At 43.4% G+C, this 71629-nt stretch overlaps 2 protein-coding genes across 3 annotated transcripts in view; both read left to right on the forward strand.

Moving 5' to 3' along the window:
* The window catches only part of ARGLU1 (arginine and glutamate rich 1), a 26955-nt gene extending 16984 nt beyond the window's left edge, over positions 1-9971 (forward strand). The window contains exon 4 of the mRNA XM_032402643.1: positions 7761-9971. Within this exon, the coding sequence (XP_032258534.1) occupies positions 7761-7925 (165 nt within the window). The 3' untranslated portion in view covers positions 7926-9971. The remainder of the gene's footprint in view (positions 1-7760) is intronic.
* A 5880-nt stretch (positions 9972-15851) lies between these two features.
* EFNB2 (ephrin B2) lies at positions 15852-59828 on the forward strand. Of its 2 annotated transcripts, XM_032402645.1 has the most exons (5): positions 15852-16345; positions 38120-38403; positions 53865-53957; positions 54694-54807; positions 56136-59828. In XM_032402645.1, the coding sequence occupies exons 1-5, from the start codon at positions 16224-16226 to the stop codon at positions 56522-56524; spliced, it is 1002 nt and encodes a 333-aa protein (XP_032258536.1). In that variant the 5' UTR covers positions 15852-16223; the 3' UTR covers positions 56525-59828. The 2 variants fall into 2 exon arrangements, with proteins under 2 accessions (XP_032258536.1, XP_032258535.1); XM_032402644.1 differs by lacking the exon at positions 53865-53957 and having other exon boundaries at positions 16136-16345.
* Positions 59829-71629: the final 11801 nt, after the last annotated feature.

Genomic DNA, 71629 nt, shown 5'->3' on the forward strand with positions numbered 1-71629 from the left:
TGTATTTCTGCTCTTTAATACTGAAAACAGTTTTCTCTTTACCTACTTGCCAAAAAGGGAGATTTACCTGTTCATCACTCCTTTGAGAAATGAAAAAAACAGTATCACGTTTAGAAGTTGATTATATGTGAAATGTGTTCCACATACTTAAGCTAGATCTCACTTTGCAATTTCCAGATATTTCTGGAAAATCCACCCCCCCCCCCAAATCTATGTATTCTATGTCCTGATCCCTGGAACCTGTGAATGTTACCTAATGTGGCCCCAAAAGAGGGTCTTTGCAGATACGATTAAGTTAAAGAGCTTGGGAGTTTATCCCGCATTAACCACTATGCCCTAAATGCCGTTGCATGTATCATTATAAGAAGGAGGCAGAGGGAGATTTTTTTTTACCACACAGTGCATACACAGGAGAAGGCTGAATACAGAGCAGAGAGAGATTTGAAGATTCTGACCTTGAAGATTAGAGTGATGGAGTCAGAAGACAAGGAATCCTGACAGCCACCAGGAGCTGGAAGAAGCAAGCAATAGAGTTTACCCTCGAGCCTCCTGAGGGAGCATGGCTCTGTTGACACTTTATTTTGGACCAGTGATACGGATTTTGAATTTCTGGCCTCCAGAATAATTTTATATTGTTTCGAACTACATAGTTTGTGGAAATTTGTTGCCTAAAAATGTGGAAGTGGTTTTGAAGTTGGAGGTTTAGAGGTTGGAAGAATTCTGAGGCATATGATAGAAAATGCCTAGACTGCTTTAACAAAGACTGTTGGTAGAAATATGGACTTTAAAGGTGCTTCTGGTTAGGGCTTAGACACAGATGAAGATGTTACTGGAAGCTAGAGGGAAGGAGGTCCTCGTTGTCTAGTGGTAGAAAACCCGGTGAATTGTGCCCTACAGTTGTGTGGAAGGGGGAGCTTGTAAGGGTTGAACTTTCATATTTAACTGAAGGTGTTTCTAGATAAAGTGTTGAGTACAGTCTGCTTTCCTCTGGCTGTTTATAGTTAAATTCAAGGAGATAAATAGAGGAAATAACTGATAAGTAAAAAGGAATGAGCACTTGATGTTTTGGAGAAAATTTTAGCCTGTCTGGATTACAAAAGATGCTGAAGTTGGTAATTACTGTTAGAAAAAAACTCTGGAAAGAAGGCCAAGGGTATGGCTGGACAACCATTTGCTAGGGCTGAAGAGATTATGCATGTGACTCATAGGTTCCCTCAGCCACTTTAGCAAATGCCAGGAGTAAATGAGATTATCCAGGAAAGATCTGTTGAGGAGCCTCTTGTCTAATGGCCTGCCAGATGTGGGAGACCCACAGTGTTTTCAAGGATGCTATATCTGCAGAAACACTGCCAACTTGGACTGAAAAGGACAGAGGGAGGACACAATGATGAAAAGACTCTTCAGACTCCCAACAGACTCCACTCATATAGGAAAAGTGATACAAGGACGGAACAGAGAGAGATTTGAAGATGCTGGTCTTGAAGATTGGAGCAATACACATGCAAGCCAGGAAATCCTGGCAGCCAACAGAAGCTTGAAGAGGCAAGAAGCAGATTCCCTCCGAGAACCTACAGAAGGAAGGTGGCCCAGTCAACACCTGTTCCAGTGATAATGATTTGGGACTTCTCTGCCTCTGGAATAAATTTCTGTTCTCTTAAGGTATCCAGTTTGTGCTACTTTGTTAGAGTGGCTACAGGAAAGTAATGGAAAAAAAAATTGGAAAAAAAATGGGCCGTTTATACTAGAGTGAGGGTATATAAGTTGAAAGAGCACAGTACCTAGGATAGTTAATATTGATATATTTATACATTGTAAGAAACAGGCAAATACGGAGTGGTGCCAAATGTAAATGTCAATTAAATATTTTAATTTGAGGGGCACCTGGGTGGCTCTGTTGGTTAAGCTTCTGGCTTTGGCTTAGGTCATGATCCCAGGTTTCTGGGATCGAGCCCTGTGTCAGGCTCCCTGCTCAGCGGGGAGTCTGCTTTTCCCTCTCCTCCTGCTGCTCCCCCTGCTTGTGTGCGCTCATGCACGTGCACGTCATCTTTCTCTCTCAAATAAATAAAATCTTTTAAAAAGTATTTTAATTTGAAATGAAATGGTGGGGAAGTTATGGAAGGATGTTTAATCAGTGAGAGGCTTGTTTCCAGTTGATAAGATAAAAAGCTCATTTAAGGTTATGTTGATGTATTTTGGGCAACAATTATTTTAAAACTTCCTGGGCATTAGTGTATTGGCACCGTATAGGGTGGCTTGAAGGACAGAATGTCAACCATAAACCACTGAAAGCCCGTCAGAAGATGGGGCTTGAATTGATAAGGTGGCTGTAGAAACTAAAGAGAGAATGAACTTGGTGGGTGATAAGGGAGAGGGAAGGAGAGTACTGAAGGAGGAAGTGGAGGAAAAAGGAAGGGGAGAAAATCTGGTGTAGGAACCAGAGAAGATGTCATCAGGCTGACAACCAAGTGTCAGCAGGCACTTAAGAAAACTTCCACAAAAGGGAATGAGTGACCAAGACAAACAACTGACTTGAAAGAAAAGAGAATTTAGGGTATAGAAGAATAAAAGAACCATATCTGGATGAGATCATTTTTTGTGAAATTTTAGGACATAAATGATAAAATCCTGAAGGTATGAGATTGCTCTTTCGGCAGTTTTCCAGAGCATCTCTCCAGAGCTCTGGAGGACAGGGATTCTTATGCCGAGTATCCCATACCACTCTCAATTGTCAGTTCCTTCTTGAAGCCGTGGTCTCCATGTCAGGTCAATGTGGGCTCTCAGGAGATATTACGTAGTGTTGAAGTTCCAAAAATATATTTAAGATTATAAATATATTTAACAACTGGGTAATTAAATTGAGAAGGAAAGGGGCTAGGAAGAGTGGCTGGTGGTAGGAATTCTCTTTAGATGGTAGCTAATAATACCCTGTAATGGTAGTATATACTGTAAGGAGAGTAACTATCAGAATAACCAAATTGCCATTGGTAGGGATTGCTTTTTTTAATCCTGTGTGTTATTTTTTTAACTTTGTACATTAATAACTTTAGAAAATTTTACTGATCCATAGTTTGCTAAGGGTCAGAATTTACATCAAATTTCTTTTTAATGTTTTTTCATTGCTTACCTAAAGTGGGCTACACGTGTTATAGAGGGGAAGATGAATCAAAGAATTAAAATTTATAAATGGCACAGTGGAACAGGATGTGTGTGTGGGAAAGTTAAAATGCAGAAATCCACATTTCTGAGTAGTGGCATGACTTCCTAATTGTAATACTTCTCATTCTTACCGTTTCTGTAATCACTTCTGATAACACATATTTCTCTTTGTATTTTTAAAATTTTGTAAAATTTCATATATATTTTTTAAGTAGAGAGTAGTAGATTTCAGCATCCTTATTTACTGAAAGAAACTGCTGCTAAGGATCACCTTGATGTACAGTATTATAGACAGTGTAAGAAGGAGAATGCTTAGAAAAGAGTAATTTTTTTTTTAATGATTTTTTTTTTGAGAGAGAGATGGTGAGAGAGAGAGAGCACAAAGGGGGAGGAGAGGGAGAAGCAGGCTCCCCACTGGGCAGGGAGCCCAGTGTGGGGCTTGATCCCAGTACCCTGAGATCATGACCTGAGCTGAAGGCAGATGCTTAACCAACTGAGCCACCCAGGTGCCCCAGAAAATGAGTAATTCTAATAAAGGCACTGGGCCCTCTGGATAAAGGGAGAGTGGGACAAAAGGTACTGGGAGAGTAAATAGGTCCTTCTCCTAGAATGGTGTATTTTGCTTTCATGTATTTCATCTCACCAATCCCTCGAGTGAGGTGTAAGGTTGAAAGCCACCTTTGGGAGGGTTCTGGACTTAATGGCCTAGGAAGGCCGACCCTAATTTCATGGCTCTAGGATTGTGGATGTTAGCTTTCTCTTGGGCCTCCATGATGTCCATCATGTAATCCTTGTAGGAGAGCTTAGTATTGTTTATCTGTATGAATACCATATACATACCCCCTCCCCATTATTCGGAATAGTTCTTTAGCATACATTTGAAACAACAGAAGGGTAGAGGGGGAGTAGTGGATATTTTGACAAGTGGAGTCATCAGGAAGGAAATGGCATGTCAGACAGATTGCAGAGGGAGGCTAGGGTTTAGAAGAACACCTAGCAGATAAGGTATAGGGTCAAACCTCACAGATTGATTTTCATCATTTGAGAAGCACTATATTAAAATAGTAGATGGCTTTGGGTTTTGCTCAGCTAGTCTGTTTGTTTTAGCACTGGTGTAATTGAATAGCATTTATGCTTCATTTAAAGCTATAATGGAACAAATTACAAATATTTATACATAAAGACAGGATATTCACCTGCCCACTTTATTTTTAAAAATCATTTCATTATCAGGTACTTCCAATAGGCACTATATGCTTAACACTAAGGGAAAACCAGAGAAATTACAGCAACCCTTCCACACACACGCACTTTTATCTCCTCTATTTGTAGACCTAAATGAAATTGAAACTTGCTTTTTCTTTACCCAATCTAAAGTTAATTTCAGTGCAGAATTAGTATTTCCTATCTATGAAGGAAATGACTGCTTTAAAAATCTTGATTTTAATTTAGGTAATGTGATCACATCATTCAAATTTATTTTTTAGAAAAATAACTGGTTATATCTCTTTTTCCCCCATCCACCCACTTTTCATTGCCATGTCCAAAAGGTATATTCGATTATGTTTTTTGTCTTTTTTAGTGTTTAAAATGCGTATTTTGGCAGATACAAATACATGTATTTTTATTCTCCCCTTTTTGCAGAGAAATGGTATACTATATATACACTATTTGGGACTTAGTTTTTCTTAACAGTGTAACTTAGGGATTTTTCCATTTTAGTATGTAGGGATTCCTATTGTTTTTTTTTGTTTTTTTTTTAACTACACAGTATTCTATTATATATATTTAATAGTCTCATCTTGGGGAATATTTAGGTTTTTCCAGTCTTTTGCAAGCTACGTTGCTTTAAAAAACCTTGTTCAATTTTGCCTGTATGCAAGTGTTATTTATAGGATCTATCCCAGGAAATTTACTTGCTGGGTAAAAGCATTATGAAGATAGAGCTTTTGGTAAGTAGTGCCAGAGTACTCTTCACGAGATAGTATTGTGTATCTTTGGAATTTGTCAGTATGGTAGGGTGAAAAATACTGTGTAATTTTAATTAGATTTTTCTTAAGGGTTAGGTTGTGATGTTCAAACCCTTCCCTCTTCAGGGTTCCAGTCTGCTTTTCTCAGGGCTGAGTTAGAACAGTAGGGAACAGTGAATCTCGGTGTTTATATTCCTAAGGGTTTCCCAGGCACATGGGCACATCAGGAGTCTTTACCTTGATTTAATTGCACTTGCCAAACTCTTATCCAAATGTCTGATAATTTGTTAAAACTGGATAAAGTAATTGGCATATGAATTCACTAAAGATGATCAAAGGCAGTTAATTCTTTTCTTTAGTAATTATCAGTGGAAGTCTAAGCACGAAAGTGGTGGTTTGAAATGGATGTACAGGTAAGGTTTCAGTAGGTGGAAAGAATGGCATGAGCAGAGGGGGAGGCAGGATAGATAAACCAAGCATAATTTGAGAAAGAATAGTATATACACGGTGGGAACTAGATTATAGAAAGTCTTAAATAGTATGCTCATTTGGGAAGTTAGGCCATATTCTGCGCATGGTAGAAGTCACCTTGAGGGCATGCGAGAACAGAATGATGTTCCAGAATGGTGAGACTGGTAGCATTCTGTAGGGTGGATGAGGATACTGGGAACAGGGAGGTCCTGTGAGGTCTCTAAGGGAGGTGGGGCCCTGCGCTGGTGTGGCTGTGCATGTGGAGCTCCAGATGAGACGTCTTAGTGGAAAAGAGAGCATGAAGGAAGTAATAACCAACTGGTTGGCTATTTGCTTGTGTCAGGGAGAAGGGAAGAGACAGAAGAAAGCTACAGAACATGGGTGGTGGTAGAGAAGGTCCTAGAAAGGGCTGATTTATTCTCTGGTTAGGTTTGAGGAATTTGAATCTTGGCATGTTGAATTTTGAAGGTACCCGGAGGTCTCCCTGGTATGTGTCCTACTAGCCAGCTGTAGCTTAGGAAATGTAGCTTAGGAAAAAGGTCTGAGAGATGGGAGATCTATTTTACCTCTCTGTTGGGTTTTCCATCTTGCCTGCCGACCACATTCCCACTTCTTTAAAATACTGATCTTCCTCATCTTTGACCTTTACTTGATTACTGTGGATGTCTCCTACCTTTTTGTCTACACCCCCCACCATCTTAAAGTAAAACAAACCTCTTTGTGTTACTTTGGTATTTAAAAGTCAGGGTTTTTTTGTTTTGTTTTGTTTCTAAACGTTTTATGTTGCATACCGGAGCCCATCACCTTTCCCATACTCTGGCATAAAGCCTGTGATGCAGTCACATTGAATGTTACTGTTTCTGAGCAAAAAGCCTATCAGTGGAGACAAACCGGAGTGAACAGGTGGAGAGCCTTAATGTTTTTGAATCACCAGTGTTTCGTATTAAAGAACATGTGGGAGGGGAGAAAATTTTTAAAAGAGCTAAGTTCAAGTGAACAGAAGAATGAATAAAGAGGTCGTTAAGCATTGTAGTTCTGACCATCTAGAAAATAAATTTAGTAGAATAATGGAGATGGAAGCAATGACTTTAAAATCTGACTTTGGGAATAGGAAAGCATTCAGTGGATGCAGTGAATGTTTTAAATTGAGGGTCAGATAGTGATTTTCCTGAGATTTAAAAATTCAAGGTTTGAGCAGGTTTTCTTCAACCTTGGCCCTATTAACATTTGGGGTTGGATAATTCCTTGTTGTGGGGGGCTGACCTGTGCATTGTAGGATGTTCAATAGCATGCCTGTGCTCTGCCCACTAGATGCCAGGGACCACCTCCTGTGTGTGACAGCCAGAATCACCAGCACACACGGCCTAATGTGTCTTGGGAGGGGAGAAGAGGGGTAAAACTGCACGTGGGTGAGAAATAAGGACGTGGGCATGGGGCTGGGGGGAGGCAGAAGGAGAGACCTGATGAGGAGGGAGAAGGAGAATGGCCTGAATATTTTTGGGTGAAGACAGGAAATGTGTAGACAGCACAGGAAGGGAGTTGGTTGCATAAGACTGAGGGAGTTAAAGGCCCTGCAGAAGTTAATTACGCCAGTGTCCACTTGAAAGTGAAAAGCATTTCATAGTCAGCTAGCTGGAAAGGATCTTTAATATTTTCCTCTTCAGAGAAAAGGGTCTTTAGTATTTCTTGGTTGTATATTGACAGTGTAATGTAGCCCCAGTAGGGATTTTTTCTTACAACTTCGTCTTTCTAATGATAAATCTGTGGTAATTGGTAGATAACCTGCTCTTTGGATAAATCGATTCCTTGTTTCATAATTGAAAATCTCTTCATCTGATACACTGAAGGTGTAGATAAAAATAGGTAATAGGACAAAATCTATACTGATCTTAAAACATGATTTTAGAAATTTCCATTTTCAAAATGTGTTAAGTGCTTTTTTGCAGTTTTTTAAAACATTTTTCATAAGAAAATCAGAAAATTAGGCAGAATTAATAAGGAGTTCTAATTCCTCAGTGTTTTTTCCTTGATCACTTTTTGTGTGACCTTACGCAGGTTTTATTCAACATACTGTTGTTTGTAAGCTGTCACCTGATCTCCCAATATTACTAATAGAAGACATGAAATTCATAGAAAGTTTTAATGTTTACTTTTCACTTTCAGGCTGAAGAGCAGTTGAGAATTGTTGAAGAACAAAGAAAGATTCATGAGGAAAGGATGAAACTAGAACAAGAGCGGCAACGTCAACAAAAAGAAGAACAAAAAATTATCCTGGGCAAGGGGAAGTCCAGGCCCAAACTGTCCTTCTCACTAAAAACCCAGGATTAAATTGCAAACTCTGAACTTTTTACAAAGAAAAATGGAAAAACTTTGTATGGTAGCTTCATGTTGAAGTGGTTTTTTGTTTTGTTTTTGTTTTTTTTTTTTTTGTTTTTTTTTTTTTTTAATTTGGAAAATCTGGAAAAGTTAGCTTGTTCTAATAGGGGCTATGCTCTGCATTCCTTTTTTCCCCCCCTTAACTTCCATTAAGTCAGATCCTTATCAGATCATTGTTGTCTTCTAGAAAGTGATCTATTTTTCACCTGTTTGAATTCTGTGTTAGTGGTCTGAAGAAGAGCAGATCACTTTGTAAACTGTGGATGGTCTGATAAGGTTTTTACTGACCCATTGACTTCAGAGTTATACTCTGTCTATTACATCATAATGCTGGTTTTGCTGACTTTTTGTTTTTTTATATATTTATAAAAAAAGAAAAAGTTGGAAATTGCATTGGAAGCTCCCAGGGTGTTACTGGACCTGTGTGGTGTATTGTTAAACCAGTGTCCTTGTGATACTGTTGCTCTTGATGTTCCTGATACAGGTAAGGAAACCGTTGGTCAGCTCTGGTACAAAATATATACAGTTCAGTATTGTCTCTGTTCAGTCTGTTTTTATTTCATTGACAAAATCAAACCAGCATTCCCCATTGTGTAAATAAATGATTTTGCTGAATAAAGTAAAGTCTTAAATTCATATGTTGAAGCAATTTTTTTTAAAGTTCTGTTAAGTCTTAAAGAGGGTGGTTTACTTTTTGATGGTCAACAGTTTAGAAATCCTAGAACTATGCTATATTTCCTCATTTATACTTTTCATGTAGGATTTATATGTACATTAAATATACTCATGAACTAGTATTTAATGGCTATTTTTACAAATACCTAATTTATGCTGCTATGGCAATTAAGACATCAGTATTACCTGTAAGAAAGACTAAGCACCCAGAAGATGATTTAAATTCTCAATCCTGTGCCTCTGTTTTAGGATAGAAGTATTACTACCACAAATTATACTTAATAAAAGACTAGAAAAATGCTTCTAAAAATTTATAGAATCTTAGATTATTTTCAAAGTGGGCCATCAGAAAGAACTTAGCTTTGTACTTTCACAAAAGGCTAAGGTAGTCAAATCCTCTTCAATGTAGGGTACCTGCACGTTTATTTTCAGGACAAACACATTTAAACTTCTTAACGAGTTTTTGTTTTGTTTCTGCATGTGAAACCTTATGGATGACTTTTATACACTAGACTCTGCCTCATTTATCTTTACATATGTTTGTTTTAAGTCTACTGGTATTAAAACATTTATCGAAGAAAGCGATATACCTGAGATGCATAAACATGTCATCAAAGTAGAATGTTCTCCAGTATTTTTAAGACCATTTGATCACTCTTTCCAAGTGAAACATAAGTTAATGAGATGACTAAATGGTAGATTATTTTGTGTGTGCATGCTAAGAAAATGCTATTGCTTTAGTTTGAGCTCTTCAGTGAGTCTAATTGTGGTAAGGAACAATACTATCAGTTTAAATATCCTTAAAGGTAGAATTTTAAGTAGGCATGAACTGTAGTGAGAACTGACTTATAAACATGATACCTATTACTCTAAAACAATCACTTTATTTACCTAAAGAATATAGGTTGCTTATGAATCTTTTTTTTAACCTTTAAATATAGGTTAGCTCTAATTATTTCATGATTCTTACTTTTTTTTTTTTAATGTAACTTTTTTTTGGTGCAGATCCATTGTTCTTAGGCTGTGTATTCAAGTTTTGGGAAATGTTTACTTAAAATTGTTTTGCTCTTCAAGTGTTATAAACATTGTATCTAAGAGAGTAGCCTGGACTTAATATTTGAAATTAGCTTATGCGTGCCTTTTAATTTTTAAAGAATCTCTTACTGCCACATATGGTGTGAAATCACAGTAAGTTGCTTAGTGACATCGCAGTATCTGCTTGCTGTTGGAGACTCGCATCAGATATTGAAATTGTTCCTCTGCCAGGCTACAGGAAAGAGGATGTAATTGTTAATAAAATACACCCATCTTTCTGTGCTGCAACAATGTGTAGTAATTTGTTTTCTTCATTTGTTTCCACTGCCTTTGTATACGTATTATAAAAGTTCAAATTCTCTCCCAATTTATTAGCAGTTCAGATGTTCCCTAATTTATTAAATATGCCTTTATTCACAATTTGTTTTTTAGGTTATTCTTAATGCATTATAGAATAACTAATGACTCTTGTTTATTTTTATTCCAGTATTTAAAATATGTAGTTATTGGATTTTTATTGTGGAGTTTGCAGAATTATCAATTGTATAAACAAAACCTTTAAATTAGCTTGGTGTGAGGACTCTTTAATGCTTGCAAAGAGGGGAAGGGGTTTGTAGTTAAAGATTTACTGCTCCAGTTTCCCTTATGAAGATGTAGCAAAGTAGGCCCTGTCTTCAGTTAACTACCCAGTCATGTAGTTATGCCTAGTATAGGTCTACAGCTATTTTGTATGGCCACCAGTATTTTAAAAATTTTCAGTGATGTTGCACCTCTTTTTAATTTTCCAGATTAAAATAAGCATAGAATCCTGGCTTGTTGAAGCCCATGTATCATTTCTGATACCTCATTTTATATTAAGCATCCTCCACTTGTCACTTAACTAAAATTTCTCCAAAGCTGTTACTATTAACTAGAGCTTCTGATTTCAGTTATCTTAATTTTCTGCTCTTTTACACCCAGAACCATCCGTTTTGGATTACTAGCCATGAGAATTTCTGAAGACAGGATTTCTTCATGTTTGAGACTTGCCATTCTCTCCAGGAGTCTCAGGAACACTCAAATGCCAGAATGTTATTAATTTGTGAAAGGACCACTAAAGGGAGAAGAGCCTCAATCTAGGAGTCTTGAATGGGTGTTGAAGCCCAAGCAGTAGGTCCTACTTTCTCATTGGTTGAATTGGCCACTTAGCCTAGATGCCTTTATCACCTTTGTTATTCCTGTTTTTTGTTCACTCCTCTGGTTTTGTTTTTCTGAACATTCAGTTGTCCGGAATTAGAGTTGCTACTGGTTCAGTAATCTAGAAGATTTGCACTTGCTAATGCACTGCACAGTACATTTTGAAGCCGATTTGTCATTGGTTTTCAGATGATGAGATCATATTGATCTGATATATTGTATATCTGTAGTTACTAGAGTAACTGATATGCAGAAGATTGTTCTTTTCCAAAGCATCCAGTGGTTGGATCAGAAGATGTTGGAACAGTTGTATTTTATATATGTATTTCTTTAGACATATTACTGTGAAGCCAGTAAGTTAAAAGAGTAAAATTTTCAATGGTCTGGCAGTTTCGCTCTCACTCAGGAATTCCTAATTGGGGGTGGGGGGGTGGGTGCTGTGTGTTTAGGAGTGTTACTACAACTGGTGATTACTAAACCTGGCTTACGAGCATTAGAATAAAACAGGTTTATTCTTTTGTATATGTTTGAATAATGATTTTCTTCCTCATTTTCCAGGCTTACGGAAATGCAGTATGGGTTGAAAAAAACAAGTAGCAAGGAATTTTAACAAAGGAATACATAATTGCAGCCTCTTCTAAGTGCTGTTGAATATCTTACTGTAAAGTGGGATAGAGGGCACAAAAATGGTTTTATGGACCGGTAACCTATTAATCTCCTTACGATTTCCATTAGTGATATCCTTTATATGTTTAAAGCAGAATTTAACTTGTTATTATAATGGTGTGTCTATATCGTCAGTCCACAAAGTGGGAATCCTGTGTAGAGAGGTTAGAGTTAGTATTAATGAGAGGTAAAACCAAAACTGCACAGCTTTTAACCTGTTTATCTCCAAACTACCTAAACCAATTTGGAAGGGTGACGGGAGTTTGGCCCGTTCTCTAAAACCTGTTGGTTTGCAACTCAGGAAGTGAGATTTCATGCCAAGTGCTCAAGTTAGTTGGAGCCATAACTGTACTCTTTCCACATACGCTCATTTTGCATTAATAATATAAAAGCAATGATCGATTATAAATGAGATTTAAATGAAGCAATGATCGATTATAAACTAGAGATTTAAATGACTACTGTAGTGGAAAATGATGGTATTTTAGTTCCATAAGGGATATTGTTAACAGTTGAGAAGGTCAGTTGTCACCAAACTTCCCAAAGGGAAAAATGATGTTATTTTGACCGAGAGCGCAATGTAGTAACTATCCCTACCAAACTCCTAAATATAGGTAGATGCTAATTTAAGGTGTTTCAATGTGTAAGCTGAACTTCAGAAGCACATGATGCAGGAGTGTACGGCAAAGTTTACTGAGAAAAGACTTTACTTTTGTTTTGAAAGGTCTTCCCTTTGAGGAATTTGAGCAGTATCATTTGCAGAAGAGTCCTAAAAATTACGGTGACTTTTATGAAATAAACTGCATGCAATGGCAGGAAATATTAGTAGAGTCTTACAGCTACATAGAAAGTCTATGGCTTGGACAACATTTACTCAACATGTATATCAAATTTCAGTAATTTTTCTGTAATGTTACATTTAGATAAGGCTTTTGTTCTTTGTTTTACAGAAGTTATGTTAAAGATGTCTTTTGAAGTACATCTAAGAATTGATGGATTACTATACAAGAAACAACCATAAGGTCTAAAGAGTAAAGCATGCATAGGAACTCAAAAGGGGCAGGAATATGACCTTACTAAGGTGCATGTACTAGGGCGAAATTGGCTGCCATCTTAATTTTTTAAACTGAAATTACCTAGCTTTACATTTGCTACTTCATCATATATTTACTCAAACATTCCTATCAACTTTTATTGACTATCTGAAATTCCCCAAATTTTTATTAACTTGACTTAAGAAACAGTTGAAGTAATTTGCTCAACTGAGCTAAAACTTCATTTTTTTTTTTTAATGTGTGGGTGAAGATGTGCTGGTAAAATCATGGATTTTCAGAAATTACCACATTTCTCCTGACAATTTAGTCACAAAATGAAGTCAAAGTACAAACATGTATTAAGCTGATGTGATAGGTTCTTTCTGGTTTGGCATGCATTAAAATTTCACCTTTTGTCTTGTACATGCTGATGTAACAGTTTTTGCGTAGCATTGTATGTACGGTAGTAGACACCGATGGCTTGAGGTGATGCTTTTAATTACAGTTGCCCCTTGAACAACTTGGGTTTGAACTGCATGATTCCATTTACACAGGGATTTTTTTTTTCAATAAATATAATACAGTACTGCAAATGTATTTTCCTTATATTAACATTTTCTTGAGCTTGCTTTAAGAATACAGAATATACATAAAATATGTGTTGACTGATTTTACATTATTGCTAAGAGTTCTGTAGTTAAGTTTTGGGAGAGTCCAAAGTTAAACAGGGATTTTTGACTAGGGTGGTTGGTGCTCCTTACCCTCTCCCTCATCCCCAGGTCAACGGAACTGAAATTACCATCTCAACAGCAGTGGAACATTTTATCATCTTGAAGTTGTTACTGCTGATGTTTTTCACCTAGTCTTCTACAGATAAATTAATCCTTATTTACTGAAAATAAATTGATGAATATTCACACTCTAGTTACACAATAGGAATCTTTGTGTAGGATTTTATTTTTTGGTCAAATACACTTTGTTTAAAAAAGAAGCAGTTTTTACATGTACATTTACATTTTCCCCAAGGCAAAATGCTTTGGGTGTGTGAATATCTCATTTACTAAAAATGGAAGCTAGGGTTATTTTCAGACAATGCAAATTTCCTTTATTTCCTCTAGTTTACTTGGAGAGAGGATGTAGGAGCTAAGAGGTCACCAACTTAAACTTCACAAAAGAAATTCGCCAACTATGAAACATGGTACTGAGATACTCATTTCTTGTAGAATATTAAGCTCGCTTTACATTAAATTTCAAACGAATTCCTTAAAATGTTTTAGGCTTACTAAAAACCACTCCTTTTTTACCCTTGTGACAAAGTTATGAATAATACCACCTGCCCCTTCCTGGTATTTTAGTCCTCATGGGAATGCCCATGACTTCAAATCGGTTTGCAATCTTTGAGCCTTTTTTTAAAAAAATTATTTCCTCAAATTGGAGGCTTATTTTTAAACTAGCAAATAGGGAAAATGAAGTCGTTTTCAAAGATTTACCAGGAGTAGTATAAATGTGTTTGGTACCTCCCGGCCTTAGTGTTTTCGAGCGCAGCAAACTAGTCCTAACAAAATGTCAACACTCCAGGTTGAAATGTACATTAGCTTATGTTTACTATTTCCAAAAAGGAATACTTACTAAGCCGTAAAAATCTTCAAACTTATAAAGAAGAGTGAGAGAAACACTAGTATCTAAATGAGATGTTTTACAATATATATTTTTTAAATTTAGCTTAGTAGATAATTTAGCTAAAGAAATACAATTTGTAGGAATACCGTCTGGTTCCTTGCGTTTGAAACATTAAAGAAATCCTGGAGTAGACAGGATTTTTTTAAAGCATGTTGTGGGTATACGGCATATTTTATTTTTTTCAAACTGACCTGTACATTAGTACTGTGCCCTACTGCCGGCGAATTCTCCCTGCTGTTGGTCGTTTTAGAAGCTTCTGCTTCGGGCCTTTGCGCGGTTGGGTTCCCGGGGTTCTGGTTCCGGGTGGGCGGGCTGTGGTGCGCTCGCGGGGACGTCAGGCCGGCCGCTAGTGGGCGCTGTGGGTCCGTGGAAGCCGTCGACGCGGTGGCGCTCGTCCAAGGCGTTCTTTAGGCAAGGGCAAGCACTTGCCGAGAACCAAAGTGAAGAATTCCTGCCACCTCTCCATTTGGGCGCTATTTGTCACCGTCACCCCTAAACTCTCGGTCACCTTGGGGCGGCGTGAGTGTGTCCCAGAGGCTAATTAAGGAGAAGGTCCCGCGGCGGGCGCGGGTGTGCCAGCGACACTCGGCAGGGAACGCCTGGAGGTTCTGCCTTCCCGGGAAGCGAGGAGCGGAGGGTGCGGGGCCAGGATGCCTGCGCCCCATTGTCGGCAGCCCCACCGGCTCCACGTCCCCGGGGGTCGTTCTGCATCCCTCGGCCCCGTTGACTTTGGTCCGGCCCCAGCTGACGTTAGGAACCGAAATCAGGTGTGTAACACATAGCTCAGAGGCCTGCTGGGGGCAGCGAAGGGATGCGCGTGCAGGGGTGTGAGCCAGTCTCGCAAAGGAGAGGCTCCACTGAAAGGAGGAAGACCCGCGGGAAAACCCACTGCCTTCCGCTCCGCAGGGAAAGTTTCGCCCTCGACGTTGTCCCTCTGATGAAGTTAGAACACTTGCCGGGCAATGCAGGCGCGTGCTGCGCTCGGGGACAGGTGGCCCCGTGCTGTCCCAGCTCGCCTCTCGGCCGTCCCTAACTGCGTCCCCACCCCGCCGCTGGAGGGGCGCCGGGTGCACGCGCAGGCCACCCCCTTCCCTCTTTGGCGGTCCCGGCTAAGCTCCCTTTGCGCCACCGCCCGGGGCCGGGGGCGGGGCTCACCTGTCAGCCGGCGCCCCGCCTCGCGGCGCCCAATGTCGGGCGGAGGCGGATGACGGACGGGCCGGCCGCCCAACCGGCGCGCGGCTGCTGGGCGGCGGGCCAATAGGCTGCGCGGCGCGGGGCGGGGCCCTGCGTTTATAGTGCTCTGACAGCGCGCCGGCCGCGCTGACTCTCCTCGGCGGGGACTGCGGCGCCGGCCGGAGCTGGGAGCTGCGCGCAGAGAGGGTCCCGGCGCCCTCCCCGCACACAAAGGCCCGTGCGCGTCCGGCGCCCGCGGCGGGGACCGAGCCCCTCCTGCCTGCTCCGCGGGCCGGGAGCCGCGAAGATTGAGGAGGCTTCCGCGCGCCTGGAGGCGCCCCTCACCGCTCCGCGCTCCGCGCCCTGGGACATGGAGCCGCGCCGACGCGGCGCCCGCGCGCTCGGGCCGCTGCCCGCCCCCCTGGATCTATAGTGCGAGGCGGCCCGCTCGGAGCGCAGCGTCCGCCGCCCGCGCGAGTCGTTTCTCCGCCTTTGTGTCCCGGCCGCGCGCCCTCCCTGCAGCCCGCGCCCGGCACCCTGGAGCCGCACGGGAGTCTGCCGTCAAAGCTGCGTCCGGCGCGGCGCCCCGGAGCCCCGAGCCCGCCGCGCCGCCGCGCCTCGCGCGTGCGCTCCCGCCCCGCACCCTGAGGGCCCCGAGTGGAGCGCCCCCGATCTCGGCGACGGCTGGAGCTGTCCGGCGCGCCCCGGAGCTGCCTGCGGTCTCCCCCTTGTCTGCCCGGAGGATTGGGGCTCCGGCCCGCACCCAGTCTCTCCGTCGTCCGGAGTGTGCGGCGCTGGGAGCGGCTTGGCCATGGCCGCGAGGAGGGACTCCGTGTGGAAGTACTGCTGGGGAGTTTTGATGGTTTTATGCAGAACTGCGATTTCCAGGTCGATAGTTTTAGAGCCCATCTATTGGAATTCCTCGAACTCCAAGTAAGTGGCCTCCGCGATCCCCCTCGGTCCCCGCCTGGGGTCCGCCGCGTCGCGCCGTCCGGGCGGGAGGAAGGGCTGGGCCGCGGAGCGTCGGAGTCTGTTTCTGGAACACCGGTTCCCCCCACCCCAAGTTCCCTGTCCCCCACCCTCGCCACATTTTACTGGATGAAACTCTTCTCGCTCGGCGTTCCAGCTGGAGCGCCGGTTCTAAGGGGCTCCCTCCCCGCCTTCCTTTCCCCATGAGCTCCAGGGCTCTAAGAAACCCCTGGCGGCTCGGCTCGGGTGTCACGTTCGGGAAAGTGTCCGATGGCGATACCTGATCCTCATTTCTTTTAGAGGACGGAGAACATGGCCACAAACAGGGCTGGCCGGCGCGTAGGCGCTGGCGGGCTGCGGGGAGAGGCGGGGATACTGTGCTCTCGAGGAGCACCGGAGTGCGGTCGGATCCCCGCAGGTGGGCGGGGGCTCTGAGCCCGGGGCAGAGGAGGCCGGCGAAGGGAGCCTGTGGTCCCTTCTCGCCGTCCGCAGCGCCCCGGAGCCCGCGCCGCCTGGCCGAGTGTGCGCGGGGAGCTCGCCAGCTCCGCCGGAGAACTCGGGCGGCGAGCCCTCTCCTCCCAGCCGGGGAGACGGGTCTTAGGTTTCTCCCGGAGAGCTCTCTGCACGTCGGCTTCTCCCTTCGTTTCTAAACCAGTGGCCCCGAACTCTGTGCGGTCCAGATAGTTGACTTGATTTTAAGGACGCTTTCTGCAAAAGCTTCAGGCCCTGCCCAGTCCATACAGCTCCTGACGCCTTGGCGCTCGGGGAGCCTGGGCAGGAATGGGATCCTTGGATCTGACTTGCTTTTACCAAACCGTGTAGCCAGGAGAAAGCCAGGCCTCGTGGAGATTAACTTCCAGTGTGAGCTACCAAAATAGAATACATTGAGAATTTAGAAAAGGCGATTCGTCGGTAAGCATGTACGGCCATGGCTCCTAATTAGTTACCTGTGCATTCAGTTTTGCATCTTAGCTCCTTCTTGGAATACGTTTCTAGTTAGATCCAAAAATATTTTACAGAATCATTGAATTTTAGCCTTTGGAAACTTGGAAAAAGTGTGGAGACATTGGCTGGCTCCTGGAGTAAGCGTTTGAGATCAGAGGGAAAATCAATGGCCTAACTGAAGACAAGCAAGTTGGCCATGGATTTAGGAGTAAAGAGATGGGGAATTGATTTACAAATCACATTTTAATTAAAGAATTATATCCATTCTTTTAAAAGTGGTAAATTTCAAATTCACCAACATGTTTTACCAAGAATTCCCCTTGATAAGGGCAAGAAACGTCACGGCTGTAAATCGGATTAAACACATTTTTGCATGATGCCGGATGGCACTTTCCAACAGGGCTCATATTTAAAAGTTACTTAATTGCAGCCTCCCTCTATGCAGCCCGGTCTTGTATGGACCACTCTTTTTCCTTGATTGATGGAAGGTTTGTGTTTGCCGAGAAAGTAGTTGCAGTGACATCCTTACACCGGTCCGGAATTGTGAGGCACCAGGTGGTGCGGGAAAGCGCGGAGCTAGGCGGGCGGGGAGCCCGGGCTGGGCGGGCCGGGAGGAGGCCGGCCAGTGTTCGCTTTGCGCCTACAGAGGTCACTCTTCCACGCGCAATGCTCGCGGCGCCAGTGCTCACCTCTTCCCCCAGGCTGTCTGCTCCGCTCCGCTTTACACTTTCGCTGACGGATTATTTGGGGAGGCTGATTCCCCCTCCACCACCACCACCAAGATTTAATATTTACACTTAAGACATTCCCATTAAGCCGTCCATTGCTCAGCTCCGTGTATGTATCTCTGCGCTAACTACTTACTACTTGGTGTGTGATCAGGAGGCAGAGTAGAAATACCTACTTGGAAGAAAAGGTAGAGCAGTAACTGTTCCCAGCACGGACATTAATATCTTCTTTTCCTAATGTATTTGGGGTGGGGGGAGGTGACTGCTATTTTACGAACGGTCCTGATGAGCAGCATTCCTCGGTTTTTCTGTGCTGCAGCCACAGACTTGGAGACCTGCTGGAGGCCTGCATTTTGGAGAAGCCTGCCTCCCTGCACTGATGAGGTTTCTGTTGCCATGATTGCTCCGGTCCTCAAGAGTAGAATTTCTTTTAAAATTCTCATGATAATGGCTTGCCTGGAGGACTGGATAATTTGTCCCTGGAAAAGGTCTACTTAAGAAAGTATGCAGCTGAATGCTAGCTCGAGAGATCAGAAAGATTTCTTCCTGGAGGAGTGATATGAAAGAGCCTTTTCTAAGTTGGGGAATGAATAAAAACCCCTAGTGCCAAGGGGTTGCTTTATTTGGGGAAGTTGCATATTTATTTCCAGGGAAAAGTTTCAGTCCGTGAATGTGATGTGGCAGGAAGGTGATCAGATGCAACTGAGGTTTCACGTCAGTTCCTACAAACTGTGGAACAATTCACTTGTAATGAAGCCGCCATCAGTAATTAGATTTGTTTCATTTGGAGGTCAGCTTTTTTAGCAGGTGGTCGATGTAGGAAGCAGGAGCAGCTGTTTGGATGCAGCGTCCAGAAAATCCTTTGTAAATTCACCGTCTCCATAACTACTTTAATCACACTGTCTGCTGCTCCCATCCCTGAGAGTTTATGCCACAATCAAAAGAAGTTCTGTGTGCTGAAACATTAGCGACTACCCTGCGAGGTGGCTTACTCACATCGGGCTCCAGTGGTGTTGCCTCAGTCGTGGTCCGTTAGGTTGTTGAAGCCTATTTTCCCCCCCCTTTCAACTCGGCAGAGAATAGCAAAGCCTGGCTTTCATTTCCAATTAACTGATGTAGAACAATTTTTCCAAGCATGATGAATAGTTGCCTCCTCTAAAAAATATCCACTTTCGAGTGGGCAAGGCTGTATTAGTATGGTGCTCTATAATGAATTACACTGACTTTTGTTGGAAATTTCAGTCGAGCAGTAATTTCTTCTGTCTAGGGGTACTGTTTCCTGTGCACCATATACTAGCTAGTTAACAAAGCATTTTGCTTTTCCCATGTCATTTTTTCTCTGCATAATACTGAATTCCTGGTATTGATTGACTTGATACAAAAGAATGGCTGGATAATATCCAGATAACCTATAATACGTGGGCCCCACCACAGTCAGGCTCTGAATAAATACGGACCTGTCAGAGATTGATAAAATAAACTACAATGGATAGTGCTGTTTGAACAGTCCATTCAATACCATATATAAGCCAGCCTGCCTTCCATTGTGTCTGAAATTCTTATTTTTGTAGGTAAACAAATGCACATTCAACACTGATTGAATAGCCCCTTGAACTATGCTCCACAGTTTGCGTTTGGGTTAATCTTGTCGGTTTTAATATAGAGAGAAAAAAGCACAAAGCACCAGGGGTGGAATTGTTAGTCCTTTCCCATCCACATTCCTCACATTTTGTCAGGATGATAAACTAGAGGTAATGGAGTGTCGTTTCACAGGACAACCGAGCCAGGGAGAACACAAAGACGGAGCTGAAGTGATAGCTCACAACATGCTTGGTCGCCTTCTTTTCAGGCGAGAAGAGAATTTATTTGGGAATCGTGTGTCTAGGGACTGCACTTTTTAACCTCGGCAATTATAGCTTCAAGCCTCAGAAACGGGGAGCTGGAGGTTAAGATGATTTGTTAAGCACTTGGTTCTAAATCTTTCACAAAGCGTAGCTGTTGACACTTGTCCTACCAATGTAAAGAAATGCAAATGACTGCCAGTTTCCTGAACGTTTCTGACTCTTGCAGGCAAAGTAGAAGGACAGGTGAATTAGCCATCATCCCCAGACCAGCTAAAAACTACAGATTGGAATGTTCTCTCCAGGTGGAGTTAGCTGAAGAATAATCAGTATATTTGGATTACTTATGGTAAAACCTCTTGTCTGTAAATTTACTGAGGGAAATGCTTTGGTTGGTGGGTCAGTGCGATCATTATCCTCAGAGGGACATGTCAGTTGGAGCAACTAAATCCGGGCTACCTTGCCTTCCACTGAGATGCTTTGGGTAGCTCCCAGGAGGTTGAGTGTGACATCTACCTTAGTGTGATGTTTCTCAGAGCGTTTGCCTAATGGGACTCGGTCTGAGCTCCCAGCATGACTGCAGTCATACGTCATAGGAATGGGAGTGGCAGGGAAAGGAAATACGGACTGTAGACCCTCAGCAAAAAGGACTTTTTTTTTTTTAAGGAAGGTGATTTCTTTAACATTTTACGAAAACTTTATTCTTAAACTGTTCCATCACAAAGTAGACAAAAAGCAGGGCTCTTGTAAGAAAAATAATGATGAAAATGGTACTCCTGTCTGCCTAATCTCTGCTTTCGTTAGCTGCTGACATAAAGAGCCTGTTTTTCAGGTCACTTATCATTCATCTACATAGATTTGCTTATGAGCTCGGCCTTTGTGTAGCAGAGTAGAGCCTTAAATAGGAGTGTTCAACTGTTTAAAATATTTTGATTAAAATATGCAGAACCCATAGAACTATAAGCTTCTAGTCAGGAATTAGCTCTTTCAGGGAAGAGCTCCCCCCCACTTTTTTTTTTTTTAGGGGTGGGATTAGAATGGGGTTGGGAGAGGGATAGAAGAAAAGCAAAGAAGGAAGGATGGCAAATGGGACAGTGTTCGAACAGCTTGGAAAAACTCCTGTGGCTTCATTGTCTCTGTAAAGCCAAAGAATACAAAGACATAAGCAACTCAGCCCTTCTCCCATGATGGAAAATGTAAACCGTTGACATGGCCCCCTGTTTAACTTGTTTAATTCTTGTTTTAAATTCAGTGCTACGCTAGCCGTGTGAACTCTGAAGATTTCTTTAGTAATCCATTTTGTAGTTCCGAATCAAAAACAAAGTGAAAGGGTCTGACACAATTTGCTTTTATTTTTAGGCAAATCAACCCTGGTCATAGTTAATAAGGGGATTACAACCCAGACTCGGTCTTTACAGATGTAATGTAAATCAAGGGCAGAGTATAAAGAAACTGATCCCTTTTGATTGAAGTACGGGAAAAAGGCATAGAGGAACTGGCAGCCGTAATCTGATTGTATGGCAATAAAACCACCATTTTCTGTCTTTCAGATAAAAATAATGTGGTAAATCCATGCAGTTCATAAGATGGAAAGGCAGATAAAGGGGGAAGCCATGGCAACATATAGATTAGCTTGATGTTGGAAATGACACGTCTCTGAAAAGGGTGTAGAAGCGAAGATCCTTGCTCCAGGCTGTTGGTTATTATGTGAGAACCACACAGACTTGGAAACTCGGATTAGAAAGTATGAAAGCCCTACTTGTGGCCCGGGATGGTGAAAGCAGGAAAGAAAAGCTGCTCAGTTCTTGCTCATTGGTGGCGGATAATATGGCGAAGGTAGATTTCATTGGCTGCCTTTTTTAGAGGTTGAGATATGGGGCTGATTAAAACTTCAGATCACTGCAGTTGTTAAGGCCTGCAAGATTTTCCTTTTTAACTCCTGGCCTGACAGCGGCAACCATTCTGTAGGATTAGCTGCACTTGGCGGTCCTTGCCTTAATCTATTTGGGCTTCAGGCAGGGCCATGCTGGGCAGGAACAGAGACCAGAGGGGAAGGTAGGGCTGGAGCTCCACGCAAAGAAAGAGACCTTTGGACTGTAGCCATGTTTCAGACCCAGCGCCATCTCACACTGCGTGGGAGAAGCGAAGGTAAACAGTACCCATTGTCCCTCTCCCTCTGCCAGAGAGCCCTTCCCCGAGTTTTGTCCTTCCCGCCCTGGAAAAGAATATATAATAAAATAAATAAAAGGGGGGGGGTTGTTTTCATTCAAATCAGTGGTAATCCAATCTGACCAAACCAAGGGGCTCTATATTTTACTCGTAAATGTGAGCCTTAACCTTGGAGTTGAATGGGATGGGCTCCCTTCGTGTAAAGACAGGATTAGAAAATGTTAGCACTGCTCGGCTTTAAAGTAAAAAACCAAAAAAGAATCGGCATGCCTGGAATCTTACTGCCCTCTGTCTTGAACAAGCTTGTGAATCAACTGGACTTTTGTTTTTGCCTTCCACACTCTCCATTTTGGTCATTACACAAAACGAGCCATTGAAACCATGATTGGGTTACATTTGGAGTGACATCCACAATTGAGTCAAGCCAGAAAGGAAATATTTGCTTTATTGCCTCCTACTTGGTGTTTTAGAAAAGTCTCAGCATTTCCTTAGGAGAGTCTGAAAACTCTTAAGACACATGGACAATACCGGTCACTACAGACACCCCCAGTGTCTTGATGGAGTGGATCAAGGGAGTTCCCCGTGCTGTTCTCTTAACAGCAACGTGGGGCCTTTCTAGACTAACTCGTTCTGTGTCTGAGATCTTCATCAAATCTCAGTATTCTCTTTCAGACCCATTGCGTTGATTTGGTTCCTAATACTCAGCTGACTCGACCCTCTGTTTGGGGCAAGGATTTATCGCCTTTGTTAGCTGCTTTTCTGGTCGTTACAATGTAGCTTTCACAGATCCAAAACATTTAAAGATGATTGCCCATGCACTTGCCATACCCAGTGCCAGCAACTTTACCTTCCTTTCTAGTCTAATTCAGTAACCTATATCAAAAGATCCATTGCACTTGTCTAGATTCACCAAAGAGAAGGGACACCCCCTAATTTACAAGCTGGTCACATCCAAGCACCTTGCATTCTACATTTGACAATGATTGCTAATGGCCCATTCAGCTAAAGTATTTGCTTGTTAACAGGGAACAGAGCATGATAAATGTCCAGCAAGCTTGCGGCCTCCTTCAGCTTTTCAAATGCAGACTGGTGCATATTTATGGCAGGCAAATGACAAAAGAAGACGCTGAATTGCCCTGGCCTCCAGCTTTCTACTAGGAACAGGGTTAAAGTGATTAGAGAAAGAAGCAGGGGAGTCTGGCCTCCAGTTTACTGACCGTCCCGCAGCTTTCAGCTTCCCGGTCTCCCTGCAGAAACGACTGCAGAGGTGCTGGAGATAAGGATGGTTGGACCGGGTGCACCAGGGGGAAAAGGAGGTGATCGGTGATGAAGTGTTTTCCATGCACACTGGATGCCAGGTGAATCTATCTCGTGCTCCCGCAGAGAATCAGCAGAGGTTCTTTATGTTCCTTTTCCCGTATAAATTCAAACATGTAATTCTAGTTCAAAGCATTTTGTGACTGGTGAGTGCATACTTGCTGATTTAAAAAAAAAAAAAAAACATAGTAGGAGAACGCTCCATTAAAGAAAAACAAGTTGTTTCTGCCTTTAGTATCTCTACGCAGAACATGAAGGAAAAAAAAAGGATTGTAGTGAAGTATTAATAGTTTGCTGTTTTGTTCCTCTAAAAGCACGGGTAGGTGAAGGTTCTCACAACTCAGTGGTGGGCAGACATTCAGGATGCTTGGAGTGAACCACTGATGATCGGCTTTGCTTTGAAAACTTTGTTTTCTTCAGTACTATAGGTTCTTCATGTTTCCTATATAGAAATGATTAAACAATCCAATGTATTTTCTCAATTTAAGTTCAGCTGCATCCTTTAATTATAGTCCTTGTATGTAGGTCTCCCAGTACTTGCTGGGCAAGTCTCTGTGGCCCCCAAGGCATTCCCCTGTGCTTTTCATGTACTGATTCCTCCCATATCACCCCAGAATAGCGTTGGTGGTTCAGTGGTAGAATTCTCGCCTGCCACCCCAGAATAATTATGAGTGCTACTCTCATCTTTGAAACCAGTAGAGTCAACGTGTTTGTATTGGAGGAACGGGATTACAGATGGTCCTAAGGCCTTGGCTTGTTTGGTAGTTGGGGTGTGTGTGTGTGTGTGTGTGTCTGTCTGTCTGTCTGTCTGTCTGTCTCTCGGGTGCAACACCTGCTGTCTGCCCACTGGTGCTTCCCAGCCACACTCCCTGCAGGTTCCCTAACCTCAGAGTGTCTGAAGTGCGCCTTTCCCTTTCCAGCATCTGAGGACCGGAGGCACAGCATAGTGAAATGCATCTGAATCTTGGTCCTTGCTCTTCCTGCGAGTTGAGCTGGCTCACTGTGGTCTGAAACATTTGCCCTGGATTAGAAGTGTCTGTGAGTGGGGTCGGGCCCAGAATGGGCCTGCCAAAGAAGTTAGAAAATGCCAGTTTTCACGTAACTACAAGAACTAAAGTTGGGGTACATTTTAGATGCAAATAAGCTCTTCTAAGCCCTGAGTCCCCCATGGTCTATGGGAAAATGGATCTTCATTATAATGGACTGTCTAATAAAGTTTACAAATTCCCCTAGATGAGTGCCCTCTTTATGACATAGATCAAACATAATTTCTTTAAATCTTTTCTCTGTAATCCCACAGCACTTTCGTTAAATACCTAGGGTCTAGAAAGAACATTATACATTGTAGCGTCATGATTCATATGCAAGCCTTAATCCCCATCATTGCCGTCCCGGTCCCTAAGAGGCTGGGACAAGAGCTGTTGTATTTTGGCAACCTCTGTCTATTAGCTAGTGGTGACGTCCAGTAAGGATCAGTCCGATGAACAGACACAATCTAGACGTACATTTATGGCTGCCTATGGTGTGTTAACTTGTCACCTGTTACTAGAGAACTCCCCGCCCCCTGCCAGAGCAATGGCTCTAGAACTTTAGGGCACAGAATCACCTGGAGGGCTTGTTAAAACAGGGCTTTGCCGGGCCCCACCCCCGAGTTCCGGATTCCTGAAGTCTGGGTGGTACTCGAAATTGACATTTCTAACAAGCCCTCAGCTGATGCTTCTGCCGCTCAGAGACCACACCTTGAGAACCATTGCCCTAAATTAACTTTTTTTTTTTTTTTTCCCCCTTGGAAACAGCTCAACATTAGCTCATCACCCTCTAAGGCTGTTTTGGAATCTCTGAAGAAATCTGTGGTCCTTGTCTTGCTGCTTTCTGCCCCATTCTTGCCTTGTTGGAGGCCATAGGGGATCATCTAGGTCCCTGAAAAGCTGATAAAGCATTGATTTATTCAACAAGCATTTGTTAACTGTGAGGCCCGTTACTAGGCTCTGATGATAGAAAGAACAATCTCTCCCCTCAAGAGACTTAAGTCCTAGGGTGGGGACAGAGAAGGCCTGGCGGAAGTATGGTTACAGTAGGTCCCTGAAATACACCGTAATAAGCAAGTCAAAGTAATAACAGTTCAGCTATGAGCAGTACGTGTGTATCGAGTACACGTCTGTAAGCATCCACAGTATTTCATACATCTGAGCATAGCTCAAAGACAGATCCCACAAGTGAGGCAAATAGACCCTGTGGGATAGCTAACCCAGTGATCTCAGCTACCTTTGTGAATATGAGAATCAGCAGTACCGATGGGTTTTTAAGATGCATATGATGATAATGGAAGGGTCAGGCAATTCGATTTAGCAAAGACGACCAAGCAAATGCTATTTTAGTTTAGCAAACAGTACCTGCTTTGGAATCTGGCTGTTCGAGCCCAATCCCAGCACAGCCGGGTTTTTTCACTGTGTAACTAGGGGGAGTACCCTCTATGTCTCAGTTATCCCGACTCTAAAATGGAGGCAGTAGTCTAATAGCGCTGAATAAAAGAGTAATAAAATTGTGGTCAGGATTAAAAGAGCTTAGCTCTGTGCTTGGCACAATGAAGCCATAAATGTCCGCTATTGTTAATAAAATTAATTGAATATCTGTGTGCCTGGCTATGGTTCATTTTGCCTACCATATACAGAGAATAAATAAAAATCACATGTTAATAAAGATTGCAACATGGCACGTTCACCTTTTAAAGTTTGTTTTGTTGATTTTGTTCACCTGCCACCCTTCTACTCCTCCTTTAAACCTTTCCTCTTAAGTGAAGCACTTTATTTTCCCCTCTACTGCAAATTCCATGCTCTCCCCTCTGCTCCCTACCCCTAATGCTTTGTTGTAACATTTTTAACACTGGAGAAATCTGCTTCCCCACCATGGACTGAGGAGAGCCTGGGCTGAATCCACTTTGTGTGTTCTAGTACTGGATACAGTAAGAGATTGTGTTGTTGAACAGATACAAGAATGCAGCCTGTAGGGATGGGCATAGTAGCCTCATTTGTGTTAATGTTACATGTTATTTCTTATTTAGAAACCAACTCACCTGGTGGACACAGTTTATTTAACAAAAGTCATAGAGGACTTAGCGTATGCCATATGCTGTTCTAACAGTTTAACAAATAACTGACTCATTCAATGTTCACAGTAGCCATCTGAGGGAGGTACTTTTATGATTCCTATAATATCAATGGGGAAACCAAGGCACATTAATTAACTTGCCCGAAGTCCTATAGTTAATAAGTGGTACGGTCTGCATTTGAACCTGATTACTCTGGTTCCAGAACCTGTCCTCTTAATTCTCTGCCTCTCTCTCTTATGCTATTGCTTGGAGTAATTAGAAATTGAATAACTAAATTAAGCATACATACGTTCATGGAAAACCATGCATACGAGATGGATTAAAAAAGTTTGAGGTGTAATTCTTCCCTTTGTCAGTCGTTATTTATAACCTTTCCTATGATGGATACGCAGTTCTCGATGGATTCTTTGAAGCTTTGATAACGAGGTTCTACTCAATGGAAACTAGACAGTTATGAAAGTATATAATATTAATGCATTTATTGAGTGTTATTCCTTTGACTTTTAACATCTTCCTTTTAAAATGTTAAACATTTGATGGTTTCTGTGGGAGAAAAAGAGGTCAGATTTCCGGGGAGAGCTGCATTTGGTTAGATGCTGAGCGTGTGTCAAGCTAAGGAGGTAGTATGACATCTTTTTTAGAGTCTAGTCACAATTAAATGCCATTTTATTTTGGATTTTGGGATCTGTGCCAGCTTCCAGCTTGTCAGAGCTGAGAAGACTCAAATCAAGTCCAGGCCTATTTCTACAGCAAACTGGGATTCTGGCTTCTTGCCTGTGGATTCATTCAGTATATCCCATCTGGCTTTTGATGTTCTGCAAGTTTGGAGCAGTTTGTTTCAGGAAGCCGAGCAGCCCGGGGTCCTCTTGCCTCCAGAATGAGCCTCTCGGCTTGCCTCTTCTCCAGAACTTAGTGTCCGCTTACCTGTTGACAAAGCAGCCGGCTGGAGGTGTCAGCCAGGTCTTCCTTCCTTTTAGAGCTCAGGACCCACGGCGTCCCTCCTAGTTTCTCCATGCCCTGTGCCCTTCAGTTTAATTCAGTCACAGCCTGTTTGAATCACTTAAGAGTATTTAATTTCTGTGCATGTTTGTGTCCTGGTGAGGCTCTACCAGGCTGCTTGTAGTGACCGAGCAGGAACTATACCGTCCTCAGTTACAGTGGTGCCCCACGCACACTTTTATAAGGGACAGTTTGGGGGTGATCTGTGTGGAAGTCTCCAGCCGGTCAGGCTTGACTCTTTTGTGCTGTCGGCAGGACAGACCTGGCTGATGTGCAGCCTGCTTTTTTTCTTCCCTCCTCTTCCCTCCTCTCTGGGCTGTCCCAAAGCCATGAGAGGTGCAGGAAAATGTCTCCTGTCTTATGCACAGCAGACTCGTCCCTGACCCTGCTCCCGAGCCTGGGAAGAAGGGGAAGTGTGCCGGAGGCAGGCGTTTAGGTGGTTGGTTGTAAAATGATTTCGCACAGCCTTGTAACTTTTGTTGGCAGGCTTATGCTTGACTGGCAGGGAGAAGCTGTTCTTATATGTGTTCTTATATTAAGAGAGAACTAAGAGTTTTGTCTCTTCTTCAAACGTACTTATCAAAGTGTTCATTCTGTAATCACACCAACGCCCGGGGAGCACCCTTCTGTGCAAGGCACGGGGGTGGAGGGCTTGGAGTCCAGCAGGAAACACAACAGGCTCCGTCCCAGGGTCCCACTCCAGCTTGAGGAGCAGGAACTGGACCCCTTGGCGTGCCTCTTTCTCTCAGTGCTGTTTTCCCCACCAAAGGGGAGAGGTTTTTCATTCACCCATAAAACATGGGTGAATTGTTTTTCTAAACGGGGAGATTCTTTGGAATTAAAAAAAGTGTGATGATAGGAACGAAAGGAATGGGCAGGCTTGTTAGAAAAGAGACTCCCTTTGCTGTGCATGGAGATCTCAGCTCCATTCCTTTGCATCCCGCCCACTCCCCTGTGAGTTACATGTACCTTTCAGCCCTGTGATGTGCTCACTCAGGCCGAGGAGCAGATGGATCTGCAGCTTCTACCTGAGACATCGTGAGAACCACCTGGAAGTGGCCCTTGAATTTCTTTCTGTATGAAGGCCACTTTCCTCTCGGGCGCCTCACCTGTAAGTAAAAAGCGTTCCACCTTCCTTTATAGACTCTTGCTGAAAGCATGGCTTGGAACAAGACCGTGCAGGTGCAAACAAATCATAGTTGGGAAAGAAGCTCGCCGCGTCTCTTGCCTCCGCGGCTTATGAAATCCCTGTTTCGATAATGGGGCCGGCGTGGATGAGCCAGCACGGCAGACGGAGTTGGCCGGAGTGACTCACTTCCCTCTTGCTTTCCCACTGCGCCACCCGGCACCCCAGCCTTACTCTTTTCAGCTCCCGAGTTTGGCCTTATCTGGCTACAAACTTCACTTTTCTGAAAGTTTTGAGGGGGAGCAGGGGTGCTTAGATCAGTGCCATAAATAAAAACCTCTGTGTTTTGTTTTGAGGTGGGTGGCTGCTTTTTGTTTTTAATTCCACAGCCGAGATCAACCAGTCTCTTTGAACCGGTGCAAAGAAAATGGTGCTGTGTGTCATGTGCTGAACGTCTGACTTACAGATGCAGATCTCTTCTTTTTTTCTTTTCTTTTTTATTTTAATTCCAGTATAGTTAACATAGCGGTTTCAGGTGTACAATACCGTGATTGAACAGTTCTATACACCACTCGGTGCTGTTTCAGCCTCAGCTGGCTCTAGGCTGGCCTGTGCATTGGAAGTTTTTATTACAGCGGAGCAGAGGAAACTTAAATAACTTGTGTTATTTTCCTCAACGAAAATTTAAACTATGGGAATATTATCTCTGAGTGTTTTAAAATAAAACTTACTTTAGCCACCACTGTTTGAGCATTATGTCACAAATAAAAAAACAAGATTAACATCAAAAGGAGTCAGTTTTCATTCAGTTGTGCAGCACTGTAGGCTGTGAAACTTAATATTATTTTGACTCGTGCAGTAATTGTAGAATGACAGGGAAATGGATTAAGTTTAAATACAAGTGCACACAGCAGCTACACACAGACCGTCAAATGCAAGGCAAGGTCATTGGCCAGAGTGAGGGCCCTGGCTCTTCAGATTAGGATTTTATAAATAAAACTTCCCTTTAGACTGTAGTTTACTACTTTTTTCAAGTGTGTGCGTAGACAAAGAGGCACAAATACTGTCGCGCCTCACCTTGAAAAGTTGCTCAACTGGTTTGAACACCCATCGGCTCACAGTGCATTCTGAATTTCTGTGCTTCTCATCTTTCTTTTTCTGGAAAAGATTTTGCTTGTCGTTGGTGTGAAGCTTGAAATGCTCCCCCCCCCAACACACCCCCCCTGGTTCTCGGGTTTATAACACTTTAATGGTCCCAGATTGTATAGCCTGCTTTTATGCCCCTTTTCTTTTCCTTGAATAAATCAGGTTCATGTTGCAGATGATATTTGTTTGAGAAAAGTGTGAAAGAAGGGGCACCTGTGAAAACCACCGATTGTCCCAGCACCCCAGACACTTTCGAATTAAAGCAGAAAATGTCAATTAACGCCTCCAGTTACTACCTTATTTCTTGAACGTTTAAAGCCACTGAGAAGGTGGTGGTGCACTGGCTTCAAGTTTTAAGGTAATTACTTGCTGCTCCGAGCATCGGTATCTGGTGACCTAATTCTGTATAAAGCTGACACGCTGTAGCTACACCCCACTCTCTCTCTGGTTTCAGAGAAAGTTCGTGCAGAATCTTGTTCTGATGGGAAAGTGCAAAAGGGGGCAGTAAAGTGCTATCCACAAAAAGGAAACTTTTCCCAAGTATTTCTCAGGGTCTCGATATTGCCTGTGTCTGTTGTGGGCCCTGCTTTTATTTATTCCCTTTCTAACAAACTCTTCTGTTTGGGGCATTTAGAGAGAGACAATCTTATTAAGCCGTGGCAGCAGTGTAGTATTCAGCGGAAGTAATACCGGAGGAGTATCCCGCCTGGTTATGAAATTCACATGCGAATTTAAGTCCTGCTTCTGCAGTATTTCTGTTCCCCAGTGCACAGGGTGTTTCTGAAAGGAATCTTGGGCTTCTGTGTTCATGCTCTTCTAGCCCCCCAGAGACGTGGAAGGCCCCCAGTGCGTGGTGAGGTTCAGGGTCATGGGTCTGGGCTTATCCAGAGCAACCTGCATCTTTTGTCAGGAGGTGACCAGAAAGCCCAACCAGCTGCAGAGTGCTCCTCCTTCAGAATTTTGGACTGACTAATTTACAATTGGACTGTTCCTCTTCCCTGAAGCCTTTGAAATTTAATTAAAGTAAAACAGAAGCGTTTTATGGGAAAAGTGCATGTTTTCCAAAATGTAGTAAACTCAAAGTGTACGTAATATAGAACTCTGGCCTGCAAATAAACCTATTCTGTGATAGGACATGATTTTGGGTGCCAACTGCTAGGGTGAACCTCCTCCTAAAGCCAGCATTCAGATCCCCTGAAATGTTAGCCAACTTCCAGATTTTTCCAGTGCAGTGATTAAGCCTAAACTGTATCCATCCTGTATTTTTCATTTATTTTACTAGGGTTTTGTGGACTCAGAAGCTGATTTGTTACGTAGGCCACAGTACCAACCATAATAACTTTAGTTATTTCTAAGGAAACGCATCAAAGAAGTTAAAACGTCTACAGGTTTTAAATATTTTAAGTGCTGGTTTTTAAAACCAGAATTATGAAAGATGGCTCAGGAACATGATATCATTTGTTCTTTGAAACTGTGCAGTGAAAATGATGTTCCATCTGATCACAGAAGCATTTAATGTTTATCGTAGAAAATTCCGAAAAACATGGAAAGCAAAAAATCACGCTGGGTCCACCACCCAGTATCTCAAAGCTGTCTCAGGTAACAGCCCCAAGTTTGATCATCTGCGTATGTTTTCTGTGTTGTCAGAATAAGCAGAATCACTTACCACACATTGTGTCTCTGTGTATGTTTTCAATTGAAATTAGCCATGTACTTAAAATAATCATATACTCCGATGTAACTTGGAAAGGAAAAATAAAAACAATCCTCAGTGAAAAAAGTAGCACCTATGCATTTACGAATCTTATTTTGCTCCACAGTGTGCTCCAGAGGTAGAATACCATGTGTGGGTCCCCTGTCCCCCAGTTTACATAGTGGCCGGATTGGCACTGGTCCTGTTAATGGGCACCAGGGTCCCGTTCTCAGGTGGATGATACCTGCCATCAGTATGCAGAAATACTAGATATTTAAATTGATTTTGATGTACCTAGTAGTAAATGGAAACGGCTCTGGATCTGAGCTGACACTTTTTAACTTAGGAGCACTGTCATCGTGTCTGGTTAAAGGGGGTTTGCCTGACCCGGTCATTTGTTTAGACACAGACATTGATCATTCCTGTCTGTCTTCTGATCTCTTATTCTCTGTCACCTTGCTACTTTGCATTCGGGTGCCGCTTACTCTTGTGTATATGGTGGTCTGGCATATCCTTCAACCATGTACCTCCATGTATTCCTTCCCTTGGGAGAACCAGGCCTCCTGTTTTTCCGTGTATGTTTTCACAGACTCTCTCAGCATCAGGAAGCCCCTCAGCGATTTGGCCTTTCTTCTAGGCTAATTTTGGACAACTTTGAAGAAAAGCATGAGAAGTCACTGAATGTTTGTCCTGAGGTGTAGGTGTCCCAATCAGGGACAAATGCAGGAGCAGGTAGGGGAGAAAATGGGCCATTTGTGGTGGGGTTGGGAGTGCAGCTATGGGTCCCCGCTACACAGCGATCCCTAAACTAATCTCAGCTACCGGCTTCCCGTGGACCCTCCTCCTCCATCTGGCCAGGGTGAGAAGTTGATGGGGCACCCACTGCCCCCATCTGATTTCTCAAGCACCCCCAAGACCTGGTAATGCAATACTAGTCAACAGAGGAATCCAGACCTCGGATCACACGTGTGATGTTCTGGTCTGTCAGAGAGAATTGCGTGTTGTGACCCCTGAGCTCTTAAGTAGCTGGTTTGTGCTTTAAATGCATTGTGCTAGGGTTTTTTTGTTTGTTTGTTTTTTGTTTTGTTTTTTTTTTTTAAAGCATGGATTCCTAGTGTGGATTAAAACATTACAGAATATCATGTCGCATAAGGACTGTATTATAAATAGTTTCTACAATAATGAATATGAAGTTGAAATGTCTAATTTAGATTATTAGAGATCTAATTTAGATTACTAAATATTAATGTCTAATTTAGGTTATTAGATTGATTCAGAGTATTCCCTGTGGGAAGTAGTAGAGTCTGGTGTGGTGAATAACTTTTTTTAAAAAACTTGGATTACATTTGATAGGTAATCAGAAGATAAAAACTTTCTGGTATCCGATCATTTCATTTCAGGCAGGTTAACTGTTTTATTCTGTATTGTCTCCATATTTGACTCAGAGTCATCACATCTATTGTCTTGCTTGGAAGTGACTCATTGGGGAAAACCATAGGAGTTGCCTGTTTGTGCTCAGCAGGCACCCTCTCTTACCATTCTTGGGGGCGGGGGGGGGGGCTGCAGTGAGCAGCACAGACCCAGCCCTGACTTCCAGGAAGCAGCCCTGAGCCAAGGTCTCCTGATGGAAAGGAGGGTATGATTCTCCCTCCCAGGACGGCAGCAGGTGACTGCTCTGCCCTTCAGTAGCCTGGCTCAGAAAGGAAAGTGGCCTGGCTTTGTTCTCTGTCCTCTATAGGACATGAAGCACTGTAGGCCTTCTTTGGTTTTTGTTTTGGATTAGACACCAGCAGACTTTATGAAATGATGCCTATCACTACTCTTTGTTTGGGTAGAGTTCACAAAAACAACCTCACCTGTGTGGTATGGGTTGTAATTCTGTGCTCCTTTTGGTTAGAAGATAAATGTTATTTCATCACATGGAAAGAAATCTGTATTTGACTTCCACCGTGGATAGCCAGGTTAGAAATTTAAAATGAGCCACTGGTTACCACCGTAACTCTCCTCTGTGTTTTTTGGGTTTTTTGTTTGTTTGTTTGTTTTTGAATACCTCCTAAGTCAAAACAGGATTAAGTAAATTACTAAATATTACAAAATATTCAGGACATCGTTCTACTGTGTAGTCTGACTTATTAAGGTCTCTCAGTAATCTTGAGGTAATAAAATCCCAATGTAAAGGACCTAGCTTCAAAAACAGGATTTTGTCTGTGTTTTTAAGTCTGTGGTTACTGACTTGCTTTTAACATACGGGACGCAGTGCTTTCCAATCGAAAGTGGTGTTATTAAGAAATTCACCGTTTTATTTTCATTTACATTTTGGATTCTCATAAATTGTCAGGAGACCATCCGTAGTACTATAATTAAAACACAGATTTCACATAGTTGGCCAGTTTCTTCCTCACCTATTGGTTCTCAGCCTCCTGGGGCAAGGTGGGGTTACCAGATAGCCACCTTTGTGAGCTGTGGTCTCAGGTGACTGCTTCTGGAGCAGCCTCCGCTGTAGGCACATGCCTGGCGTGGAATTAGACTCCCCGGGACGACTGCAAGCCTGCATGGCCATTCACTTCCTCTTCGTTTTCCTTAACTTCGTGGCTTATCTATGCAAAGCTCAATTTAGAAAAAAATTGCATTTCACAAAACCAGATTTATGCTCTAATGTGATGCAGTGAGAACTGAAAAGTGTGCAAAGAAAGGGGGCTTTTCCTGTGGTGCCTCCTGTTTGGCACAGCGGGGCTTCATCTGTTTTGCATGTTACGTACGTGTGCAGTGATTAAATCAAGACAATGTGGTGGAAGGGGCTTCGATCAGTGCTTAGCTGAGAGTACGTTCTCAAAAGCAGCCTTGTGTTTGTTAGTGGTTCTGGAGGGGCTAACTGCCTGGCATTTTAGATAGGAAGGGATTGTGGAAGACTGCTGTACTCCCAGGTCCTTCCAGAGAGAATGGGTCAAAAGCTCTGTCTGCACTGCTCCTTGCTCTCCAGAGACACCCATCATGCCTAGAATGATGTCTTAGAAATCTCATCCCTGCTCCCCCAGCACACCCCTGTCTTCCCAACACTAGGTGGTCCTGTCTACAGACTTCGTCCATGCCTATCATCTGCAAATAGTCTATGGCACATAATTTGACTTAAATTTATTTGTGTATATCTTCCCTTCCATTTGTTCTTTCATATTTTTTCAATGAGTACATTATTTATTGAGCATTTACCGTATGTCAGCCCTTGGGCATTCAGCATTGAACCAGACACATGGGATCTGCCTGCCCTCAGGGAGCTAGACAGTACACTTCTGACCCCGAGCACTTTACGCTTCTGTCACTCAGAGCATCTGCCACAAAATAGCTTTGTTTTACTTGTTATACTCGCTTGACTCTCTTTTTGCTCTCATGTTGCCTTAGAAACAGGGTTCCTGGGGAGCAAAGGGGTTTTTGGGGCTTGACTGTGCACAATGGTAATGTAGGCAAGAAATCCATGATTCAGGCTCTCAGCTCAGCCACACTCTTTATCCACTGAGAAACTATAATCTCATCAATTGAATGGTGTGCTAACCAGTTTATATATGCGTGTTTGTTTATATATATTATATATTTTTATATGCATTATATATAAATCATTGTATATATGTAAACCAGGTTATATATAAATATGTATATATATATCTTGTGTGTGTGTATACATATATATGCTTAAGTAAACTTTTAAAGCACTCAAGTGCTGGGTCTTTTTTTAAGGAATTCTTGAAACAATTATTTTTTCAGGGAAAAGGATCAAATCCTTGCCTTACTCTTTGCCAAAATGTATTCTGAAAAGTAAACAGACACTTTCTGAGGCATTTGGAATAGTGGGTTTCATCGGGATTTACTTTTTATGAGCATATCAAATATGCTTATTGAAATTCGAGATTTCTCCTCTTCCCTTTCATTTTGCTAAGCCATCCCATGGCTTACCCTCCCCATCCATCACTCCCCATCCCTGACAGTTACCACTTTTTACATGATTTGTGCCTTCTGAAAGTACAGTCTAAAACATGGCGGTCCTCCTAGCCAGACTGGCCCATGTGCGGAAGGTTCCTGACCTCAGCCCTTTCAGCGTGGCAGCAGAAGCTGTTACTCAGATTTGGTGAGTGAGGAGACGGTCACAAGCAGTTGTTTACATGGCGGGCTGGAAATCTCCCGTGATCCTTTGGTTAAGCGGTCAGGCGGCGGGGGGCGGACAAGACAAAAACCCTCTCATGAAGGAAACAGGATCTAGGGAGCATTTTGAATGAAGAAAGAGCTTAGTGAGCCAGACACACGGGGTGTGATGTGGGAGAGTTCTGAGATACGCAGACATCGTATGCGGCTGAGAGGGAGTGGGGCAGGTCCGATGCATTCCCTTAAGGAAATTGACTGGATGCACAAGAAAATGGGTCCATCTGGCAGCTAAGGATCCTGATCTCTAGTGCCTGGGCAAGCCCCTGGAGAAATGGTCCAAAGTAAAAGTTGGTGGGTGTGAAGACCAGAGCTTTGAGAGGAGGCAGACACAGGCCTGCAGGCTGCAGACCTCAGCTGTGGTTTAGGAGCACCTCTAACACAGCTAATGCATGCTGCTCACTCTGTACCAGCTCCCAAAGGAGCAGATTTAGGATCGAAAATGTGTGGCATGGGGTGGGCCCCCCAGGCAGGAATTGTCCTCTGGTTCTTGGAGGCAGAGAGGATTTCCTGAGAAGGTCAAAGAATAAAACATGAGGAAAAGGTTGTGTTAGGAAGGTGAGCAGTGTAATGGTCACCACACTTCCTTCATACAGACCGCCAGGCATCCTGCCCCCACTTCTTAACCCAAAGGACACATAGAATTACTGTGAGGGGCAGGAGTGAAGGCGACAAAGCTTCATCCACAGACATTCTGATTCAGCCCTTCAGTCCATTCCCCAGAACCCAGAGTTGTGTTTTACCTGCAAGAAAGACAGAATTGCCTACAGAGACTACACTGGCACTCGGGAGGTGGAGGCTGGGAGTTGAATTTTCAAAGCATCTCCCCAGAAAATTGTATATATGGCCAAGAAAGTCACAGAGAGGCTCTCACTAGTGGCGTTCTTCATTTGTCAAAAGTTTTAGAAAAGACTTCAAGGGTGCACACTTGACTGAAATTTGTCAGTTACAAAAAAAAAAAAAAAAAAATTCATTTTGAGAAAGATTTTGTTAAATGATTCTTGTTCACTTTTCTTTCCTTCCCTTCTTTCTTTCTGTCTGTCTGTCAGTGAAATGTCTTATGTCCTTGCTAAAGGAGGTCAAGGAAAAAAAGCGGGGGGACCACACTCTGGGATTATAAATGACACATTCCCAAAAAAGAAGACAAACCACTGTGCAGCATGCATTTTTCCTGCCATAAAGAGTATTGGTTTTTAATATAAATCTATAGTATAATTTGTTATGTTCTCTGATGGTTCATAACAACCTCCTGCACTTTTCAGAAAATTAATACCATTCATTAGCATAAATCATAACCCGTTTCCTCAGTCTGTGCTTGAAATTGGGGGTGCCCCATCATCCAGGAGCCCGCTTGCTCTCTCTCAGTGAATTATGACCCATTAATTGTCATGGCTGGTGGGCTTCCCTGGTTAAATAAAGGATTGGATTGGAAGAATTCAGATGTGATGCTTTGTTCTTGGGCTTTAATATTTTAATGAGCCTGCAGGCTTGGCTGCTTACTGAGGGAGGAACGAGATGGGGTTTCTGAGTGTGCTGTTAGTGTTAGCACTTGTAGATGGATGTTCATTAGAAAGCTCTTGTTTCAGTTTCTCAGAGAAACTCCCCATTAAGAAAGATCTTTCAGCAGCATGGCAAGCAAGAAGGAGAAAAGAGAGGAGGGAAGCTTTTAGCTGTAAGCATTAAGGGGATATTGTATCAGTCCTCTTAGTTCTAAAGATTTGCTTCTAAGAATTAATTGGAGCAAATACATCTCAAGGCAGAAAAAATGGTTTGTGGAGCAGGGACAGTAGTTGCTGTCCTTGCACTATGGGGACTCTTCATCTTGCAGCTGAATCAATACGACAGGGAATTATTTCTGGTTATCTTTTATGGGTTTGTAAGACATTTCTTTTGTTCAGTGTAATAAAAAACCCATTGTCTGATCAGTGACTGACTAATTATGATAAGTAATTTGAAACATTCTTGATGAAACTTGCCTGTTAATTAACATCAACAGCAAATGGAAACTAAGAGGACAACAAAGTATTAGCGCACCCACTCTTCTCTGGAATTGACGCCATATTTCTATGGCATGCCCAATAAACCAAAGCTGCCGATGGTTAAAAAAAAAAATAACAAACAGGTGTGAAGGTCTGACTCACCACCTAGGAAAAGTTATTGTGAAGTTATACAAAGGAGTACTGAAATATTACAAGTGAGGGGGTGGTAGAATGGAGTGTCAGGAGGTTGACTGATCCTGTTGCATAGAGTAAGGAGAGTGGTTTCTTTCTTTCTTTTTTTTTTCTTTTTTCTTTAAAGCTTAATTCCTAAATACATTCATCCCATGCTGATCTGAACTAAGATACTTTTGACAAATACAAATGTGGATTTATATAGTTGTACTTTGGAATTATTGACATTGGCTATATTGTAATTATCATTGATATTGTTAATTTTTATCAACTCAATGGCTTTTTTTTTTATTTTATGCTTTTTAGATTTCTACCTGGACAAGGACTGGTACTATACCCACAGATAGGAGACAAATTGGATATTATTTGCCCCAAAGTGGACTCTAAAACTGTTGGCCAGTATGAATATTATAAAGTTTATATGGTTGATAAAGACCAAGCAGACCGATGCACTATTAAGAAGGAAAATACCCCTCTTCTCAACTGTGCCAGACCAGACCAAGATGTAAAATTCACTATCAAGTTTCAAGAGTTCAGCCCTAACCTCTGGGGTCTAGAATTTCAGAAGAACAGAGATTATTACATTATATGTAAGTATAATTTTATTCATTTATCTTATAGAAATTAGAATAAGCTAAATAGGTTTGTATCAATTTTTTAAATTATTACTGTGGCAAATAATTTGGTGAGAGTCTTTGCTGAAAATTGTCCATTTTTTTAAGAAACCTTAATTGAATGAGGGACCCTCTACCAATAGTACTCGATAATATAAATACCCAAAGAGGAAAAAGCCTCCTAGAGTTTTTATAGTATTGAAATAAGTGGGTATTTATGAATATACTCAGCATCTCTACTGACAAAAACATTTTTAAGGACCATTGGTGAGATCTCATAGGTAAATCTTGTGCGATGACTTCTCTCTTCATCCATCCATCTATCCATCCATCCATACGTTCACTCACGCATTTAGTAATTTAGTATTTACTCTATGCCAGAAACTGTAAGTGCTAGGGATTCAACAGTGAACAAAGTGGTGTAATGGTACCCTTTCCTTGTGGAGCACATAGATTCAGAGGATGGGGGGGGGGGTTGTTACAGACAATCCCAAATTACACATTGACGTGTTAAAACCAGATTTAGAAGAATAAGACTGAAAACCTGGATTTGTTCAGTGAATTACCTTTTTCTTCCATCTACATAATAATATGACACATTGTTGCAGGAAGTAGGTACTAGATATCCTTCGGGTCATATCTGAGTTACTGCTCCCTTCAGAAGGCTGTGAAGGCAGAGGGTGCTCGCATCCAAGCACATGCCCATTAGGAGCAAACAGTATGTGGGCACAAAGGTAGGATTGTTCCAGGCCCAGGGTTTTGTCAGAGTGCAGTCTGGGTGATTACATCACTCAAGCAATGAAATATTTTTTCTTAGTTCCTTTGGTGTAAAACTATGCCCATAACTGGGCTGGAGTGTGCACGTGTTTGTTACCACGGGCTTCGGTTCGTCAGCAAATGCAGAACTGCTCTCTCCTGGTGATCCAGTCCTATCTCTTGGTGATCCATGCAAATGGCTCTCCCATCTCTTGGTGATCCATGGAAATGGCTTTCTCAGCCTTCTGGCCGCTTTTGAGAGTGCAAAGTCAGGAATTCACTGAATACTTAGTACTCAATTATACACTGTTTTTTACTACATTAGTCATTAAAACAAAGATGGTCATAGCTGTCTAATTATCTTGTCCTTGCTGCATACCTGAAACACCAGGGACTGAAAACCTGTTTTGAAGCCAACTCGACACAGAGTAGCTTCGCAAGAGTCAGTACCGCAGAGAAAGGGAAAGTGGTAAATTGTAGATTTAAAGGACTAATTATCATAAAAATAAAAGCATTCTGAGGAATGAAACAAGGAGGCAGGGTGGTAAAGGAGACAAAATGATAGAGAAATCTTTGAAAATAGAGAATAGTTATTAGGTGAAATCAATGGAGCTATCGGAAGCCTAGTGGTTTGCTTATTTATTTATTTTAAAGACCTTTTAAGCAAGACTGTTTGCCAAGGACACTAACGTGTAGCGCAGGGACCTGATGAATTCCCACGGAGGGCTGTGCCCCCCTGGGTAGGTGGGGAAGAGCACGCACAGTGCCTGAGGGGGGCGCTCTAGAGCACCTACTGCACCTGCCATGCTCAGTCTGTCCCTAGAGCCATGTGTACCGCCCAAGTCCACGAGCCGGTTCCTCCCTGGAGATAAGCCACCAGACCCAGATTCTGTCCTCTTATTTTCATTTATGACTTCACTTCATGAAGATGGCTTTCTGCAATCTGCGTCCCCCCTGAGTGCAAGCGGGGCTTCAGGAAGCATGGTGGGTTGAGCCTGCGGTCTGAGGTAGGATGCAGGAATGCAAACGCTCTGCACTTGATAGCAACACCTTTGTGTGTAACAGAGTGAGCATTTAGCAACTACATGGCATCCATACGTGACAGGTGTGTATTTAGAAGCACGATTTAATTTATAGTTATAATATTAATCTATACAGTAATGGCATCTCTTAAAAAAAAACTCATTATTGGGCGCCTGGGTGGCTCAGTCGTTAAGCGTCTGCCTTCGGCTCAGGTCATGAATCCAGGTCCTGGGATCGAGCCCCGCATCAGGCTCCCTGCTCCGAGGGGAGCCTGCTTCTCTCTCTCCCACTCCCCCTGCTTGTGTTCCCCCTCTCACTGTGTCTCTCTCTGTCAAATAAATGAATAAAAATCTTAAAAAAAAAAAAAAAAACTCATTATTAGTTTCAGTAACAGGTAGCCAAGCTCCCTTGGCCTCCAGAACTCGCCTCAGAGTGGCGATTACTGTGTAAAACCTCGTGGTAGCCTGGGATAAAAGACTCTTTCTTAAAATAGAGCTAAGGGTTTCGAGTGTGAAGCAGTGGGAGGCTGTTGGAACGCTGCTGGCCAGGTGAGTGACCAGGGCTCCGAGGCTGGCCAGGAACCAGGGACACTGTCACCAGACCCCTGAGCAATTCTGTCACGTCACAGACATGGGAAGATGCTGCAGAAACCTTGGAAAAGCCAGAAGCTCATTCCTCACGCCCGCCCCCAGCCAGCAGCGCTCATTGATAGACAGCTTTCCCTCGAAAGGAGGAGACAGATGAGCAGAACACATTTTAAAATAGTTTAAAAAGTGAATGCTGACCTTCCATCCTTGCTTCTTTGAGAATTCCAAGATTTTTAAAAGTCGCCGATTTCCACATCACATGATCACTCACATATACCCCAGAGTCACACTTGACTTGAAAGAGTATCATTCAAGATGGCGTAATGGAGAGCACTCAGATTCACTAATGTATTTGGAACACCTCAGGTCCTCAGTTCACTTTGAGACTGTTAATAATGTTGGGTTGGGAGATGCGGCCGTACGACATGTATCCAGCTCCGAATCTCCATTGTCTAAGCACCTTCAGCGCTAAGAGTATGGGTATCAACATCGTCATCACTGTGTGCTGGTTCCTTGTCACGGGCAGGAATCAGAGAAGTGATGGTGTGGAGTAGTGCTACCCCCAAGGAGAACAGTCCAGTTTGTCAGTGGACGGCCCAGGTGTTGGATAATTCCCCAGGTAAACTGATTCCAGGAGCACTGGGCTAGCAGCCCGGAGACCTCAGGTCTAGTCCCGTTGCCTGTGCTTAAGGAGAAAGTCACTTTATCTCTTTGAATTTTGACTTCTGGAAAGTTCTTTTATCGTTGTTGTTATGGCCAGTGATGGCGGTCTGCAGTTCCAAACCATTTCATGGTTGGATATATACATCCCGTGTAGGATGTCTGGTTTATGTGTCTCTTCTCCAATTGAAATGGGTGGGATCTGCTATGAATTCTCCAAAGACATTTAATTTGATTTATAGTGTTACCAGATTTTTAGAATATAGTCATCGGACTTTGGAGTTTTGGAAGTAAATATTAACTTTTAATTGCAAGTGTATTTTTAAACCTACCAAGTATCCACTAAATTCCCTTAGGAAATGACATGACAAAATGATACGCTTCCTCATTAGTTCTTCTCATAGATGATTATTTGCTTTGACATGTGGCAAAATGATATATGTGGGTTTTCTTAATGTTTAGAATTGACTTTTTCAAGTGACCTATTTCAGTAATTAGCCTTAGGCCTGATTTGCATCATCAAATCTCCTAATCTCAAATGATCCGAAAGTAGGGATGTTAGTGCCGTTTGGTCTGAAAAAACCCCTCCGTTCTTTACGACATTCAGATTCTTAATTGCCTTAAAAGCATAGTAAGCATTGTATATAACCTATAGTTATGTTTATAGTCTTTAAAATTTTTTAAAGTTTATGAAATAACTATCTGTTCTCAAGTGCCCATTTTCAAGGGAAGCTCTACCTCAGTAAACACTCCAGTTAATAGGAGAGCATTCCTGTGTTCTCAGCCTTCGTCCGTGTTTGTGTCATTGACTTTTCTTGTAGACACTTTCTGTGCGTGGTTTACAATTTCTTTGAGAGACGATCACCCAGTGGTGAATGAGTCAGCAATTTTGGTCTGTCGGCCCTTTGCAACATCCAGCCTTATGAAGGTTCTGTAGGTTGGTTATCCAGCCTCAGCATGGAAGCTTGCAAAATACCTACAAAGAAGTTTTCATCACTCTACCAAAATTATGTGAGTCAGAGATGGGTGAAAAATGAGTGCCATTGTGTTGATACTTTTCAGGTGAACAGTGGGCACAGCAGGGCCGTGTGACAGAGGCGGCCATGGGCACGAGGCCCCTCCCAGCGTAGCCTCCTGTAACTTCTACGATGTTTTACCTCAGATCCATAGCCGAGACCTGGACTTGTGGAATGGTCTGAAAGTCATCATTTCTAACAATTGTTTGATTAAAGGTTGTCCTTTTATGTACACCCTGCCGTATGCACAGTGGGCCTTTCCAAGCTGCCCGTCCCTTTCTTGGTCTTGGGAAAGTCTTCCTTGAGGAATAGTCAACGAGTTTGACTGAGTCACGATTTCCTAGGCCATTGGTTTAGTTTTGTAAAGCAATTTTTAAAAAAATCAGACCACGTGAAATTGGAAGCCTCCACAGTCAGCTTTGCTTTGCTGTTTCTTAGGCATAAACTTCACTTCTGAGCAAAATCGCAAAATAAATTTTAAAATGCTTGCATGCAAATATAACAAAACACTATTCTTCAAGAATCAAAACAGAGGAACAACAGATTCCATTTCCTGCATTTTTGTTAAATATATATGTATATACGTATATATTTTACTTAGGTGTGTTTTCCTTTTGGGTTTGTTTTCCTTTTGTGTTTCCAATTTACTTATTTTAGGAAGTAGGTATGGCAACTGGCATGAAATACACTGGATGTACCCTAACCTCTCCTCAGCAAAATAGTTGTGGGAGCTTTTGAATATCCTTTGACATGTAGATTTCTTTTCAGATATATAAGAATGTGTGGCCTGTGTAATGATTATGGGTTTTCTGTCATGAATTAATATATATGCTACATTTCCCTTAAGTTTAGTGATAGGATGGTATCAGCCTGTCACTTCTGTCTCTGACTTCGGGGTGAGGATTTACGTTTTAGACCTTGTATAGAATTGCCGAATTCCAGCATTTTAAACACATTTTTATTTCTAACCTACAACTGTCATCTTTGTAATGGAATGTCCATCAGATTCTTGGGTGTCTGGAGGATTATCTACACACACCAATTGGGGCGACAGATGAGCATGGTAGGTGGGAGTCTGGAGTCAGACAGACCAGGGTTCTTGAATGCCCTTCAACAAGTAACTTCCCCAGCCTCTGTCTTGAGCTCTTCATCTGTGAACTGGGCATAGTGTCCGCTTTGGAGGTTGATAGAGTTTAAATGGGTGTTACGTGTCAAGTGCTCATTTCCAAGGTTGGCTCCTGATGAGTACAACCAAGGGGTCCCCTTGGAGCAGAGCGGGGTGGCGGAAGACTAAGGGCAAAGTGATGCCTTCCTACAAGCTAGCAGGTGGGGAAGATGTACTCACAAAATGTAATGTTTTTGCAAACCATCCCTAAAATGAAACTCCAGAGAGTTTACAGGTTTCAGTAATGCTGCATAACTTAATTGTAAGATCTCTGCTCTTTGTCTTCTTGGAGTGTTATAAAAGTCCTTTTGTCCTTGGGCTTCCTTTACCAAGAAGCATGCATTTATGTATCTTTTTGTTGGTGGAACTGCCGGAGCTTGTTAGCAGATCCTCTCTAAGACCCGAAAGAGACAGACCGGGAGGAGTGTTCTATACATATAATCATTTCCCCACTTGTCATTTCACCAACCTTGCCAGAGCTTTTTCTCAGTTCCCCCGCACACAAAGGAAACACTATTTTTATTGATAATTTCGGCAGCATCCTAATGTAGTATAAATATTCTCCTAAACAAAAAAAAAGGTGTGTCAGGGTCGCCTTGTCACTGAGACTAGCTGGGAAAGAACGTTTCATTAGTCTGATAATCAGAAGTGTTGTTTCTATTATTTTTTAACATCATGTGAAATCCTCCTCTGACGGTACTGAAGGCCCTTTCAGAGTGTATCAGTAGGACTCCTAGTTGAATTTCATATGAATAAAGCTTACATTCTTCACACTTACGTTACGAAGTCTCAGCTTCTGCTGAACTGGAGATTGGACTGAGAAACTTCTGGCTCTGTTCAGCTGGGCAGTAGTGAGAGTCCTGTGAACACTCTTCCTTATTCCCAGAAGTCACTAAGGAAAGAATAAGATGACTGCTTCCTAAAGCAATGGGAAGACGAAGGAGAGGAAAGACTAAAAACCCTATGTACAAAATAAGAGCAAAGCAAGAGCAGGTGAGAAATGAAGATTACTTGGAAAAAAAAGGAATTCTTTACAGATTGCCCAGAGTAAAACTGCCTTTACAATTTCATAAAATACATGTCAATATCTCTAGTGCCTGTATTTACTTAGCCTTATAAATAATCGAATAATACTAGAGAAATGAGTGAGACATAGTTTCTTTCTTAATAGCCTTTAAATATTCACCTTGAAGATCAACACTTAAAGCAAAATAAAGCACTTTAAAAAAAAATAGCCAAGAGGCATAGACAGACATAAAAAAGATGACTTTGAGAAAACTTATTTATGTAGTTCTTAAGAGTCACACATTTGTTCCTGAAATTCTGAGATTCCAGGCTAGGTGTTTGATCACTTAAAAAGGGAAGTGTTGGGGCGCCTGGGTGGCTCAGTCGTTAAGCGTCTGCCTTCGGCTCAGGTCATGATCCCAGGGTCCTGGGATGGAGCCCCGCATCGGGCTCCCTGCTCGGCGGGAAGCCTGCTTCTCCCTCTCCCACTCCCCCTGCTTGTGTTCGCTCTCTAGCTGTCTCTCTCTCTCTCTGTCAAATAAATAAAATCTTTAAAAAAAAAAAAAAAAAGGAGTGTCACAGCGTCACATGCTCTGTGTCACTTTGCAGTCTCAAAAACAGGTGGTAGAGAAGTTTTTATCACTCTGAGAACACGAGAACTTAGTCTGAGTAGTTCCTAAGTGGTACATCTACGGTTCACCCTGCCGTGAAACGCAAGAGTCAAGACTCCAGCCAGGGCTAGGGGACCCTCAGACCAGCATCTTCAGCCTGTGACAGTGCCCCTGGGTCAGCAAGCATAGGAGGCATACCTCGTGAGACGAAAGGTGTACATACGTGTCCCGTCCCATGCATGGTGTAGTAAAGGGAGTGTGCATACATGCATGCCTCCCCCACTTCCACAGGGACAATGTAGACACTTACGTGTACACACAGCACATAGGTAGAAGTACGAAGAAGCTGACACAGTTCAGACACCTGATGATCGCTGGGCTTGTCCAAACGTGTGGGGCCCGTGCCCTGTTTTGTATCGTGTAACCTAGAACTGACTTCAGTCGTAGTCCCCAGAGCTGAATTCAGAAAACCCTACAGGAGCAGGCGGGAGGGAGAAAGGGTCAGCGGGGAAGGGGGTTGTATAGCAGCGTGTCAGGTCTTTCACATTTCCTCTTTATCTTTAGATCTTTTCATCAATGCCGTGTCTTATTAAGACATGCTACTGTGCGGTTTTAAAAAGCTATCGAGTCCTTCAAGCCCCTCAACGGAAAGTTGCTAAATAGTAAAATTATCAAAATGTTCCATTTCTCAAATATACAAACTGAGGCAATGAGACTTCACATTTCCTTAGTCAAATACAAGTGCTGCGGTTGAGGTGGATGGATGGATGGGCGGATGGGCGGGCAGCACGGCGGGCACGAGCATTGATGACGTCATAGGGGGTCCCAGGCTGTGTGTTACTAACAAGAGTTCTGCTTTGAAAATGGCTTTTTGCATTAGTGATGTAGCCCGGTTTCATCGTTCCTGAGGTTCAACAAGGAGATGAAGGTATTCTTTGATTGAAGCAAACATGTGGAAAATTGCTCTGGATTCCTAGAGAATAGAACATGTCCCCTGAATGGAATAAGGTTCATGTGTAGGGCACATTCAGACAGGACACTTTATTGGGGTTACCACTGGTCTCTGGATGGTCAAAGCAAATAACATCACGTCCATCTAAACTCTCATGCCGTGGACAGTGGCGCATTTTCTCCTTTGCAGTGTTCTATGCAAAACTGTCAGCAAACATTAATTCAGTCACTAGTGAAGTCTTACCACCCAGAGATGAACTCAGCCTCAGATGGGTATTTTCCACTTCAGTGCTGCAGATGCCCAATTACTGGGCCATTAATATCATTGCATGCGATTAGTGACAGTAGAATGAGCAAGAAGTTATGGGATGGGCGCCCTCCCCGCCATGAACTTTTTACTCCAACCCTTTGCTATCTAGACATTTCCCTATCCCCGCATGGATATTTTAATGATTAAGACTGTTAAAAAGCCAGGAGTGGGCAGTGGATTGTATGCTAGAAATAATTCACTCTAGCACATGCTTCTTCATGGTTCAGAATGTTTCCATGAGATATTATCACTGTCTCTTGACCGGGAAGTCTCAGTTTTACAAATCTGAACGCTTAAGTAAGGCTAATATAGACAATAGGGAATAACGTTTTATCTTTAGAACTCTTACATCATTCTTGCTGTGATTTTTTTTTTTTTTTTTTTTTAACATGAGTTTGGTCATTGTATGGAAGTCATTTAGCCACCTATTTTTAAAACCTAATTCCTTTTAGTAGATTTTGGCCCATATTAAGGTTGACTCTCATGCAGGAAGGTAATTGTGATGAAAAATGAAAACTTTTTTTTATGAGATCTTATTGCAATTTTTTTTTACCTAATGGAAGATTCCACCTGCATAAATCATCCTAACTTTTAGCCATAAAATCTTAGAAACAAGTGTTTTCCCTCAACAGACTTCCTTAGAAATCAAGACACTAAGGCGTTGCAAGCAATATTTTCAGGGGAAATAGAGGAAACCACTCCGTAATCAGTCTCATGTGGTTAGCGTGCCTCTAGTGAAAGGAAAGAGGGACTGGTCATTTATTGCTAGGACTGTTTGATCTTTCTCAGAAAAATGTCACTGCACTGCTGGAGCCTGGAGGGTAGATCTTTCGTTGACATATAGTCCCTGTGTGTACACGCGCATGCTCACGCACGCACACCCACAGGCACATGCACGCACACACAGTCAACGCTTCTTACCCCATTCTTTTCAGCCTGGTTGTATGTAATCAGTGATCCTTCAGGACTGTTATCAAAGGTAACTATGGCTCTTAGCATCTTTAATGATTGTCACGAACTGCATCTTTGTGTACAGTTCTTGATGGCTGAAAGATTTTATGAGTAAGCAGTGATAGAATTCTTATGCTCTAGATGTGGTGACTGTTACTTTATATTGTTACTGTTTTCTCAGTAGGTTGACCTCCCTCAATGTCCAAGTCTCATGGGATCTATGAAATAGGAGACAGAGTGAATATACTGGCACTTCTGCATAGTATCCTGTTGTCTCCCCCTACTTTCCCCCAAATTAATATAAAGTGGCAGAGTAATATATGTCGTTAAATCTTCCAGTAAATGCACAAAGACAGTTGACCAGACTGCTTCAAGGTTGTTATACCTCGTCTTATTTCTGAGCTGTCAATAGAATAGCCTGTCATTGTTCATGATGAACCTTTGAAACTGAGAAAATTAAATTACACTGTTTTATTCAAGAGCATCCATTTATATTTGATACCTGCTATCTTTATTCACATTTTAATACTAGAATGCAACAGGGAAGGTCTAAATTGTAACTCCATTTTTAAATTCATTTTTCCAAATCGTTCTTTCTAGCAGAGAAACTAATTAATTGTGTTGTGTAGAAGTCACTGGGGCTATGCCAGTTATTAATTCTTAATGCATGATTTACTGCTTTAAAATTTCAAAACACAACCATAGTGATGTGGTTTTAATTCAAGTGATTCTTCTTATCATACTGGAACAATGTTTCCTTAGGTGAGAAACACACACATCCTACCTCACTCGTCCCTTATACAGTGTTTAAACTGTGACCTGTTCCCCACACACTGAAATCAGTTAATCAAGTGCCAGCAGGAGCTATCTCATCAAGTAGGGATTAAAACAAAAACAAAACCTTTTTGTGGATCTATATTTCACTTTGAAAATATCTCCCTTTGTATTTTTCCTTTTTCAAATTGAGGCCATTTTAAGAAGTGTTTATATAGCAAAGATAAGGCAAATTTGGTGTTATGGGATGAAATGCCGTGTGCTTTGAAATAATGCTGAATTTTTTTTTTAACATCCTGCCAAACAAAAATAACGAGGCCCTTGGAAACTCACGATGACACATTCCTCATCTCTTACACTGTAAGTCCACAAAGAAAAACACATAAAAAGAAGCTAGAAGTGAATTTTTCCTCCTCCTTTTGGCACATTATACAGCTGTTTCTGTCTCAGAAGTTTTTATTAAAATTACAGAAAAAGGCATTTATTTTTGGCATTCAGTGAGCATTATCATCTCCATGTTTGGAATCTTTCTCCTCAGTCAGTATATGAAAGGATACTCTTCATCCTTGAGGCATTAAAATCTGCACTGAGATCTGGAGATTGAGTCCCTGTTTCCGTAGTCCACATTGTGAATATGAATTGATGTCAGGGGGTTAAGGAGATAGATCTTGGTTTCCTGGGTTGTATGTTCACAGTAACTGATTATATTTTTATCAGGCTCCTTGTTTTCCAACTTGCAGATCTCATTCCATCTTTTTTTTTTTTTTTTTTTTTTTTTTTTCTTTTCCTTTAGACACTCCGAGAGTTGCTAGCCCTGGTGGAAGGCAGTAACCTAGTTTGTGTGCCATGTTTATTTGAATCTCACGGCTTCACTTTCCATGTTTCTCACTTGATTCTGCTTCTTTTGTTCCTCAGTTTGTCAGGTGATAGGCTTCTGGTTCTTCTGAGTCTGTGTTGAGCTGAAGGAGAGAGACCGATGTGTAGGAAAACTGGCCTGAAGAAATCAAAAGTAGGAGGGCCAGCATATCATGACATGGTGGAAGAGAATATAGTACAGGGAGGATGATAGTGATAGAGAATTGTCATAAAATGCTGTTTGTTTCATAATTAAATAAGACAAATGTGTCCCGTGTAGCTTTCTATAAATTATGGTTTTTATTCTTATCAGACAACTGAACTCTGTCGCTTTACTGACCCTATATAGCTTATTACCTGTCTCTCTTTGGTCGACTGCTTTGATGAAGTGGATAAAAATAATTTGCTTTTGAGTGTCTTGTCAGTCACCCGCCCCATCCCAACAAGCTACATTTTAAAATAGTTTGAAATACCCTCCAGAGTAGCAGTGTTTTTTTCATCCTTTCCAGCATAACCAAGAATTTTCCTTCATAGCTTCATAGTGAAGCTATATATTATTCTGGAGAATTTTTTTGTGCTGCCCTCATTCCTGACCTCTTTTTGAATGAGGCTCATATATCGGCACAAACCCAGCAGCGAATTCTCCATCTGATTAGCACAGTGTTCCCGATGTGATAGACTGAAAACAGCCCGAATCCAATGCTGCTGCGTAGCCCCCTGGGTGCAGGGCAATAACAATCAGAAGAAGCCAGGTTAAAATGCACTGTTACTTCCTCTCCGTGGGCACAGTCTAGAAAACACAGCCAGAAAAGATTCTTGCCCTTTTAGTCTGTTTTATTCACTGGTTCTCTTTTCCCTGCTCCGATAACCAGTGTAGGATTGCCAGTGAGTCAGAACTGCAGCTAAGTTTAAGTCCGTGTGCAAATTCACGGGCAACCACAGCTGTTGGCTTGTGCGGTTTTCAGATGTGAAGAACTCTCAGGCAGTGTGAACTCTGGGTACTTTTTTGCTGAGCAATGATCTCCACCCACTGAAAATCAGGCCCCAGGGGAGCAATCTAGTGATTTCAGTATACTTAGGACATGCAATTAGATCCCCGAAGCAGAAGCTTTTAAAAGCAGGCCATAAAATGCCCATGTATCTTTATTAAGCCTATTTTCTAACTGGATGGAGAAACTTTTCTAGTAATTTTTAATTTTATAAAGTCTATTTTTTTTCCTCTAGGCCAAGGGGAAAAAAATGTCTGGGCACTAAAAGCTTAGGTATAACAGTGTTATTTTTTTCCCGTCTCTAAATGATTAAATGTAATTTCATCCATTTAGTAATACTCTAATTGTGGTGGCATTAGCTAATGCCGGCAGAGAGAGACAAAGAAAAAAATGAAGTATAATGAGGTAACAATTTATTTTTACTCTCTAAGTTAAAAATTCCTAATACATTCAAATCAACAATAAAAACATTGCAACATTGTCTCCTGAAATGGAAGTAGATTTTTATCCCAAAGCATTAGCAATTTCTTGTTGTTTCTCAAAGTCAGCTGCTAAGCCTGTTTTTTAAAGCTTCTTGGTGACTGGGTGTTATGGCAGAAATCAGAGTTTAATCTTGCGGCTTTATTTCAAAGCTCACCGCCATAAGGAGGGGCAGTCAGGACGGGACACTTGTCAGGGTCCTTGGTCAAGGCAAGGAGGACCTCAGGGGGACCTCAACACTGAGAACCACACTCCCTACACTCCCTGATGAGGAGGTATGGTAGGAAGAGTGAGGTTAATTTTCATTATGGCATCAAAATAAGTTCGAGTCCCTCTAAATTATTTTAGACTTGCTCTGAAGTTTACTGTCTGAAGTTTCCGTTGGTTGCTGGCATCTGAAAACCGGGTTTTCTGTGACCACTCAGGTCATTTCTAACGGAGGGCGGGGCAAAAATCTTTTCATGGCAGAACATCTCACTGTATTATATAGTTTATCCCCTTCTTAAGCAACCAGGTATTGGGGATGCCATGTTACCATTAGTAATGAATTTTTCAATATCTTCCAGTAACCTTTGCTGCTCCCAAGTTGACTTAAAGGGGAATAAAGCAGTCTGGAATGCATATCACAGTGTTCTGCCTCCTGGCCCACCCTCCCCCTTCACCAACCCCACCCCCTCCCAACCAGCAGCAGCCTCTGGTGTCCAAGAACCCCAAGAACCCTACAAAGGCACAAGCTTCCATTTCCCTCTATGCAACTCAGGACCAGAAGGCTTTTTTCCCCTCACCCAAGGAATAAAAAAGTTTCAACTGTTAAAGATGCAAAGCAGGTTCATTCTCCTGCTGCACAATTTTCCTCCTCCCATCTTAGAGTCTGTGGATGCTCGATTATAGATTGCAATTTATTTGAATACTTTGAGTTCTTTACGTTGGGGGGTTATTTGGACAAAATTTGGGGTAAACCAAAAGCTCTGCATGAAAGCATTGATATTCAGAAAGGGCGTTGACCACAAATTAAAATCAAAAGAAAAAAAAATCACCCAAATGACGCGCACCTCTGGTTGCTTCCAAACTGAAGAAGGAGAAGCAGTCAGCACTTTTGAAGTCTGTTCCCAGGTGATGCTTCTTTACCTTGTCTTACCCGTTCTGGTATTCATTATTTTTTCCTTTTAGATCTGAATCTTTGACCTTACTACCTCAAGGTTAAGATAAACAAACCCCTGTACCCTACCCCTTTTCTGTGCATGATCCTTCAGATCTTATTTTTAACATATTTGTTAAGCTGTTAGCCAGAAAAAGTTAGTCATTTAACTGCATTTGGGTGCACTTTTGCATGTGGGCACATTTATGCCCATATGATTTAGAAAACATGGAGATTCCATTTGAATTAAGTAAACTAAACTTTTGAAGCCATTAGCCAAATAAAGACCCCAGCTTTCTGCGTTTTTCTACATGAGAACATATCCTAATTTTTGAGAAAGATCAACTGAGAAAACTTGAAATAACTAAGTGAAGATTATAGCGCTCCCCAAAATGGTGCCTGGTCATAGATAGCCACACTGTTTTATGCCTTTAGGAGGAAAAGACACTTCGAAATTTAGGAACCTGTGTAGAGGAGGGAAAAGGGAAAAGCAGATGGAGAAATGGGGAGAAAAACATTTTATTCGATTCACAGAGACATATAAAGTTTATAGGTTATTTGTTTTAACTCCTCTGCCGGATATTTTCTCAACAGTCTACGAGAAGATACTGTCTACTTTTTACCCCCCAAAATTATTATGGCAGTGTTGCCCATTTTCCCAGGAGAAACTCAGTGCCAGCATCGGCAGAGGAGTGAGGTGTGGTTGTAAGACTGTAAACTTTAAGGAAACACTCAGATAAGCAAAGAGATATTTATACACACGAGAAGCAGCCATTGTTTTTAAGGAAAACAGTGAAAGTAAAAGTTGGTAACTCAAGAACACAAAGACAAGTAAGTGCCTTATTTTGCAGCTAATATAATTATCTGTAGCGTGCATATTTCTGTGCGTGCACGAAGTCCTTGTTTGCCATTTGGAAAACAACCCATTAAAACAATGTCTTTGGATTTATTTTTACCAGAAATGCTGTCCCTGTTTCCGTGCCTTGCAAAGTACAGTGTTAGTAGACAAGCCTTTGATAATCCAAGCAGAGAATGACTTACAGTGCAGAAATGTATATGAAACACTTCTGTTCCTTGCCCCTTGAACTTTGGAGGAATGAAAATGTCTAGCACTCTCCACCTTCTTTTCTCTTCTGGAACTTGACCTGTAACTTAAATCCTCTTCCTCAGTGAAGTACCTGGCAGCCTGTCTTCTCGCAGCTTTAGTTACAATGCTATTCAGAGGACACACCGTCCTAAGGAGACAGAAGGGCAGTGTGTTTCAGGAGAGGAGAGCATAGGTTGTTTTTTTAAAAAAGTACTGAAAATGGTCAAATGCTCTGCCCTTTCTCCTCTTCCTCCTCCTCCCTCTTGAAGTGGGAAGCTAATCAAGCTGGTGAACAGGAGGCCATGGCTGCAGGACGTCCTCCCCATGTACCCCAGGGTTGTTGCCGTGGGGCCCTGACCGAGCAGAGGACATGTGTGGTCCCCTCTGTCGGTCAAGTTGTCTTCTAGCAGGTAGCTTGGTTGAAGGGTTTGCCTGAGGTCCATCTCGGTAATAAGAACACACTTGCTATTTCTGGTCCAGTACAAAACGATGGAGAGAAACTTCAGAATTTGAAGACCTGAATCCTAGCCGCCTTCTTCATCTCGAATAAGGCTGGGGAAAGAAGGAGAGGGGGTGTGGGAGTCTCCTCGTTTAGTGTTTACCGAACTAGGATGCTTGGCAAACAGGGAGCATCAAGCTAATTGTTCTTGAAGCAGGAAATCTGTAGTTGAGGAAGCAGGTGTTGTGGGATGATTACCATGTTTTAAAGTGACTGTATTAACTCTTTTGCTCTTTTGACTTTGACCCTGAAATAGTAAGCTTTTTGGAAGATGCTGTCCCTTTTATGTATGTGGACTACTTACTAAATCAGTTGGTTCTGAAGGAAGGAGAAAGCGCTTAAGTAAACTTGAAACCAGATAGCATATGCGCACCAGTGTGGACAGTCTCCATTTTTCTTTCTTTTCTGTTTTTTTCTTATGTTTGGCTTTCAGCATTCCATACTTTCAGAAAACTTGTGACTAAGAGTGAATTCTTATTTTTCAAATTGTTTTCAGACATTTCATGTTCATGTAAACTTGGCTTATTGATTTCCTGATTTTTCTTTATTTTTTTGTTTTGTCCATTTTATTTTTAATCAGCTACATCAAATGGGTCTTTGGAGGGCCTGGATAACCAGGAGGGAGGGGTGTGCCAGACAAGAGCCATGAAGATCCTCATGAAAGTTGGACAAGGTAAAGACCATCTGCTGCTTCATGAAGCCACTGTAATCTGGTTCGGCCCCCAGCGAGTACGGCGCCGGTGCTGTTAATGCCCGCCTTCCGTCCCTCGTAGCTTAGTTTTGAAAGCAGACCTTTCTCTGTACCTTGAGCCACTGACAGATTGCCTCAAGTCAATGTAACACACTTTTTTTATTGGAGATTCCTCTAAAAGTTAAGGTCAGCCAGGTCCGATGTCCATTGCCATATAGTGTATATATGTATATATGCACTCTTTTTTTCTTCTTAAAAACGAAAGGCCTCTTTGATTCAAAAATTAAGATATCCAGAGTGAAAACTAAGTTTCTGCCATTTTGCCCATTTCTGCATCTTGACTACAGAAGACTTTAGTTCACTGAGCCTTTTCACATACAGATAACCTATTGTGCAGAATTATTCTTCTAATTAGAAATTGGTATAGTAGTCAATCAACTTGCTCGTTTAAATTGAAATGTCATCTGCAATGCTCTGCCTGCCAAATGCAAGAATCCCTATAGTTTGCACAGATGGCCTCACAATCTAAACCTCTGAAATAACTAGTATAACCGTTTTGTTTTAAAAGGAAAATTATATTCTTGTATGTCACAGTACTTTGCATAAAGAATCTTACGTTCATTGCTATTTATGCCTCTTGAGATATATATCCAAAAGCTCCTAGAGCTAGATCTCATTAGACGCCTGGGCTGTAAGTAATCTATTCTTTCTCATATAGATGCAAGTTCCGCTGGGTCAACCAGGCATAATGATCCAACACGACGCCCAGAACTAGAAGCCGGTACAAATGGAAGAAGTTCAACAACAAGTCCCTTTGTCAAACCAAATCCAGGTATTGCAGCATGAGTGTGTGTGGATAGGTCTGTGTGTTCCGGGCGCCTCGGGTCCCAAGAGGTGGAACAGAGTCCGAGCACTTGGATACCAGTTGGGTTAACTTGTAGTTCCTGGAGTCGGTAATCTTTGCTCTCAGTTAGGTGTTATTAATTACTCAATCAGAACAAAATAACTCATTCCCACGAAAGGTTCACATTCAGAGGAGTAGAATTCATCAGATGTAGGTGCCAATTATGAGCACCACTCATTCAGACCAAAGTTATTTTTATTGGTGACACTTAATCGTGCCGGTTGCAACACTAGCTTAGAGCTGATGTTAATGTATATATAATTAATGTTCTAATCCCTCCTCTAATTATATCTAATCCACAAAGAGCCCGATTGATCCGCTTTCTACGTTTTAGGTGGCAGCATCTTGAAATATTGCATAATGCCGCGTTTTTCAGGTGGTTATACCGCTGAATTTTTTTTTTCACATTTTCAGTGTAAAATAAAATACCAGACGGATCCTGGACCCCACAGTTTAGAATATCAGAGAAAGTTTGCTGTCATTTAACTTCATTTTCTTAACAATCCTTGAACAGATAGCTATGTATTTGTTTGCACGCTAATGAAATTTTTATGTGGCGGTTGCTGGGCAGACCTCAGCAGTTTTGTATCCGGGATCTGTGCGCCTGGTTGGTAGTCGTGTGAATTTAGCATCTGCAGCGATATCCCCCCCTCTCTCCAAGCGTCAAGGAGGGAAGTTGTTATTTCTAACTTTCAATGACAAGATGTGTCAAATTCTTGTGACAAACTGATAAATGGATCATATAATGATGCCAGGCGATTTTTTTTTTTTCGTGCTTAACATTTGGGTTGGCAGCCTGTTCAGTGTGAGAGTTTCTGCCGCCTTCCAAATATACTTTAGGTGTAAATCAAATAATACAAACGCGGTACGAGTGGAGCGTCTTCCCAGGCCCCAGCAGTCCCGGGCATGCTCGGGCCGCGGGGCCGGTCGGCAGGGCTTGCCTGTTCGAGTGCGGGAGGTCTGAGATTCCCACGGCGCCAGCGCCCAGGGAGGAAGGCGGGAGAGCAAGGGGCCGCGTCCTGCGTGTGTCCCCGCCCGTCCCCGCCGTGGAGGGACCGTGGAGGGACCGTGGCGCGTGTGGCTGCGAGGCGCCAGCAAGGCCCCCCAGGGTCGCCCGTCCTGATGTGGGGGCCGCGACGGGCGGGGTCTGGGGCGGGCGGGCGGCCGCCTGCGCGTTTGGGGTGGCGTGGCTCCCCGCCGGCCGCGCCCGGGGCCCCGCAGTGACCCTCTGCCCCTTGTGTCTCCCCGCCTGGCAGGGTCGAGCACGGACGGCAGCAGCGCCGGACATTCCGGGAACAATATCCTCGGTTCCGAAGTGGCCTTATTCGCAGGGATTGCTTCAGGATGCATCATCTTCATCGTCATCATCATCACGCTGGTGGTCCTCCTCCTCAAGTACCGGCGGAGGCACAGGAAGCACTCGCCGCAGCACACGGCCACGCTGTCGCTCAGCACGCTGGCCACCCCCAAGCGCGGCGGCAACAACAACGGCTCGGAGCCCAGTGACATTATCATCCCGCTGCGGACTGCGGACAGTGTGTTCTGCCCCCACTACGAGAAGGTCAGCGGGGACTACGGGCACCCCGTGTACATAGTCCAGGAGATGCCCCCCCAGAGCCCGGCCAACATTTACTACAAGGTCTGAGACTCGGCGGTGCCTTGGCTTTCCCGGAGGAAACTTCCTGACCCGCTGCCGCCCGAGGAGGGTTTGATGAGCCCCTGCGCCTCGACTGGACTGGAGCACAGCGGGGGCGAGGGGACGCCGCTTCTCGGAGGAGCCCTGTTGAGTTGGACAGCTTACCTCGTCGTAGCGCCCCGGCCGTGCTGGAGACAGACGGGAGCCGGCAGCCGGGAGCCGGGAGCCGGGCGCAGGGCGGGGGCGCGCTGGGGCTGCGGCGCTCGCCTCCCACCCCTCCACCTCCAAGCCATGCGCGGCACTCAGGCCTGCGGGGAGCCGAGGGAGATGGAGCGCCTGGATGGGGGGAGCCGGGGGAGCCTCCCGGGCCGGTGTCCCAGGCCGCCGCGCCCGGAAATGCGGTCTCTGCCTCGGGTGTCCCTCCCGAGGAGCGTCCGGACTTGACACACAGACCTCGGGCTGGGGGGGGCTTGCAAGAGGTCCAGCTTCCAGTCCTCACCGTGGCACACCCCCCCAGCCCCCCCTGCCGATCTCCGGCTCCCCCTCCACACTGCATCACTGCTGGAACACTCACGTTGGGGGGTCTCCTGCTCCACGCACCTGCAACCACAGCTACAGCGGAATGGGTAATACGCTTCTCGAAGTTGTGTTTGCTAATAAGGAGCCTTGCAGCCAGACGCCAGACTGGGCTGGCAGCCGTGGAAGACGAGGAGTTCGTGGAAGGGGGCGGGCCAGGGAAAAGGGCTGTCTGCAAGTGCAGTTCAACGCCGCTGCCTCCGAAGCAGACAGTCGGGTGGGGGAGAACCCAATTAGGTAGCACAGCACTTTGGTTTGGCTGAGATTTTAAGAGGCAAGTAGGAGACGCAACACCACCACTCGCAGTGGAGGAGGGTGCCTTTGAAGGAATCCGCTCTGATCACATGGCAACGTGCAGGAAAACCAGAGTCCCTCTTGGCTGGGGAGAACAAAGGGGCATTGTTGGGAGAGGAACAGGCCAGGTGGGAAGGGGGCAGTGGGCCGCTGATGACAGATTTGGGCAGGACTGTTGTGGTACTGGCAATAAGATGTACAGCTTCGAAGCTGTAGGAGAGTCGGTCTGCTTTGGGTGATGTTTAAAGCAGACTCAGCTGCTATACTGATCACATTTTATTAAACACAGGGAAAGCATTTAGGAGAATAGCAGAGAGCCAAATCTGACCTAGAAGTTGAAAAGCCAAAGGTCAAACAGGCTGTAATTCCATCATCATTGATGTTATTGAGGAGTTCTCTTATATAAAAGGTAGGTCAGATTCCCCGCCCCCTCCCCTCCCCAGTGCACCTGCCCCGCCCCCCTCCCCCCGGGAGCCTCCCTGACACTTTGGTTCTGGGAGGTGCTGTGCTGGCCCAGGGGGGGCTACTGAGCGAGGCCACAGCGCAGCTGCTCTGTGTCTAGGTGAAGCACACGGCGAACCTCTTCGAGTCCTTAAGCCGGAAATCAATGATGATGTCGAGGGGGAGAAGGAAGATAGCACGTATTTATAATAGGTATAGAGAACACAAGGGGTAGAAAGTAAAAGATTTTTACTAATATATATTTTAAGATTGCACACAAATCACACCAGAGGATGTGAAATTCACTTGTGGCAATTGCGTGGTCTCAACGCTCAGTGCTTAAAAAAGAAAAATTGGACAGCTACTTCTGGGAAAAACATCATCACTCCCCAAATAACAATAACGAGAGTAAATACAAAAATAACCCAGTCCTCTGAAGGCATCTCACGGAACCTAGACTAGGAAGTGCAAGCCCCAAACCCCAGGAAATGGACATGACTGCACCATATATTGAACAGTGGCAAGATGTCCGGGCATTTCTTCTCTGTGTTGTGTTTCCCCTTGCCTTACGGCTCAAGTGTTCGCTGACACCCACCGGGTCATGTGGGGGGGCTGCGGCGGCAAGTTCAGCTCCTGCCCCCTCCGCTCTCCCCCCTGCCCTCCCAGTCCCCTCGTCCCCTCCCTTCTGGGAAACAAAACGAGTAAACAGGAAACCTACTTTTTATGTGCTATGCAAAATAGACATCTTTAACATAGTCCCGTTACCATGGTAACACTTTGCTTTCTGAATTGGGAAGAAAAGAAAATGTAGCAACAGCATTTTAAGGTTCTCAAACCTCCAGTGAATACCTGCAAAAATGAGTTGTCACAGAAAATTATTCCTTCTCTATTTCCTGAACCTGAAAATGATGTTGGTCCAAAGTGCGTGTGTGTATGTGTGAGTGGGTGAGTGGTATTCATGTGTACATATATGTATAATATATATCTACAATATATATTATATATATCTATATCATAGGTCTGTGGAGGGTTGTCATGGCGACCAGCCACAGTACATATGTGATTCTTTCCATCACCCTACCCTCTCCTTTATGTGCATCCATACAAGATTTTCTTGTAAGCCATCAAAAATTAACCTTTAGGATGGGGGAGAGGGGCAAGAAGGGGAAAAATGGGAAATAGTCTGATTTTAATGAAATCAAATGTGTGTCTCATCGGTTGGCTACATTTTGGTTATATGCTAAACTGTGAAATCAGATGAATTGATGAAGAGTTACCTGCAACCAATTGAAAAGTGTTCTGTGCGTCTGTTTTGTGTCTGGTGCAGAATATGACAATCTACCAACTGTCCCTTTATTTGAAGTTGGTTCAGCTTTGGAAAAGTTACTGTAAATGCCTTGCTTGTATTATCATCCCTAGTCACCTGACTTTGGAATTTGCACCATAATGTTTAAGTGAAGATGCTGTAAATAGGTTCAGATTTTACTGTATATGGATTTGGGGTGTTACAGTAGCCTTATTCACCTTTTTAATAAAAATACACATGAAAACAAGACAGAAATGGCTTTTCTTACCCAGATTGTGTACATAGAGCAATGTTGGTTTTTTATAAAGTCTAAGCAAGATGTTTTGTATAAAATCTGAATTTTGCAATGTATTTAGCTACAGCTTGTTAAACGGCAGTGTCATTCCCCCTTTGCACTGTAATGAGGAAAAAATGGTATAAAAGGTTGCCAAATTGCTGCATATTTGTGCCGTAATTATGTACCATGGATATTTATTTAAAATTTCGTTGTCCAATTTGTAAGTAACACAGTATTATGCTTGAGTTATAAATATTTTTTTCTTTATTCGTTTTATTTTAATAGCCTGTCCTAGGTTTTCAGTCCGCTTTACTTCCACATTGCAGTCAGCCCCCAGAAACGAAACCCGTGAGGTCACATTCCACGTCTGTTTCAAACTGAATTTGTTCTTAAAAAAATAAAATATTTTTTTCCTATGGAAAAAGCGCCTTCAAAGTCTTTTCCTTTCCCTTTTTTTCTTTTCTTTTTTCTTTTCTTTTCGCTTGTTATTTTAATTTGCTTTTCTACTCTGTTTTCTCTATAATTACAGTTATCCGGGACCTTCTGCCCGTGGGCATTCTTGTGCCCATTTTTCAAGTCAGGGCATGCACGTAATGTGATTGTTAATCTTGCAAAAGGCCACGAGCCCATTGGTTTCCCCATAAAACTCAAACTCACATTTCACAAATACTTTATCGTACGGTTTCATCAAGTCCTAAGTAAGCGTCCTAACCAGAAAGCATCTCTAGTTTCACTTGGATCACACCATCTGAGCCGTGACCTCATTCAGGTGAGAGAGGAAAAGGAAGGAGATGCACTTCTGTTATCTCAACACTTAATTCCAGATTGATCCAGTTTCCATTCAAGCAGAGCAGTTTGCCATAGACCGCTTCATTGTTCTTCATGGAATAATCCCAGGAGGAAGGAAGAAAGTCCAATGTTCTCTGTCAAACTTTAACACTGATGAAATCATCCTTAGGAGGGAGGTACTTCAGGTGTGGGGGGTTTGAGAAAGAGCCCCAACCCAGGAGCCAGATGCTCCAGGCCAGACTGACTTGCCCCAGATCACAGCCCCAGCCAAGTGAAGAATTGGTAGGTTTCAACCCCCCCCACTTCCCCCCCGGAGGTTCCCATGAAAGGCTGGTTTTAGAAGCAGGGATCTCCGAGGCATCTTCCTGACTTACTTGTCCTAAAGAAAGGTTGGTGGAATAAATGCTTTCCTTCAAAAAAAAAAAAAAAAACATTCTCCAGGAGCCCACAGTTTCAGGTGATGCCAGAATGATAGATAGCTCCGTCTACACCATCTCTTTATTCCGAGACACTTAACCGCCCCATCACTGCAAATCCAAGTTCCAGGGCACAATTTACAGCCGAGTGACTAAGCGGGATGCTCCACCCTCTGTGCCATATCGCTAATGAGCAGTCCAGGCTAGAACAAAAGCACAACAGCCAAGGATTCCATTTCCAACTGACACGGCCGCCTTTATTGCAGTTTAAATGACCAAAGACACCGTGTCATTGTTCCCACCTGGTGTTTGAAACTAAGTTGTCCAAACTGGGCAGGCCAAACTCCAGGAAGAAATAAAGTGCACCCCAGTGGTTACCCTTTTTAACTGGCGAGAAGGAAACTTACAGAAACTTCTCGCAGAGCTTGTCACGCGGATGCTCTTACTTCTCTGTCTGAAGGGTCAGCCTGCTCCGGCAGTCACCACGTCACTGTGCTCTCCCTGCCCGCTGCTGTCCACTCCTCTAATGTCACTGTCCTTGTCGGCAAAACAGTTGCCTGTTCAAACCCTGGGAGAAAGGTTCCCAGTGGAAAGGAGAAAAAAAAAAAAAAATATATATATATATATATATAATATCAGTACCATCTGTCATGCACCTTGCTGTCAGTCTCTGGACCCAACCCAGAGAAGGATCATTCAAAGGCAAAAACAACCCAGAGGAGGAAAAGTCACTTCCCTAATGGATGTTCAAAAGGATGATTATCCTCCTCTTGGCTTCGGTGGCAAATAGGTCTTCAGGTGGCTCAAAAGGACACATAATTGCTACTGTGCAAAAGACACTAATCTGGGTGTTCTGCTGCATTTTTGTTTCCAGTTGATTTGGGATGATGTTTGTGGGTATTTACACTACAGATGTACTTGAAGACAAAATACTCAGTGTTGTAATGGAAGAGTCTTGCCTGTTCTACTCAGTTTTCTGGGTAGGGAGGGCATTTATCAGTGACGGGGGAGAGATTAAAATAATACACTTATTTGTGGGGCGTCTGGGTAGCTCAGTTGTTAAGTGTCTGCCTTCGGCTCAGGTCATGGCCCCAGGGTCCTGGGATCAAACCCCACGTCCGGGGCTCCCTGCTCAGTGGGAAGCCTGCTTCTCCCTCTCCCACGCCCCTGTTTGTGTTCCCTCTCTCGCTGTCTCGCTCTCTGTCAAATAAATAAATAAAATCTTTTTTAAAAAGCATATACTTGTTTGTAATAAAACATAGCACACCAGGTTGATGAATCAATTTTTAGTGATGAAACTCTGCCCCAGAAGCTAAAGATGCATTCACCTCAAGATTTTTATGCTGCGGGGTGCCTGGGTGGCTCCGTCGTTAAGCGTCTGCCTTTGGCTCAGGTCATGATCCCAGAGTCCTGGGATCGAGCCCCGCATCGGGCTCCCTGCTCCGTGGGAAGCCTGCTTCTCCCTCTCCCACTCCCCCTGCTTGTGTTCCCTCTCTCACTGTGTCTCTCTCTGTCAAATAAATAAAATCTTTAAAAAAAAAAAAAGATTTTTATGCTGTGATGCATTGATTAATGAAGCCTCTTCAAAACAATTCTCCACATGAAGTTAATTATATTTTTAAAAAAACAACCAACACCCTCTTTAAAAAAAAGTGCCCCTATATATAAAGACACCGCGCGAAGGAAATCATACCAACCCAGTTTATGACCAATCATAGATCACCGCTGAAGGTGTTAAATGCAGGGAAGGTGAGACCTCGCTCGCGGCTCTCTCTCTGCTACCCATGGCTCTGTGGTCTCTCTGCACATCCCATCCAGTTCTGTGCCTTGGGGGCCTCCCCTGTTAAGGGGAGAAGGTAGGACTCCAACACATTGAAGGTCACTTTCAACTTCCGCAGGATTTGAAGCAAAGCCCCCCCGCCTTTCAAGCTGTACAAAAGTGCCTTGATGTAAGCTGCTCTTTATCCCGGCCTCCCCGGGGGGCTAAGCTCTGAAGACCTACCGTGGTTCACAGTCACACCCCACCCCCTCTGGGCTGCACTTGACCATCTCCCCACTGCCTCCAACAAGATCCCACATGGCGCCCCGGGCTCTGCTGCTCACCACCCCTTCCTGGCATGGAAAGAAAATTCAAAAAATCCAATAACTAGCAATGTATACATACCAGTAGAACAGGGAGCCTCGCTCTTGTGGTTTTGGCCTTTTATTCCTAATTGTCGAGTAGATCTTTTTTCTTTACTCACAGACATTTTTGGGTCACTGCAAGCAGGCCCCCAACTTCTATTTAAATACCTTGTAGTATTTAAATAGGGGCCAGGCAAGGGGTAAGGTGTGGGTGGCGCTCTCTTCCACCAGCTAAGGGAGCCCACCTTCGCTTCATCTTCCTCGTAGATTTGAGACTCACTTGCTTCGTATTTGATTCTTTCCATGCTGGGATCTAGAACACATCCCTGTTATGTCTGTCTCCTTTATTACTTACACTTCTGCTTCTGTTGTCTGCGGCAAAGAATTGTATGACTGGAGAAACATCTTTTAATTGATAATAGAGCTATTATTTCCCAAGTGCCATTCATACCTAATAAAATGACTAGAGTTTTTTGTGTGTTTTGTTTTTAAAGCCATGGTGACTCTCTCTTAAAAAGTCCCAGAACAGTAAGGGAGATAAATGTCATAAAAAAAAAAAAGATTGCTTAAAATCAGCTGAAATCTTAAGCAAAACCCAACAAGATTGCCTTCAGGTGTATCATCTGTGTTCAGTGGCTTTGTTAACGCAACCTTACAGGAAGACCAAAAAAAGCGGTAGACATTAACGTCTAGCTCTAAGCTCCAGCAAGTGGGGAAAATTAAAACGAAACAAAACAAAATGCTACAGGAGGGGGTCCTGGCTTGCTACATCTTTCCCTTGGGTCCCTGAGTATCTGGTGTCTCAGTTCTTTATCATCTGGCTACTTCTGCCTATGACTCAAGATGCTGAGAACGGTGTGAGAGGCTTCAATAAACATAACTCCCAGTTTCTAAGTTGTACGTGTGTAGCTTAGTGCGGTTCGGATTCCTTTATATCCTTGTGATGAAGCACCGTTGACTCTGAGAGAAAGCCTACAACCCGCGGCAGCCGGGACGCCTCTGTCTGGACTCCTGGCTCCTGGCAGGTCCCCGGGCCGACCACACCGCTGCCCCTCACCGAGGCCAGCCGTCGGAATGTGGGCACTTCCTATGCTTTGACTCAATGATACGTGCCTGGTTTTGAAGTGCAGCTTATAAAAACACAACAAGTCAGCAGATAGTATCCATCTAGCTTTTCCGTGGTGAATGCGCATGGGTTAGGAGAGGGTGAGGACCGAGGGGCAGGAAGAGGATGGTGGACGCCATCCTCAGCAGAAGCCTTTTCATCAGACTGGGCCGGGACACTAACCGGGAGCCACACCAGCGGACTCATGCTCATCCACAAGCCTCGAAGCTTCTGCCCAGTAAACACACACACAGTTTGTATCCCACGTGCATCTAGTTAGCACTGCATGTATGGCTGGCAGTGCGCTAGGTACGGGGGGTCGGGGGGACATGGAAGACAAAATCCCTCCTATGGGGAGCCCAGAGTCCACTCAGCAGCCCTGCTCTTTCACGAATAGCAATGACACATCTCACACGTGTGTAGGAAAGGAAGGAATAACGATTCCAGGGACTGTGTTTTATTCCGGGAGCATCTTCCTAAAAAAGTATTAGCCTGTTAGTAGGCTTTTTTCATCCACCTGTCTCTTCCGTTCGTGCGGGTTAAATTTCTTTCCTTTTAAATCTTTCATTACATATATGCCAACTGGCTGGTTAGGATGCTAAATTTAGTGTAACTGCTCTTCCAAACATCTTAGGAGTTTGCCTTAAGTGTCTGCCTCTGGCCTTAAAGGGCAAATCAAAACATTTCCAATTGGTTTCCAGCCCACATTACAAAGTGTATGTGTATTTGAAAGACTGTTTCTTGGCTATAATTGGTAGGTTTCTTGTAGCCAGTTCTGAGGAAAGAATTGCAGAGAGCTTTACGTCTGCTAGCAGCAGTTAACACTGAACTCAAAAACGGTAGGAAAAGAAAAATGAAGTCTGAGCATCTGGGATGGTTGCCAGAGTGACCCACAAGTTACGTGCAACATAAGCGTCTCAGACGAGCAGATGCCGGGCTGCTCCTGAAGAAGCCCGGGTCTCTGCCTTTCAAGTGTCCTACTCGAGAAGGGGGGAGGAAAGATAAGAAGCTCCTACCAACTCCCTTAAATATTTTAGATAAAAATAATGACCGTGTTAATCTCACTTGAACGTCACCGAATTTATTCCTCCCGTCCTGCTAGCCAAGGGTCAAGAAAAGACTAGAACACACCATTTTCCGGGAGCCTGTGTGTCAGCGATTCATACTGTGTGTAGCAGTCACGTGTGGGTCTATGAGAAACGTCTCCCAGCCGTGGTCCAAGCACCGTTCCCCATCTCCAAGGAGGAAGCGAAGATTCACTGTGGCAGACGATGGCAAGCACACGTTGGTGGCTCCTTCTCTCGGGCTCCCTCACCGCACCGCGCGGGGTCTGGGTTTTGGTTGCAGGGAACTGGGGAGTGTGGGAAACGGATCAGAGACTGTGCATAAAGCAGTGAGCAGGACTCATAAACCTTTGTGTGTGGTGACCATTCCCGACACAGGGAGAGACCGACGCAGTGGGAATAGCAGCCTACCTCACCTCCCGAAGAATGACCTGCAGGGACATACTTTCTCCCTGAGTCACCACCACCTCCAGGACTCACGAGAGAAGGGAGTCGAGTCACATGGCTTTTCATCCCCCCCCCACCCCCACCCCATGCATTGTCTTTAAAGAGTCTCATTGATGCTGACTTTAACAAGAGATTTCGGAAAAGTGCTTCAAACAGGGCAACAGAATTTTTTTAAGCGACATCGCCAGCCAAGCAGGTACCGTGATTACGATGGTCATTAAGCAGTTTAAAGAGTCTGGTTCTGCTTAATAAGGTTGCCCAGCTTTTTATGGGCCTGCACAGAAATCCTCTTGGAGAACTCATTCTACGGCAGCCCATCGTCACCACTGTTTTCTGTGATGTGTCTTGATTTCAGATTTTGAGGTCTGATCTCTGGCATTTTACTACAGCTACTTCTGGACTCCATCTACATCAACCCTAAGGTAGAAAGACGGGAGACCTATGAGCCTCTCTGCTCTTAAGTGGTATGCTTTTTGTCACTTTGTTTCATTTTATTTTCCTTAGCTTTTGACTTGGAGTATTGAGAGATACAGCGTGAGTTGAAAGACGAGAACAACAAACTCACATATATCTACCATGTAAATGCGAGTTAACCTTTTGCCACTATGGACATGGTCTGTGCACACACATACACACTCCCTCACACACACAATTCTTCAGCTAAGCATTGGAAAGTAGTCACAGACATCCTGACACTTCCTTCCCACATCTTACCATATAAGTAAAAAGGAATCCCCTTCATGTAACCTTAATACCATGATCAATCTTGAGAAAAATAACAAGAATTTCATGATATAATCAGTTAGTCTGTTAAATTTATCTTTTTAGCTTTTTTATTTTGGACAAAAATAGTACTGTACCTACATCTGGTAAAAATTATGTTTCCTTAAAAATAATAAAGTAAAAATTAATATATATTAATATTATATATAATATATCATATATATTAATTAAAAATTAATATATATATGTTTCCTTTCCCAGCCCCTCCTCCATCCCTCAAAGTAACCATCATAAACGGAATCTAGTCTATCTGTTCAGAAAAATATTATATGCATATTCTTACATATAAATGCACATTTTTAAAAATCTCTATAGAGATTACACTATACACATTGTTCTACATGATGCTTTTTAAATAAATGATGCATCTTGGAGATCTTTCCTCATTGGTACATTCAGTTTTCCCTTTTTTTTAACAACCATATAATATGCCACAGTTCTTTTAGATCATCACCCACTAGCAAAAGTTGGTTTTTAAGCTCCTACACACCATACATCTTGAGGCAGAGACAGCGGATCTCATCAGATAATTTGCATACTCTCCTATTTTTCTCAGCCTCACTTGCAGTTAGGTCCAGAGGGTGCAGCTCAAAGACAGTGGGAGCTCGGTCAGCCTGGGTCCCGAGTGATTGAGTGGATCAGAGGCCCCTGCTGATCTGTGTTGGGCTTTCCAAGCTCTTTGCATGAGACTCAAATTTACACGTTAAGACCCAAGATTGGGAGGATCGTCTGTTATCACAGCATATGCCTACCCACCCTGATTTATATGTGCTTAACATCCTACGGTGTTTTCCCAAGTGTATCCATAAGCTAAATTCCTAGCGGTGGAGTCACTGCATAAAAGGGAACGCACATCTGGAGCTCTGATAGATACTGCCCGATTACCTTCGATTTTCTCTTTCCTTTTTTTTTCCCCCTAGTTTAAATATATAACTTCCGCTCCACTCCACTGCTTCTTTTCTCCAGTTTGTTTGCATTTTTACTCTGTGCTGTCCTTTAAGACCTACAAGAGGCAAATGGGATGAAGAAGATGGATACCAACAGGATGTACACATACATCAATGTTCGTTAGTGTATCTGAAATTAACACAGGGACCCAGTGTGTGCGCGTGCATCCAGACTTGTGGTCTTGAGCTGAGATCATGATGCAGACTTCTGTTTCGATTCTGGTAGAGAAGATGCCTTGCTATACGCTCCATAATAGCAGTCAGTTACCTTGCTAATGCAAACTTGTACTAAGTATCCAGGAAGTAATGTAACTTTCCAATAGTAAGATTTAGGCAGTAATCCCCTCTGTGAATTGCTTTGTTACTTCTTTGTTTTTACTATGTGCATGTGGACTGGGATCCAGAACCAGTCAGAGGTTGTGTTACTGGTTCTGTGGAAAAATTGCAAGACACAGGCTTTATAGACTGAGCGACTCCCTCAAATGACCCTTCATTTGCCTAAAATGTGCTGGAAGCTTGGAAGGAGAAATGGAAAGCACCAAAGATAAATCTTCTACTGAAGGAGCAATCGCAGCCTGGTACTTTAATCTTGGTTTTCAAGAGGAACATCTTCTTTTTAGGAAAATGAATTTTGTTTATTAAGAGAAATAAAATTTGGGGAAAATAAAGAATTGTTCCAAGCATTACGACTCTCTATTAAAGCAGTTCCAGAAACATTGATTTTCCATTTTAAAATAGTGCTTCCTGTACCCCAAGCCAGAGGTCCAGATTCCATGAGGACTATGGAGTGAGCCCAAGAATCCTTTTTTTCCCAGCAAGCATGCAAGATTGCTGACAAATACATGGCTGATAACAGCTTGATGTTTTCTCTGTCCTGGTCTCAGTGTCTTCAGTGAAAGGGCGTAAACACTAACATAATTCCAGTTACCAGATAAGGAGGAGCAATGGGTATGAGGAGATATGCATGTAGTATATTTTTTTCTTGGACAATAATTTAAAACTCCTTAGAGCTAGAACTCGAATTTAGAGCTGGAACTCCCTAGATCAGGCTGGGTGTGTGGTTGTCCACCTATTCTCGCATGAGGCTCAAAGGTCTCTGTTTATGGACAGATACCTGCTCTCTCGGCCTCCTCAGTGCCCATCTGGGCCTTGCGTGTCTGCACATATTATGGATGGTTAAGAAATAGAGACTCAGTCAACACATCAGGGACTTTACGCGGAGGGGCTGGCTAATGGATGAGCCCTTAGGAGAAGGGTTTGGTTGTTTTTGAGTGGATTTCATGCCCCTTGGCTTTGTCCTCCCTCCCCACCATCTAGGCCACGTGCCCCAGGGCCTCCTCAGGAACTGGGCTTGCATCCCTCCTGGCTGGCCCCCTTCATCCCAGCGCCACGCCTCAGAGTTGGCTTTGGCATGAACCACACCCACCGGGGTCTACCTGGTTAGTATCTCAGTTTCTCCCTGTCAAATTTCAACTGTCCAATCTGATGAACAGATTCTAGAGGTTGGAAGGCTTTGCTCAGGAAACACATGGTTTATTTAACTCGTGTCTTCTGAAGACAATGCCCGTTTTTCTTGTTTTTCCCAATAAAATGTCGGCTTAGAGCAAATCAATAGAGAACTATTTTTTTGGCAATAGAAGTTTCTCTGTAACATTCAACCTATGCCTTCCCTGTCCAGATGTGGCTGGTTTTGGCTCTCGTTTCCCAGAGCAGTGAGCACAAGATAAGCAGGATTTGTTTTTCTTTTCTTCCTTCCTCTTTTTCACACCATGCACACATCCATTTTTTGCTTAGAGGCATTGAGAAACTGGGCGACGCTTTTAATTGTTTCAGCACACACAATCAGTAGGTAATGGTGATAACCAAGAAAAGAGAAAATGGAGTCCGTTTGTTCTCTCTCAGGCTCCTCCTCTTTCTTTTTTGCCAATTTCCACATGCAGGGAAATAGCTCATAGGGCTCGTGTTCTGTGGATGTGAGCCACAGGAGGCTTAAACTGAGCATTATCAAAACACATTAGAAATAGATCACATTGCAAAGAAGAGCAGGCTTGGCCCCGGCCAAGGCAACCCCCCCCCAGCCCCCACCGAGCTGGGAATCCAGTGGAATGCAGCTCCATGCAATGTTGCTCATCACATCTTCCCTACTTCCTGTACAAAATCTGCAAGCCGTGGCCCTCCTGTTCAAGCCAAACCGCGCAGGGTTTGAAACACAAAGGGGTTCTTGCAAAAAATACCGTGCCATCACGTCTCGGCTTTCTTGAAAGATAGCTGAACACCGTGAGTTTGCGTTGGCAAGGGATGGTGGTGGGAATCCTCTCCTGCCGCTTCTTCGCTGCATGTTCTTGAGAAAGCTACTTAACCTCCTGATACCTCAGTTTCTTCATCAATGAAAAGAGGTCTATTAACACCCACCTTGAAGGGGCGCCTGGGTGGCTCAGTTGGTTAAGCGACTGCCTTCGGCTCAGGTCATGATCCTGGAGTCCCGGGATCGAGTCCCGCATCGGGCTCCCTGCTCGGCAGGGAGTCTGCTTCTCCCTCTGACCCTCCCCCCTCTCGTGTGCTCTCTATCTCATTCTCTCTCAAATGAATAAATAAAATCTTTAAAAAAAAAAAACAAAAAAACACCCACCTTGAAGAGCTATTGTGAAGATTAGTGGAAATAGCATGCGTACATCGTCTTGGAAGATAATAGGCACTCAATAATGATCTTTGCACGGTGCTTCTGTATTTCAAACACTTGATCTGAAGTCTTGGCTCTGTGATAGGTTTTACTATGACCACACGTGATCCCGTGCTGCTGGCTTTTTAAGCCCATACCTCTAATGGACAGGCCGAGCACCACTATTAACGTTACATTACATATACAGCATCTGTAGATGTCTCTAAACGAATGGGAAAACCATTAGCAATTTTTTCTAGAATAAGGAAAGAACAAATTCTGTTTGCCCCTCATGGCCATGCCTCCATTATTTAAGCCAACATATACTTTATATTAAGGTGTTACTGATTCAGACCCAAAGTAAGACCTTGTCTTCCTTGGTTTATACCGTAAGTCGAAATACAATAATATAATTACAAATATAAATAATATAATACACTGAATATATCTGTGCTCATGTTCCTGCTCGTCCGCCAGTATTCCACAATTTTGGAGCTGCAGCCGGAGAGCAGAACATTTCCACACACAAGGAAGGGTGAGGGAGGTATTCACAAACAGCCACTGAGTTCCAGAACTCGTGGCTTGGTGATAGGTTTGCTTCCGGACGCAACCACAGTAGTGGGATTCTCAGAGGTGGGAGAGGATCTGACCATCTTCACGGTATTTGTAGTGAGGGTACAAAGTCCCCCCGAACTAAATGCTGTCAGCTGAATCGTGTCCCCTCCCAAATCCGTATGTTGAGTCCTAAGGCCCAGCACCTCCGGGTGTGACCGTACTTGGAAGACAGGGTCCTTACAGAGGCGATCACGTTAAAGTGAAGCCATTAGCGGGGCCCTAATCTGATAGGACCGGTCCTCCTAAGAAGAGGAAATTTGGGCTCAGACACGCTCAGAGGAAAGACAGTGTGAAGACACAGAGAGAAGACAGCCACCGGCAGGTCAGGGACCGAGGCCAGGAACAAACCCTTCCCTCTCAGCGCTTGGAAAGAACGAACGCTGCCAGCACCTTGACCTCAGCCTTGAGCCTCCGGAACGGTGAGAAAATACGGATCTCTGGTTTAGCCACCCTGTCTCTGGTATTTCGTTACATCAGCTCTAGCCAGCTAAGACACCAAGGATCTCCTGTAATGAGTTATTGGTCTGAAGGAAATTCCTGGACTGCTCGTCACCTGCTTCCCATAACATACGAAGCTGTGAACTTTTGCCGGTATGAGGAAGAAAGAGGTTTCAGCAGGAAAGCAGACATGGGCTCGGGCACGTGCTTTCTGTAAAGGGCCAGATCGTGAACATCACGGCTTGCTGGCCCTGTGCTCCCTGCTGTGCCTCGCCATCCCCCTGTCGTCGGTCGAAGGTGGCTGGGGACCGTCGGGAACAAAGGGGAGAGGCCGTGTCCCAATAAACTTTCCAGAAGCAGGTGGGAGCCTGGATTTGCAGACTCCTGGAGTAGAGCACGCCGTTCAGCTTATCCCGTTCACACCGTTCCGTGCCCTTGACTGGTTTCTAACTCTCTAAGGGGCAGATGACTGATAGCAATGCAGTGTTGTCTAAAGACAGGCAGATCAGTTCTCCCTGGTAGGAGTTCAACGGGCTTTCCTCCTCGGCTGTGGAAGAGGCTGGCTTTGCCTTCATCGGCACATTCATACATTCAATATTCCTGATGTAAAATGTGTCTGTCCTTTGTCTTCTCTTGTAAGCTGTTTGTTGCCTCTTACCAGTTCCCTTATTAATGCGTTAAGTGTAATCTCTAATGTGTGCCCATTTTCATACTGGTTTCAGAGTCATGATTCAACCTATTTTTAGAAAACGATGCTTTAACACTGGGTGAAGGGATTATGTCGTCCGGGCAGATGGAAACATTGGCTATATTGTCCTACAAAAACGCTGAGA

Source organism: Phoca vitulina, unplaced genomic scaffold, assembly GCF_004348235.1.
Source record: "Phoca vitulina isolate PV1807 unplaced genomic scaffold, GSC_HSeal_1.0 scaffold5, whole genome shotgun sequence".
In the NCBI taxonomy this organism is placed as follows: Eukaryota; Metazoa; Chordata; class Mammalia; order Carnivora; family Phocidae; genus Phoca; species Phoca vitulina.

Coding starts and splice junctions, on each gene's coding strand:
- EFNB2 (XM_032402645.1), top strand. CDS start 16,224: ATGGCCGCGAGGAGGGACTCCGTGTGGAAGTACTGCTGGGGAGTTTTG. Junction 16,346..38,119: donor TGGAATTCCTCGAACTCCAA/GTAAGTGGCCTC, acceptor TATGCTTTTTAG/ATTTCTACCTGGACAAGGAC. Junction 54,808..56,135: donor CTTTGTCAAACCAAATCCAG/GTATTGCAGCAT, acceptor CCCGCCTGGCAG/GGTCGAGCACGGACGGCAGC.